A 63,142-nucleotide genomic window follows, 5' to 3' on the forward strand; every position below is an offset into this window, starting at 1 on the left:
TTACCATCTGGGTCAAGTTCCTTAAACTACTCAATACTTCAATTCCCGTATTGGTAAAATGAGGTTGTACCAACCTTGGGGTTGTGTGGTCACATTAATTTATATATGTAAAGTGCCCAGAATAGTGCCAAGCATGGAATTAACACTCTACTAGGTATTATTATTATTAATATTATTACTATTATTGTTACCGAGTCCAAGCTCGCTCTGCTCGTCGCACGACAGGCCATCGGAGACGAGGTGTTGGGCAAGCAATTCGGCAGACCGAGAAGATGGCAGACTAAAGTCTCAAAATAACCAACTTATCGGGGTTTGGATGCCAGTTTCTTTTATAGCACAGAGAGGGGGAGGAGATGAGGAAGTAAAGTAGAAAGGCCAAAAGTTTTGCAAATATCACCTGGAATGGCCAGCCTCGGGGAGGGGATGGGTTAATTTCTCCTTTCTTATAGTCATCCACAGGCGGACAGGGTCCGGATGTTTCCCTGAACAAAGGCACTTTGATTCAACATTCAGGCAGAAGGGCAGGGTTCCCCGAGGCAGGCCACTGTGTATAGACAGTATCCTTTTAGTGAACAAAAGCAGCAGAAAGCAAAGGTTAAAGTAAAAGAAACAGATCCAACATGCAGTCAGATTTGGCTCTTCCCTGTTACATTATCATTATTACTAATTAATGCCAGTAACAGACACTGTTTAGGTGACTTTTCTGTGCAAGGAGAGGAGATTGGTGTTGAATTAAATAAATAGACCCTTCCCTGCCCTGAAGAGGAAAACAGACAATTTCCGTGTCATCAGTTGTGCTAAGAGCCACACAGGAGGCTGTGGGAGCATCATATAGGGTCTGGGAAATTGGAATAGGTGCAGTGTGAGTAGGACTGGCCAGGCCTGGGAACTGGAGTGGGAAGGACATGTCAGGACAGGGAAGAGCCTGGAGCATGTGGAGTCTGGGAGGAGAGGAGCTGAATGAGGTGACCAGAGCCAGATTTTGAAGGATGAGTGTGCATTTGTCCTGAAGTAGTAAGAAGCCAGTGAAGGGGGCTTCCCTGGTGGCGCGGTGGTTGAGAATCCACCTGCCAATGCAGGGGACACGAGTTCCAGCCCTGGTCCGGGAAGATCCCACGTGCCGCGGAGCAACTAAGCCCGTGCGCCACAACTACAGAGCCTGAGCTCTAGAACCTGCGAGCCACAACTACTGAGCCCGAGTGCCACAACTACTGAAGCCCGCGACCTAGAGCCCGTGCTCCGCAACGAGAAGCCACCGCAATGAGAAGCCCACGCACCACAACGAAGAGTAGCCCCCGCTCGCCGCAACTAGAGAAAGCCCGGCACAGCAACAAAGACTCAACACAGCCAAAAATAAAATCAATTAATCAGTTAATTAAAAAAAAAAAGAAGCCACTGAAGGGTTTTTAACTGGATAGATCTGCTCCTTAGACAGAATGCTCTGGAGGTAGTGATTGGGACCAGTGAGACCAAACAAAGAGAGACCAGTGAAAAGACAGTTTTTCCAAGCAGGCGATGATGGGAGAGAGACTTTTCAGTGTGTGTTTGTGTGTACTTATACTGACCAGATTTTTCTTCACCATGGTCATGTATTTTCTAAATAGTTTAAATTTTTAAAGCAAAGGGATAAGTGAAGCAGGCGATATTTTGGAGTTTTGGGGGGTTTGTTTTGTTTTGTTTTTGAAAATTTTTTTTCTTTTTTGGCTGAGCCATGCGGCTTGCGGGATCTTAGTTCCCCGACCAGGGATTGAACCCCGGCCCTCGGCAGTGAAAGCATGGAGTCCTAACCACTGGACCTCCAAGGAATTCCCTGGAGCTGTCTTTAAACTTCAGCAGAGGTGGGACCCTTCACCACCAGCTGGCCTGCCTGTGGGACTGGGGGAAAGTCTGCACAGATCATGAGGAAAGGGCTCCCTGAGTCTCTGGATTTTCTCTTCGCCCCTCACCCCCACACCATTCCCACCCTTTCTTTTCCCGCATCCCGGCGATACCCTGGAGTGAAGCTGGGAGGACGCTCAGCTCTGGAGGCGGCTGCAGGCAGGCAGGGCTTGAGCCAGCGTTAAAAGGGAGAGGGGAGGGTGCTCCCGCTGGGAAGGCCGAAGTGCGCAGAGAAGCAAAAGATGGCTTGAAGCGTGCCAGATCCCGGCGCTCACGTGGCCGCGGCGTGGCCGGCAGTGCATTTGACCCTGCACGCTGGACCAGCCCGGCCGGGACTCGCTGCTACCTCCCGGAGGTGGAGGTTGGACTTGCACCCCAAGAGTCCACCTTCCCGTTGGTCAGGCGCTCTTCTAAGAGATTTACATGTGTTCGTTTCATCTTCATAACGAACCTCTGAGGTAATGTGATTATCTTCATTTTACAGATGGGACAACAGAGACCCAGAAAGATTGAACGACTCCTCCGTCCCCTTTTTCCGTTCCGTCCTCACCCCCCATACTCATGGCAACAGCCACACTGGCCCATCTGTTGTTCCCTCAACATACCAGGCACGTTCCACCTCTCATGAGCTGTGCCCTCTGCCTGGAACACCCTTTCCCTAGATTTCCACATAGCTTAATCCCTCACCTCCTGTAAGCTTTTGCCCAAATGTCAGCTGAATGAAGCCCAACCTGATCATCCTATTTAAAATTGCAACCACTCCCATTCCCCTCACACTGCTTTACTCTTATTTATTTGTTCATTTGGCCGCACTGTGTGGCTTTTGGGATCTTAGTTCCCCGGGATTGAACCCTGGCCCCGGGCAGTGAAAGCACCGAGTCCTAACCACTGGACCGCCAGGGAATTCCTTCTGCTTTACCCTTTATTTTATCCGTAGCATGTATCACCGACAGCATACTATATACTTATGTATTTATCATATTAATTGCTCAGTTTTTTTCCTAAAATGTAAGACCACAGTATGAATATTTGTCTGCTATACTGATTTATCCTGTGCCCCTAACACAGTCCCTGGCACATAACAGGTGCTCAATAAACATTTATTAAATAAATGGAAGAAATATTGGGCTTTCTTCTCTGAGCTATTGAAAGGCAGAGTGACAAAACTACATCTTTTTTTTTTTTTAAACTACATCTTTTAATTTTTGATAAAGATGTACTTTGACTGCTGTATGGAGAATGTATCTTAGGGTAAGAGACAAATATATCTGAGAGACCAAAGATGAGGCTACTGCATTTATCTAGGTGGGAGGTGATGATGGTTTGGGTCAAGGTAGTGGTCTGCATAGATTACAGGGAATGAGAGAGTGGTCCAGGAGGAGTGGCTTGGGTGGATTGGGGGGCCCATGGTTAAAATGGGAACCCCAGAGAAGGGCCAGGTTTGGGGAAGGTAAGAAGCTCAGTTTGGGGTGCATTGCCTTGCATCTGATTGGCCTGTGAGACATCCATATGGTGATGTCCAAGAAGTGTTTCTGCTCTGGGGTGTGGAGCCCAGGAAGGAGATCTGGGCTCAGGTCAGAGTTCAGAAGCTGTGACCTGTAAGGAGTAAGGGAAGACATCGGTGGAAATAATGTTGCCTCATGTGGCAGTTTGTGTTTCCCAAAGATGCCCCACCCTGCATGCCCACATGAACTTCTTAGAACATGACTTCGACGCTTCTCATATCAAGAGGTGAAGTTCTGTGTTCCTTCCCATTAGAGCTAAGCAAATTTGTGATTACAGTGGAAGGGATACTATATGATGACTTATGAAGCTAGATCATAAAAGATGATGCAGCTTCCACTTGGCTCCCTGCAGAACTTTTACTGGAGTCCTGAGGTACCATGTAAGCAGTCTGATTGCCTTGTATTAATTGTCCATTGTTGTGTGACAAATTACCCTCAAAATATAGCAGCTCAAAACAATAAACATTTATTATCTCACACAGTTTCTTTGGGTCAGGAATCTGGGAGCAGCTGAGCTAGGTGGTTCTGGTTCAGGGTTGCTTATGAGGTTGCAGTCAAGATGTTGCCCGATGGTCCAGTGGTTAGGACTCTTCGTTTTCACTGCCGAGGGCCCGGGTTCGATCCCTAGTCAGGGAACTAAAATCCCATAAGCTGCATGGTGCCGCCAAAAAAAAAACACGTTGCCCAAAACTACAGTCGCATGAAGTCTTGACTGATGCTAGAGAATCCACTTCCAGGGTGGCTCTCTCACGTGCCTAGCAAGTTAGTGCTGGTTGTTGACAGGAAGCCTCAGTTTCTCACTAAGTGGACCTCTCCTTAGGGCTGCTTGAGTGTCCTCATAACATGGCAACTGGCTTCACCCAGAGTTAGTGATCTAAGAGGGAGCAAAATGGAAGCCACAATATCCTAATGACTTAGCCGCCAAAGTCACAAACCATCATTTCTGTATTATCCTACTGGGTCAGATCAGCCCTATTTCGTGTGGGAAGAAACTACACATTGTTATGAATCCCAGGAAGTGGAAATCATTAAAGACAACTTTGGAAACTGGCTATTGTAGCCTGGAGTCTGCCATGCTGTGAGGAAGCCCAAACTAGTGCCTACGGAGAGGCTACACGGATTCACGAACAGCCCCTGAGACTGCAAGAAGAGAGAGGCCAGGTTATCAGCCTCCCATCGTTCCAGCATTAGCCAGCATCTGACCACAGTTATGTGAGCCAGAACTACCCAGCCAAAATTCTCGTACTGAATGCCTAACCCCTAAAAACTGAGAGAAACTAAAATGATTGTTTTTCTCTTAAGTCATTATTTTTGTGGTGATTGGTTGAACAGCAGTAAATCCTCAATGATTCCCACCTCCCGGTATTTATATCCCTCTGTAGTCTCTTCCCACATTGAACAGGGCTGACCTGACAGAATAGGATAAATGACAATGTGGGACTTTCAAGGCTAAGTCATAAAGATACTGTGGTTTCCACCTTGCTCCCTCTTAGATGACTCATTCGGGGGGAAGTCAGTCATGGATAATAGGAACACTCCAGAAAACTATGGAAAGAAGTGAGAAACTGGTCTAAGTCTTAGTCCTCTGTATTAGTTTCCTATTGTTTCTATAACAAACTACCACAAACTTAGTGACTTAAAACAACATGAATTTTGACTTCTCTGGTGGTCCAGTGGTTAAGACTCTGCCCTTCAAATGCAGGGGTCACAGGTTTGATCCCTAGTCAGGGAATTAAGATCCTGAAAGCCACATGGCTGGGCCAAAAAAAAAAAAAAAAATTCCTCTCTGGAGGCTCTAGGGGAGAATCTATTTCTTCAACTTTTCCTGCTACTACAGGCCACCCACATTCCCTAGCTCATGACACCCTTTCTCCATCTTCAAAGCCAGCAACACTGCATCTCTTTGTGCTTTTCCTCTATAGTCACACCTTCCTCTGAATCTCTTCTTCTGCTGCCCTTTTTCACTTTTAAGGACCCTTGTGATTACATTGGATCCATAGGATAATCTGTTTTAAAATCAGCAGATTAGTAGCCTTAATTCCATCTGCAACCTTTAATTCCCATTTGCTACGTAAACTAACATGTTCACAGGTCCCAGGAATTAGGACACCGACATCTTTAGGAGCCATTATTCCACTGGCCACGTTGTCTGGAAGAAAAGGAATGGGCCTGAGAAGGAGCAGCCAGAGAAGGAGGAGGGCCATCAGGAGAGCGAAGTATCACAGAAGCCAGAGGAAGACAGAGTTCCCAGGAAGGAATGCCCAACAGTGATTAATACTGTTGGGAGGCCAAGCATGATAAGAACTGAAAAATATGTATTGAATTTAGCATCCTGGTGACACCAGCCATAAGTTGTCAGGGGAGTATTGGGGGCAGGAGCTAGTTTATGGTGTGCTGGGCAGCAAGGAAGAGGTGAGGAAGTAAAGACTGGGAATGTAAAATCTTCCAAAAACTTGATTGTAAAGGGATATTTGTTGCAACTTCTAAAATGGGGAAAAGTTTCAATGCAAATGGGAAGGAAGGGGAAGTATAGGTGAGAGGGGTCATCAATAGATGCTATGTCTGTGAAGTGGGGGAGCTCAGCTAGCCCACCAAAGGCTTGGAAAGGAGGCACTGTTGGGTTGATCTGGGCTCAGGTTTCGCCAGGTGGCGCCACAATAGAACAGAGGTTAGGATACTGTCAAGGGTATGGCGGAGGTGATGGAGCGGGGCATGTGGGGGAGAGACGAAGAGAGAGAGATCGGCCAGCAGGAGGCGCTGGTGCAGCAGGAGGGAATAGCTGGGCAAACTAGGCGGATTGGAGGTTATAATCCTAATAATGTCTGAGATAGTAATTTCAGGGAAAACGCTTGGTTCTTGATCGGATCGCAGTATTCGCTGGATTCCCCGATCCGCTGGTCTCTAGTTCATGGATATTCCAAAGTTAGAGCAGGGCTTGGGCTAGAGTAAACGCTATATACTGTTAGCCCGATTAATAAAATTTTTAAAACTCCGGAGACTCCATTACCCTTGAGGCATTGAGGCCACCCCGACTACAATTCCCATCATGCCTGGCAGGCCGTCACATCAGTAAGTACCCACGTCCCTTAATCTGGTTTTCCAGTCCCAGCATTCCTCAGCAGTTTTTCGTACCCCGGCAGCACTCCTGCCAAATCCTGGGAACAGCCAATTGGATCAGGAAGTGTGAGACCAACAGGCCAATCGCCCAGCCAGACGGGCGGGAGAGGGCGTGGCCAAATCCGGCCCCGCCGCTGCTCCGTGGCTGGTTCCCTTCCGGCTGGCGCCTCCGGCGAGACCAGAAGACATGGGCAGTACCTGGCGGAGCCCTGGGTGGGTGCGGCTCGCTCTCTGCCTCGCGGGCTTAGGACTCTCTCTCTACGCGCTGCACGTGAAGGCGGCGCGCGCCCGGGACCGGGATTACCGCGCACTCTGCGACGTGGGCACCGCCATCAGCTGTTCGCGCGTCTTCTCCTCCAGGTGCGCGTGGGAGTGAAGCCTTGGGGGACCCGCTGCTCGTAGGAGCGGTGCATGGGGACCAGGTGTGCATGGCGACCAGGTTGCCAGATGAATCTGGGATTGGGATGCCCGGGGAGTGGACACACGGAGCCGTACTGCTCAAGGGGGCGTTGCCTGGCGAGACGGGTGTGTCCGAGATAGGAGTGTGGAGTAGAGGGGGCAGATAGTGCTGGGGACTGGGGTTATTCGAGGGAGTGCACGTGAATCCTGATGACAAGGAATAAGTGACCGGGCAGGACGGGGAGGTGGGGTCGAGTGTAGGGACCGATTATGGTCTTTTTTTTTTTTTTTAATTTATTTTGATTATGGTCTTAAGGATGGCTTTGCCTGGGGACAAGGTGGCCAGATCTGGCTATGCTTGAGGGTCTAGGTTAGTGGGATGACCTAAAACAGAATAGGGGAGAGGGTGGCCGGGGCACTGGAGATTTAGGGGTCCAGGGCAGAGAGATTCTGCCCTGGTTTCCCAGTCTTTAGTAACTCTGTAAAGTAAGGTGAAGGGTTATACTCATCTTGCCATCTTAAGACTTATTGAAGGTCTAGGATGAAAAGAGGAGCCTATGGGGGAGCCATGGCCAGGTGTGACCTGGGGATGGGGGTGGATAGGGGCAGTGACATGGAATCCTGTCCTTGCCAAAGAAAGGCTGTTCCCGGAGGCCATTGACCCTTGGACTCATGTGGGGGTTGGGGGAAGGGCTAGAAGGGGAAGGACAGCCCAGATGGCTTCTTGGAAATAACCCTCCCAGGATAAGGCCCATGGCACTCAGTTGACACTCCTAATCTGGGCCCTCCCCTCCACCAGGTGGGGCCGGGGCTTCGGACTGGTGGAACACATACTGGGCAAGGACAGCGTCCTCAATCAATCCAACAGCATATTCGGTTGCATCTTCTACACACTACAGTTGTTGTTAGGTGAGTGGCCCTACCCTCTCATGACAGGCCCCTTCCCGTCTTGGCCAGCCCAGCCCCATCCCTTGCAATCTTGGTGACCCAGACATCTGATGGCCAACTGCTCATCACTGAGCACCCGGGAGGTGGGAACCTAAAGGAGTCTTTACTGTCAGAGCCAGAAGGGCCCTTAGAGACTTCATAGGAGCCCAGTTTTCTGGAAAAGACTCAGAAGTTCCTTTCTGGGGGAAAACCAAGGGTTGCTTATCTTTCATCTCATGTAGCGCTCAGCAGGAAAATTCACTATTTGGGTCCCAGGGATCATTGAACAGATAGGAGAACCAAGGCCTTGGCGGAGTCTGTCAGAGCCTCTCATTTTAGAGACTCTTCCCCAGTAGCCCCTGCCATCTGGGTGGCACCATGGAGTCATGGCGTGTTCTAGAGGTAGCCAGTCCCTGAAGCCCATGCCTGACCCTTTTCTGCCTTGCAGGTTGCCTACGGGGCCGCTGGGCATCTGTCCTGCTGGTGTTGAGTTCCCTGGTGTCTCTAGCTGGTTCTGTCTACCTGGCCTGGATCCTGTTCTTCGTGCTCTATGATTTCTGCATTGTTTGCATCACCACCTATGCCATCAATGTGGGCCTGATGGCGCTGAGCTTCCGGGAGGTCCAGGAACCCCAGGGCAAGGTCAAGGGGCACTGAGCCCTCACCCCAAGCCAGGCTGACCTCATCTCCTCTGCTTTGGCTTGTGATCTTTGCCCAAGGAGGCTACGTCTGGATCCTTAGAAGAGGAGTCTGCAACCTGCCCCTGCCATACTCCCACACAGGACAATGGACCAAACATGCCACACTGTTTCCCTCACCTTAGTGCCTCTGGCTCTGTCCCCAAAGACTGGTTTCCAAAGTTCCTGCTATTGCCCAAGGAGGGATGGTTCAGAGCAATAAAATTCCTTAAATAAATTAGCCAAGTCTGAGCCATCTGTCTGCCCGGGACCTTAGTGTTGGGGCTTTCCCAGTCTTTCCTCCTCTGGGATGGGAAGATATGAGTCAGAGGGAGAGTGGAGGGCCTGCTGGAAGGGTAGTTAGTCCCTTCTCCAGTATGTGGAGTCAGCAAGACCTGGGGTGCCATCAGCCCCCACCCCCAGGAAATGGGCTGGCAGCTTGTGCCTCCTACCCACAGAAGCCAGGCCTTGTCTTCTGGGACAGCCAAGCATGTGAGAGCTACCTTTCTGGTTCTGTGCAGCCACAGCTGCCTCTGAGTTGGGGTCAGGGTCCCTGAACAGTCTGGTCTGTTCTTTTTTTTTTTAAATATATATATATATATATTTTTTAATTTTATTTATTTATTTATTTATTTATTTATTTATTTTTGGCTGTGCTGGGTCTTTGGTTCGTGCGAGGGCTTTCTCCAGTTGCGGCAAGTGGGGGCCACTCTTCATCGCGGTGCGGGGACCGCTCTTCATCGCGGTGCGCGGGCCTTTCACTATCGCGGCCCCTCCCGTCGCGGGGCACAGGCTCCAGAAGCGCAGGCTCAGCAGCCGTGGCTCACGGGCCCAGCCGCTCCGCGGCATGTGGGATCCTCCCAGACCAGGGCTCGAACCCGTGTCCCCTGCATTAGCAGGCAGATTCTCAACCACTGCGCCACCAGGGAAGCCCAGTCTGGTCTGTTCTTGAGTTAGAAGTCAGGAAGAGGAAAAGGATGCACCCTGAGTGTTCCTCCCTCCTAATTGAGTCTTCCAACACCTGTGAGGAAGGTGGGCACCATGTAACCCTGTTTCCCGGGAAGGTGGCAGAGAGGCATTGAGATTTGCTAGTCTCGTAGCCAGCAAGAAGCAGAGAGCCTGGCCCCTTGACACCTAGCCCTGTACACCCTGCCTCTGAATCAAAATAGGAGAAGATATATGAAACCCATTTGGACCCAAACCTGGGAGGGAAGCTGAAATGAAGAGTGAGAACTGGGGAAGGCCTGCCCACCATGCCCTTCACCTGTTCCAATGGGACAGCTCCCACGCTCGGGAGCAAGTTTACTCCGTCAGGCTTCGGTCTAAGCACTTTTACACTCAACAGTTTGTGGAGTTTTTCAGACAAGGCACAAACGGGCTAACTGTCCAAGGTCACTCAAGTGTTAGGGGGAACTGGGATTTGAACCCAGGCAGTGTGGCCAAGGCTGAGGCCCAGGGAGAGGCGGTGAACAGCCCAGGGTCACACAGCCACAGCCCCAGAGCTGGAAGCTGCTGGCTCCCTTCCAGCCCAGGAAAAGCAATGACACCTGACTCCTAGGAAGTTGGGGGTGGAGCAGAGGTGGAGCTAGGGAGACCCAGGTGGCTTCTCGGAGAACCCAGAGCACAGGCGGCAGAGTGGCTTGGAGCAGCATGAAGGGGAGCTGGGGACCGAGGCTGCTCATCCTGGGAGCCGTGGTCTTCATAGAGGGTGAGTCACCCGTGTTTGGGGGGTAGGCGGTATGGTGGGGTTCGGGGGCTGTCCTCTACCCCAGCAGCCCCCTGCAGCTTGATGTGTGAGAGAGTGCCTGCCTGGGAGGCCACAGTCAGCCTGTGGCAACATAACCGTGTCCGGCTGTGTGGGGGGGGAGGGGTATGTGGCCGCCTGTGTCCAAATGGGTATGATTTCCTTGGGCTGGATTATAGTCTGTGTCTGGAGGAACTGTCATTATGCCTGTGTGTGCGCCCTGTGGCCCCGTCTGCCTCTCTACTTCCAGAATGACCTTAGGCAAGTTCTGGGGCTCTGTGGCCTCAGTCTCCCCACCTTTACATACGTCCCGTCTCTCCTGGCGTAGATGTTCAATGGTGTGTTTGTGTGTGCCTGTGATGGGGAAGAGGCAGGGCAGGGGACCCTTTGGTAGAGTCTCTGATGGTTTCTGGAAAAGTGGCAGAGCCCAGGTCGTCAGAACAGGGGCAGAGCCCAGGTCGTCAGAACAGGGGCGGGGTGAGTCTCAATCTCTTGACGCCCTCCCCAACTTGGACATGACGCAGGCCTCTAATTATTCCTCTTAGGCCTCTGCAGCGCAGGGCACAATTAAGCTAACGCTTTCCACATGCACAGGCCGCCTCTCTGACTCAGCGGTGGGGGCAGGAGTTGGGGGTTCTGCGGCCTGGAGGAGGCTTGGCCTGGTCCCAAGCTGAACCCCAGGCCCTGCCGCTCAGGCCCAGGAGTGCTGAGCACGGCTGAGGCAGGAGAATTAATGACTGAGTGTACACTCTGAATAGCTTCCAATAAAAGCTGTTTCTTGACCTCATATAAATATTTTCATTCTGGGAGGGGCCGGTGAGGTAGCCACAGAGTCATAGCAGCAACCCACACCAATCCCCCCAAACCTGTCCCCTCTACCAACGCTGGACCGGGCAGGTAAGGCTCCCTGCCCCAAGGCTCACCTGTGTCTCTCTCTTCCCAGGTCTTCAAGCGGCTCAGCGTGGTAAGCTCTGGGGCCATGGGGCTGGGCCTTACTTGGGTCTGGATCGGGCCAGGGGTGAGGGCAGGACAGGGGCCTGCTGTCAGCCTGACCCCCGCCTCTCCACAGCATGCGGGCAGCGTGGCCCTGGTCCCTCCACGCCTCAAGAGGGCAGCACAGTGCCTGGCGAGTGGCCGTGGCAGGCCAGTGTGAGGAGGCAGGGGGCCCACATCTGCGGCGGGTCCCTGGTGGCGGACAGCTGGGTCCTCACTGCGGCCCACTGCTTCGAAAAGTGAGTCACGGCTGCGGTCAAACAGGGTTTCTGGCTTTGGGGGTGAACGATTTGTCCCCAAGCCCCGCAAAACTGAGCCCTGCCCCTAGAGTAACAAAGTACCATTTATTAAAAATATGCCATGTGCCAGGTACGTACTATCAAGTTAATCCTAACGACCCTTCATGGTAGAAACCTTACAAATGAGACAACTGAATTGGGAGAAGGATGGACCTTGCTTAAAGCCACAGGTTTTCTGTCCATCTTTCACCCACTTTGTGCTGTCTCCCACGGTGTCACCGTCCCCCTTTGCACTCAATGCCTGGGTCTTGTCCCCCCCACTTGCAGGGCAGCAGTCACGGAACTGCACTCCTGGTCAGTTGTCCTGGGTTCTCTGAAGCATGAGGGGCTGAGCCCAGGAGCTGAGGAGGTGGGGGTGACAGCTCTGCAGCTGCCCGGGGCCTATAAGCACTACAGCCAGGGCTCGGACCTGGCCCTGCTACGGCTCGCCCACCCCGTGGCCCACACACCCCTCTGCTTGCCTCAACCTGCCCATCACTTCCCCTTTGGGACCCACTGCTGGGCCACTGGCTGGGATCAGGACAATGACGGTAAGTGCTGGCCCAGGCTGGAGCCCAGAGGGGCACTCTGCTTGCCCAAGGTCACACAGCCTCAGCTGCCAACTGTCCCCGTTCCCGGTCTCCCTTGCTCCTCCGAGCCCAGACTCCAGCCCCAACCCCCTCTCTTTCGCCAGTTCCCAGGGCCCTACGGAATATACGCCTGCGTCTAATCAGCCGCCCCACGTGTAACTGTCTCTACGACCGCCTGCATCAGCGGCTGCTGGCCAGCCCGGCCCGGCCTGGGATGCTGTGTGGAGGTCCCCAGCCCGGGGTGCAGGGGCCCTGTCAGGTCTGAGGGGGAGGACAAGGGAAGGGAACAGGAGGGGGCTGGGCACTCAATCCACAGGGACTGGTGGAAGGACCACACGTAGAGGGTGTCCGCCCAGGGCTGGGGCTCAGGTATCTGTCCTTGACAACACTTCCCGGCTCCAGGGAGATTCCGGGGGCCCCGTGCTGTGCCGCGAACCTGACGGACACTGGGTTCAAGCTGGGATCATCAGTTTTGCAACAGGCTGTGCCCAGGAAGACACTCCTGTGCTGCTGACCGACGTGACTGCTCACAGCTCCTGGCTCCAGGCTCAAGCTCGGGGGTCAGCCTTCCTAGCCCAGGACCCTGAGACCCCAGAGATCAGTGATGAGGACAGCTGTGTAGGTATGAGCAGCGGGTGTCAGGAGCGGGACGTGTGGGGACCTCCCCCCAGGGCTGCATGACTTCTGGGCAGCAGGTGGAAGCCACAGTGGAACAAATTTCAGCTCAGAATAGAAAACTTGATACAGGGTATCCACACGCTACCAGGGGCTAATGAGGGGGCTTATAAGGCCCCTTTCAGCCCCCAGGATGGGAACAGCTCCATTTACGGCTAAGAGGCATAGATGCTTTGGAACTTTATGAATTTGGGGTTTAGGTAAGAAGAGGAATTTCTGGGATCTGGCTGAAGGTTTTGGAGTAGGCTGCAAATTTCCAAGCAGGAACTCCATGAGATTGGAGAGGGCAGGGCTCCCACTCAGTGGGGCATTAATTCTGGCAGTAAGTGACTAACATGCAAACTGCATGCAAAATAATTACTGAGACGGAAGCTCTATCTTGGTGTTAAGAGAAGCACCAGTGAGCCAGGAGTTCTGGGGCCACTCCAAGCCCAGAGGGGTGCAGACAGGCGGGGTAGGGAATGATGAGCAGGCCACTCCCGTGATCCTGGACCATCAGAGTTAAAAGCTTAGGCCCTGGGTTTTGAATCTCAAGTTGGCTATTTGCCTGTGGTTAGTGAGCTAGAAAGTCACTTAACCCCTCTGGAACTTTGGTTACCTTCGGTAATTAGGGTAACCAAGATTCAACTTAAAAGGATATTGTGAGGATGGTTGATAGCACATGGGAAGCGCTTAGCACGGGGCCTGGCATGCAGTGAGCACTTAGCAGGAAGGCAGATGATGTAATCTGTCTGTCTCAGCCTGTGGATCCTTGAGGAGAGAAGGCCCCCAGGCAGAAGCTCCCTCCCCACGGCCCTGGGACGCCAGGCTGAAGCACCAAGGGAAGCTGGCCTGTGGCGGAGCCCTGGTGTCAGAGGAGGTGGTGCTGACTGCTGCCCACTGCTTCACTGGGTGAGTCCCGTCTCCCTTGCCTTTGTGCCCCCACCCTTGCTGGCAGCCCTGCCACCCAGTGCTGTCAATGCTGTCCCTGCACAGGCGCCAGACCCCAGAGGAATGGACTGTAGGCCTGGGGGCTGGACCAGAGGAGCGGGGCCTGAAGAAAGTCATCCTGCATGGGATGTATACCCACCCAGAGGGGGGCTATGACGTGGCCCTCCTGCTGCTGGCCCAGCCCGTAACACTGGGCTCCAGCCTGCGGCCCCTCTGCCTGCCCTACGCGGACCACCGCCTGCCTGATGGGGAACACGGCTGGGTCCTGGGGCTAGCCCGCCAAGGAGCAGGTACGTAGGTAGGACAGGGCCACCAGCAGCTGTGCATCTAGCCTAGAGGCCGAGGCAGCAGCTAGGTCTTCTCCGTCGCCCTGCAGGCACCAGCTCCCCTCAGACAGTGCCTGTGACCCTCCTGGGGCCCAGGGCCTGTAGCCGCCTGTACGCAGCCCTTGGGAGCGACAGAACCCCCATTCTGCCGCAGATGGTGTGCACCAGTGCTGTGGGTGAGCCGCCCGGCTGTGAGGTGAGCCCCACTCCCCCTGTCCTCACCCCACGGACCCCTCGCCCTGCCACTCATGAACAGACCTTCTGCCAGGTTTGGCCTCAGACCTCTCACCAAAACTCAGCCTTTCTGCCAACTGGCTCCCAAACAGCCAGACCCCCAGCCCCAGCCCCTTCTGCCCCGTGACGCTGCCTAGGGAGAAAAGGAAGTCACTGGTGTCCCCTGACCCCTGACAGGGCCTGTCGGGGACACCGCTGGTGCACGAAGTGAGGGGAACATGGTTCCTGGCTGGGCTGCACAGCTTCGGAGATGCCTGCGAAGGCCCGGCAAGGCCTGCCATCTTTACAGTGCTCCCCACCTATGAGAACTGGGTCAGCAGTTTGGAATGGCGGGTCTACTTCGCTGAGGAGCCAGGGCCTGAGGCCAAGCCTGAAAGCTGCCCAGCTAACAAGAGTACGTGGCCCTGGGGCCTCGTGCCAACACTGCCTCCGCAGACACCTTCTCTCGACCTGGGGCAGGGCAGGGCAGGGTCTGGCCTGACCCACCTCTAGCTGCCCTGGGTGGGGTGGAGCAGTGGACGGACCCATCTGGATTCAAATTCTGGCTCTTGTCACTGTTTGACTGGGAGAGCACGCCTCTCAACCTCTTCGGACCAAACTTTTCTCATCTGTCATGGGGGCTGAGGAGAGCCTCCTTCCTCTTCCTCTAAGGCAGGAAGGGAGGGAAGCTGTGAGGACGAGGCCAGCCCCACCCTCCTTCCTCTCCCTGACCGGCCAGCCAGCCGGTTGTTGACAGGTGGCTCTGGGACACTGCAGTCACAGTGAGGCAATTCCTGCGTCACTGCCCCTGCCCCTCTGCCATCCCCCATGACCCCGTCCCCCACTGGGGCAGGCCCGACCGCGCAACGGGCTCTGGGAAGGAGCCTGCCCCGACCGACAGCTGCCCCTGCTCGCCTCTGCAGGACAGGGAGACCTCCCCTGTGGACACCCCCTCCACGTCCAGCTCTGCGGTCCAACGCAGGCCTCCCCAGCTTTCCCTATTCGTCATCCCCTCAGATACAACCACACCAGCCATGTACTTTGAAAATTTCTTTTTTGGGGGGAGCAATTTTCCTGTATTTTTAAACTTAAATAAATTGTTACAAAATAGACTTTAGAAAATAAATTACAAATTGTAGTAAAAGGCTCCCCCCCTTCCACAGGCAACATTCCCACCCATGGCTCTCTCTGAATCTGCCTCTCCCTAGTGTTGGAATCTGGCTGGTGAGGGTGGCCCGGCCGCAGAGCCTGGCACTGGGTTTCTTGCAGGGCTGGTCACAGGGAAGAGCATGGTGACAAAGGCAGGGGAAAGGAGGTCCTTCAAGGACAGGACGGGAGGAACATCTCACCCCCTCCATGGGAAAGAAGCCAGATCTGGGTCCTCTTTGCAGGAGGAGAGGAGAAGAGAGCTGGGGATGCCCAAACTACTCCTGAGCAAAACAAGGAGATCAAGCCTTTCCCTACAACCTGCCCTCCCCCTACCCCGTATTCTGATCTTTGGAAACTTGAAGTTCAGAGGGAGAAGCTGAGGTCTGCAGGCCACTGGGGTGAAGGGTCCAGGAGTGGGGTCGTGGGGGTGGGTGGAGGGGGCAATGACAAGTCCCCTCTGCCCGCCGCTGGTGCCTTTGGGGTTCCTGGGGAGAGAGAGACGAGGCGACTGAGGGCACAAACCCCGCACAGCTTGTACCCCTCCCCCTCCCTAGCCCTGCAGGCCATTCCCCACAGCCCCTGCCCCCAAGGCCTGTGTGAGAACTCCCAATTATTTCCCCAGACCTGGTTCACTAGCTCCTCACTCATTCCCTTGGGGTCACGAGAAATCTTTTATCCTGAAAGCCATTTTATCAGCACTCTCAGGGGAATCTCACCACCCACCCTTCCTGCCCTGACAATCTCTGGTCAAGGGGCCCACCAGCTCAGGCACACCCACTTTGGGGGCCACTAAATGGGAGGAGCCCTGGGAGAAGGGCTACGGATCCCTAGGGGAGGTGGAGAGCAAGCCCGGGACTTGCTGAGGGAACAGGCTCTCCCATTCCTCCGCAGCCTCGTCCTCCAGCAAGGCTGGGCGAGGTGTCTTTCCCTGGAGATTCCCCTGGATGGAGGATGGGAAATAGGGGCTGATAACTGTTGTTGCTATAGCTGGGCCTGGCTTCAAAGAAACAATTATCTGTGACTCAGTCCTCCAATTAAAGGTGTGCCAGAGGGGAGGGGGGTGTGCAGGTGGAAAGGGTGGCTTGGTTGGATCCCAAAAAGGAAATGCGCAGCAGAGAAAGAAGAAGGTTGAATAAAGGGAAGGAGAAGAAACGTGGGCCAATACAGGTGGGAAAGGGCCAAGGGTCTAGTTTCCAAGAAAAGAGGAGGGGGAGCAGAGACAAGATTCGGGGAAACGGACAGGGAGCTGGGTGCCAACTAATGACCCTGTTCCCCGACCAGGTCAGCATGGAAGCCACAGTCTGGGGGCGCCTCCCATGCCCCCTTCCTTTTTCCCTGGCTCCTTGCCTACTCTAGGGAAGAGCAGAACCTAGACCACCTTGTTCTCTGGAAATCATTACTTAACTGGCTGGATCAGGGGAGTTTCCGGATGCAGCAGCCAGGTGGTACCCAGCTACCTCCCCTCCCAAAACAAAAAGACCGTTCCTCTCTGGCTCCAGCACAGCAGAGGAGCCCCGGCAGCTGCCTCTGCCCCTGACCACTCCCTACCACCCCCGACTACCCCAACCCACCAGGCTACCTATTCACCTTGGGGTAAGGTAGCCCCCAGGGGTTCAGATCTCAGCTACTCAAAAGGCAGCATCCGCAAACTAGCTTTCTCTACATCCCAGCCCTGGCCGCCTCCTGGAATCCACGTGATCCTCTCACTCCTTGCTCCCCTTGGGGCCAGTTTTTACCCTCCACTGTGTGCCCGCCTCCTCTGGGACCCTTCAGTCCTCTGCCCAAGCCCACTCATGCCCCCGTACCAGAGCTGGCCACTGCCCACTCCTCCTGGTGCTGCTGCTGGTGCTGCAGGAAGCTGATGCGGCGGCGGAAGTGGCGGGGACAGTGGGGGCAGGTGAAGGGCCCCTCCCGGGGTGCGTGGACACGCCCATGGCCCTCCAGCCGGGCAGCTGTCCGGAAGGCCTTGCCACAGACGCTGCAGCGGTGGCGCTTGGGGTCCGTGTGGGTCCTGCCGTGGTTCTTAAGGGACAGCAGGTTGGGTAGAAGTTTGGGGCAGAGGGAGCAGGGATACAGTCCAGTGGTGTGGGCCTTCTGGTGGTTCAGCAGGCTACCGGCATGGCGGTAGGAACGCCCACACTGGGCACAGTGGAAGGGCCGCTCCTCGTCCACAGCTGCTGCAGACCTGACGCCTTGGCCTCCATTAGCTCTCCCGGCATTCTCTCCTGGGGCCCTGGGGGGTTCTGATGGGGCCTTCTGGACTTGACCAGGGAGATCCACCTCATCCTCCACAGCCCCAGCTTTGGGACCTCTGGCCTCCATCTGGGGCGACACCTGACTGAGGCCCCTGGCATGAGTCTGAAGGTGGCTGGCAAGTTCATGGTGGGACCGAAGGGCCTTGCCACAGTCAGGGCAGGCAAAGGTCTGGGCAGCTATGTGGTTGTGGCTCTGGCTCTTGGTGGCCACAGGATTCAAGAACTCCTTGGAGCAGAGCAGGCAATAGTGACGGTCTGTCTTGTGGGTGTTGTGGTGTTTCAAGGGCCCTTCCGACTGGCAGGAGGTCTTGCCACAAGGGCTGCAGGAAAAGGAGTGGCTCTCCGGCTGAAGCTGAGGGCTGCTGTCTCCATTGTTCCAGCTATCCACGGGAATCAGACTAGGTCCATTGGGCTGGCTGTTGCCAAGGTGGCAAGGACTCCTGGGGACACTGTCCCCTGCCTCGTCTTCCGGCTTGGTCGGTACGTGACCCCCAGGAACCCAATCTCCATCATGATTCACCGGTCCTCTGTCTCCTTGCCACCCATCTGCTTTCCCCGTGCCCCAGGACATTGGCTCTGTGCCTTCTAAACCTGATGCCTTGAGGGGGCTCTGACTCTGCTCCGCTGGCCTCATGACTCCAGCCTCCAGCGGGGATACCGACTCAGTACCGCACCACCTGCCCTCTAGTCCCTGGTCATCGACCAGGTTCCCCTCACCGCCCTCGGTGCCGTTTGGGCCTCCCTGACCCCCTCTGGCCTCCTCCTCATGCTCTCGCAGGTGCCGCTCCAGAGATCCCCGGCCAGGGAAGCCCCGGCCGCAGAGGGCGCAGCGCACAGCTGCCCGCCGGGACCGCCCAGCTCGGCGCCGCCGGCTCTCCGAGTGCAGCCTCTGGTGGTCCTTCAGGGCCATGCGGTTGGAGTAGGTCTTGGGGCAGGCGGGACAGCTATACTGGCCCGTCTCATGGCTACGCCTGTGGTTCAGGAGGCTGCCGGCGTGGCGGTAGGTCCGCCCACACTGCCCACAGCGAAAGGGCCGATCTTCCCGGGGCAGCTTGCGGGAGCCCCCAGCTCCACCGCGCTCCACGTGGACCCGCTGGTGGCTGGCCAGCTGCTTCTGCAGGCGGAAGGCCTTCCCACATTCGGCGCAGCGGAAACGCCGGGGATCCGCGTGGATGCGCCGGTGGTTCTTGAGGGACATGAGGTTTGAGAAGCCTTTGGAGCAGGCCTGGCAGCCAAAGTGGCCGGTCTGGTGGCTCTGCCGGTGATTGATGAGGCTGCCGGCGTGCTTGTAGGACCGGCCGCACACCTCGCAGCTGAAGGGCCGCTCGGAGCTGGCTTCAGTCTGGCAGCCCTTCTCCGCAGTCTCCAACCTCGGCTCCATTTCCTCCCCCTTCACAGTGGTCTCCTCCCAGGCCTCTTCCTTCACCCTCGCCACCTCCTCCAGGGGCTCCACTTTAAGTTCCTTCTGGAACTTCTCCACTTCTGCCTGCCCGAGGCCCTCCTCCGCCATGTTTTGGGGCTCACCGCTGCCTCCTGCCTCTGGAACGGGCCCCACCTGGGGCTCAGAGCCTTTGCAGCGCGGGTGGTTTCGCAGATGATTGCGATAGGCAGCCAGGTTGGGGTAGCAGCGGCAGCAGACGGGGCAGATGAAGTCTCCGGTCTGGTGGATCTTGCGGTGGTTCACCAGGCTGCCCCCATGGCGATAGGTCTTGCCACACTGGTTGCAGCGGAAGGGGCGGGGCTGGGTCTCCAGAGAACTTTCCCCACCCTGCATGCAAAGGCTGTCTGCAAGCGTGGCACCTACTCCCTCTCCAGACTTTGTGTCTCCACCCTCCCCAGAAAAAGAGGTCACCGTGCCCTCAAAGGTGCCATCTGCAACCATCCCCGTGGCATCACCTGACTCTCCCGGGTGATGAATGAGGCTGGGAACCTCGCCGTTGGTGTTCCCGGAACTCTGGCTTTGATGGTGACGCTCCAGGCTGCCCAGGTCATCGTAGGTCTGACCACAGCAGCCACAGATGTGCCCATACCCGGCGCCATCCAGCGCCTCCACCTCCCGCTGCAGCTGATTCAGCAGTTCTGCTTCCGAGAGCTGCAGTGGGGGGCTATGGGTGGAGGCTGCCCCTGCTGCTCCTTCCTCTTCCCCCTCCTCCTCTGAGCCCTCAGTCGTACCATAGGAGTCATGAGCCTGGCGCCAGTGACGCCTGTAGCCAGCCCGCCCAGGGAAGATCATGCCGCAGAGGCAGCAGAGGAAGGGCTGTGCGGAGGCTGCCTCCCCGGGCCCATGGCTCTGGAAGTGGCTGCGCAGGGCAGGCAAGGACTCAAACTCCTTCGGGCAGAGGGAGCACTGATAGATGCCCGGTGGGTGGCAGGGCCTGTGGCTCAGCAGGCCAGCGGAGTGGGGGAAAGAATGCCCACAGTCAGGACACATGTGGGAGACCTCAGCCTGCCAGCCAGCAGCGGCTCTGGCAGAGTGGGAAGGGGAGCTGGGCTGGCCAGGGGCTGGTTTCTGGTCTTCCTCCACCCCAGGGAGGCCACCACAGAAGCGAGTCCCATTGCTCTCCTCATCGCCTGGGACGTCCAAGTTGTCAAGGAAACAGGCCTCCTTCCTTTCCAGTCCTTCCTCAGTGCCGCTGCTCTCTTTATCACCCTGGAAACAGGCCTCATCCCTCTCAAGCCCACATTTGTCCCTTTCAGCTGCAGCCTGCAAACAGCTCCCATCACTTTCCATGTTGCCTTCGGCTCCACTCAGACTTTGCCTTGAAGGGTCTTGGGGAGGGCTCAGGCCCTCACCGTCTCCCACCAGCTCTGGGGCCCAGCTCCCGCCTGACGGGAGTTTGGCTTCTCCCCCACCGCCAGCGCTGCCAGCCCGCCTCCGGTGCCGCCTGCTCCGCCGCCGACTGTGGCGGCGCATGTGGTTCTTCATGGCGGCCACGGTGTGGAAGCGCTTGGCGCAGGCCCCGCAACTGAAGTCTCCCGTCTGGTGGGTCTGCCGGTGGTTGATGAGGCTGCCTGAGTGGCGATAGCTCTTTCCACAGTCTCGGCAGGCAAACGCCCGAGGAGGTGACACCCTGGTCTCGGTCCTGCCGTTCTCCCCTTCCCCATGGCTCCGGCCGTGATGTTCAAGACTCTCAGGGTCTTCAAAGAGCATGCCACCCAGGCTACATATCTGTGGCGCGGTCCTATCTGCTGCTGGCGGGACATCGGTGGCCCCCTCTTCACGTCTGCACCCAGGTCCCTGATCTGAATGGGGGGCTGCCTCTGCTCCCACTGGGTCAGCTGGGAGCTCCAACTTGCGGCGGCCGAGGGGACCCTCGGCCCCTGGGCCTGTGCTGCGGCGAGCAGCCTTGCAGTGTACCCGCACGTGGTTGCGCAGGGCCATGAGGTTGGGGTACTTGCGGGGACAGAGTGAGCACTGGTACTCTCCTGTCCGATGGCTATGGCGGTGGTTCACCAGGCTCCCCCGGTGCCGGTAAGCCCGACCACACTCATTGCACTTATAGGGGCGGTGGTCCAGGGTGGCGGCGGGGACCTCCTTCTCTTTGTGGGTGGTCTCAGCCAGCGGCAGGGGAGCTGGCAGTACTGATGGCTGCCCATCCTCTCCGGCTCCTTGCCGGGGTCTGTGATGTGCCCGCACGTGGTTTTTGAGGGCAGCTGCGTTGAACAGCTGCTTGGAACAGATGGAGCAGGGGTAGACACCTGTCTGGTGGCTCTTGCGATGGTTGATGAGGCTCCCAGCATGGCGGTAGGTACGGCCACAGTCCCCACAGTGGAATGGCCGGTACTCCTCCAGGCTGCTATCTTCCAGCTCCCCAGAGGTGCTCAGCTCCCCAGAGCCATTCAGCATCTGTGTACCAGGGAGCTGTTCCCGGCTGCTCTCGTCTGCATGCCCATTGGTGGTGGGCATCCCTTTCTCTTCCCACAGCCGCTCCTGACTTTCACCCTCATGGGATTGCTGATGTTCCAGCAGCTCTCGGGGGAGCCGGAAGGCGCGGGGGCAGTGGGGACACTGGTAAGGCCGATACTGGGCATGGAGTCGGGAGTGATTCTTCAGAGCCATGAGGTTAGAGAACTCCTTGAAGCAGATGGCACAAGGGTAGACGCCCAGGGTGTGGCTCTGGCGGTGGTTGGTGAGGCTCCCAGCATGCTTGTAGGTTTTGCCACATTGACTGCATTTGTACCGCCGCTCATCCTCAGCAGGAGGGGACTGGGCGGGCTCCTCGCCCGCTGTGAAATTCACTACTGATTCAGCCAAATACTGTTCCAAATTGCTAAGGAGACTGCTGGCCGGGGTGGGGAGCGGTGGGTCTCCGGCAGAGTTGGTGGTGGGCCCCCAGCCCTCTGTGCCCTCCTCAGGATCTGGCTGGCTTTCCCAGCCTTCTCTTTGTCTGGTGGGTGGATCTTCCCAAGTGCCCAGAGCTGCCCTAGAGTCTGGCCCAGATTCACAGCCAGATGTCTCTTCAGTATGTTTCTTCTGGTTTTCCCAGCCTTCTCCAGGGCCAAGCCTCTGGCCCCAGGAGTCACTGGACACTGTCTCCCCCTGGAGGCATGGAGTGGCTTCCTTGGGGCGCGGAGGCCTGTGCCGCCGGCGGCCTTCAGGAGCATGAGTCCTCATGTGGCTCTTGAGGGCCATGGGATTCGTGAAGTCCTTGCCACAGGTGGTACAGGGGAAAAGGCCAGTCTCGTGGGTCCGGCGGTGGTTGACCAGGCTCCCTGGGTGACGATAGCCCCGCCCACACTGCTGACAGCGGTAGGGCCGAGGGATGCTGTCAGCCTCCTCACTGTCCTGGTTGGAAGATGGATGGAGCAGTTCTCGGTGCCGTGACAGTTCTGGGAGGCTAGGAAAGTGGCGCTGACAGTCAGAGCAGCTGAGTGAGGTGGGCGTGTCCTCCATGGGGCAGTGTGGCAGAAACCTGAAGGTTCAGGAAGAGCAGGCAGGTGGCAGCAGCATCTTCCTCTGGTGGAGGGTCCAAGGCCTAGGAACAGGGGGCAGTGGTCAGAAGGAAGGCCTGAATTAACTTTGCCTCTTAGTTCCATGAGCAACAAGTTCACCAGAGGGCACACATGGGTTCCCCAAGCAGCAATGCCCAGAGACCTGCTCTCTACTGGATCTATTCTGGAAGCACCATCATTTAATACTTCCCTGCATACAAGCTCCCCAAACATGGGAGCTCCTCTAGGCCTGACTCATCTCTGGAAGTATAGATAAGGAAACTGACGTCTAAAGGAATGCAACCTACCTCTGATCACAAACCTATTATTCTGTCTTCAGACCAAATCCCAAAAGCCTTACTGTCCCTAACCATCTGCTCTCTATAAATCTGAAACAACCTATCTTCTGCGACATCTTAAAAGGAAACCTATACCTCTCCTAGAACCTTCTATAAGGTAAGTCCAATCCTCCCTCCTTCACCCCTCAGCTGAACAGAGTAGCCTAGAGGCATGGAAGAAGCAGCCTCTTTCTTCAGTTGACAGCCTAGGACCTGAGAGGTGAGGTTAGAGGCCCCCTTCAGAGAAAGGGCTGGCTTGTTCCCCCACCTGCCCTATTCCTTTCAGGGTCACAAAGTCACCTTTCTGAAAGACTCTCTTGGGTTCCCCGGATTCCAAACGATCTTCCATCTTGGAAATTTCGTCTCCTTTCTGGTTCTTCACCCTCTACCTTTTTCTTTCCTACGCCTCTCCATCCCTTCTCATTTTTTTTTCTACCTTCTCTCATAATACTGATGACAACAGCAACACGTGCTACCTAAGCATTACCGTGTGTCAGGCACTGTGCTAAGTAAAGAATATTCGTTATGTCACTTAGTCCTCACAACACACTGCAGTGCCTCTGTTATCCCAGTTTACACACGAGCCAGCCCGTTTGACTCGGACAATCTTCTTTCCAAAGCCCTTGCTCTCTCCATGGCAGGCCCCCATGCCTCCTACATCACCTTGGCCTTCTCTGACTCTGACTCTTCACTCCCTTGGGACCCCAATACAACTCCTATCTCCGACTCTAAACCCCCTTACTGAATCTGCTCCCAGAATTCTCACTTCACAAAGCCCCTTCGCTCAAGAGTCGCCTCTCCTAATCAACTACCAATAAGGTCCTCTTGCTTCGCTCATCTCCTCGACCAGTTTTCTCTTAGGACCCCTACCTCACACCGGTGGCCCCTTCTCGTTCCCGCCGCGGGTGCGTCCGTTGGGGACCGCGAACGGGAGTGCGCCTGCGCACTGGGACCCTCACCCTAACTGCAGCCGCGCGCCCCAAGGGGTGGTTGTGCAGGGGCTCTCGAGCTCCCACACACGCACACTCTGCCAGGGCTCCTGGGCGGTGGGAGGTGAGGGAAAGAGGGAAAAGAGAGGGGGAGAAGGAAGGACGCAGAGGAAAGAGGGCGCAGCTGGCACGAGCCAGCAGTCTAACCGAGCTCCGCGGACACTTCCTATTGTTACTAGGAAACAGGAAGTGTCCTAGCCGCAAAAGCTTCCCCGCGAAACTTCCGCCTTAAAAATGCTTCTGTCCCGCCTCCAAGCAGCGGTTCTACACAGACACATTTCCGGTGCTAGATGAGAAGCAGCTAAGGCGCGACTCTGACCCCGCCCACGTAGGTCAAAGAGCTGTGTCGTTCTGCACTAACCTTAGCCACACTTCCGGGAAGAGCCGCTAAAATCCTTCCGGTGCATATTGGCTGAGCGCAGAAGAGGATAAAAAGGGTTCTGCAGCCCTGGCCTCAGTATTTTGGCGACACTTTTCCTGGGGCTTCTTGTAAAACTTCTAAAGACAGATGAAGGGAGCGTCATTTGCTCCTTGCTATTAAGGGAAATGTTGTGGAATATAAGCGGATTTAGGTACTACAAATCTTGGGCATGGCCTTTCTGTCCTCCCACCTTCTAGTTCACGGTGATCTATCCCCAGGCTAGCAATAGCCGGTGCATCCCGTAAACCTATTCCGGTGTCCTCTGTCATTAGCACCCACAGAGACCCCCTGCAAGGTGTTTCTCCGCCACCTTCGGCTGGGGGTGCTCGGATAAACTTCGCCTTCCTCCCTAGCGGGAAAAGCTCCCTTCCACTTCCGCTCGCCAACCCCGCCTCCCGTCCCTCCCCCTCCCCCCCCCAAAGCTGGGTCCTAGCGCCTGCCGCTCCCTGGATGTGTCCCGGGCTCCGTCGGTGAGAGGAGCTGCCGTTGACGCCACGGAGCCAGCCCCAGTCTGTTCAGGTAGGAAATGCCGGCGGGAAGCCGCAGGGACTCCCGGGCAGTCCCACTGCGGACGCAATCCGAACGGGCCTCAGTTTCCCTGTGGGTGCAGAGGGCAGATGGGGTTGGCCTGGCGCGAGCGGCGCGGGAGGGGCGGGAGGAGTGCGGCCCCGGGAGGGCGCGGGCGGGCGGGCTCTGGGCCCAGTGGGTCCTAGAACCCGCCGGCTGTCCCGGCGGACCGGCTGCAGCAGACGCCTGTGCTCGGGCGGCACGGCTGCCCGCCTTGCGCCGTGCGCGCACGAGGGTCCTAGAGCCCGCCATGTTGCAGGCTTTTGTCCCAGGCGTGCGGCCCGTCAAGCAAGGTCCCCGGCGCCGGCGTTCCCCCTCCCCAGTCGAGGTCCTGGCCGCCCCTCCCGCGGTCCTAGAGAACGCCATCTTGCCGGCCTTTGTCCAAAGTATGGCCTTCGGTCCATTCATTTGTTCATTCTGTCATCCTTCGTTCACTCCTTCTTGCCACGTTCTCCGGTGCCACGTTTTCCCAGGGCTTTTCCTGAGAAGAGGCAGCCCAGGGCCCTGCCCTGCGGGTCTGTCTGTCTGCCGGGGGTTCCGACACGTAGACAGTTGCAGGGAGCGAGAATGCGCAAGGTTTCCGCAGCTCTCGGCTCTAACGACCTTAAAACTCCCACATGCCTCAGAGACCTCATTTTAATGATGAGAAAACTGAGGCCCAGAGAGCCATGGCGCTCTTACCTCTATAGTCTATTAAGTATTCCTGAGGGCACTGGGGAAGCAGGTATTTGAAGGATGCAAAAGAGTTTTCCCACGGGAGAAGGCAGAGGGAACTGCATATGGAGATGTATTTAGGTGGTGAAGTTTGAGAATTGTGGCTGGAGCTAAGGTCGCTGTCGGGAGGGGCACACTGCCCCTGGAGGTGAGGCTGGAAAAGTGGGTTGGGATTAGGTTGTGGACTGACCAGATTGGACGCCTAGGAGATGATTAGTTCTTATCTCTGCATGGTTCACAGTTCCCCATCTGCCGTCTCACCGGATCTTTCATGGCCTGTGAGGCCTATTGGTAACTACTTGTTTAGAGGTGGGGAGACTGAGGTGCAGAGAGGATAAAAAGTGGCTCTTCACCTCATCACTGCCCGCAGGGTTCTAAACTCTGGGAATTAAATCTCTGCATCCCTGGCATTTAGAGCCTGTTCATGCAGCAGGACGTCCCCCGCCCCCTAAATTCAGTAGTAAACAAAGACAAAGACAAGCCTCCCTCACCAGAGCAATGAATCCACTGTGGGATACTGGGGGCGATATATGGACCCTGTGAACTTGGAAAAGCAGAGAAATTCAGTTACTAAATAGTTGTTGACCGACATTCTTCTAAACTCCTACTATGGAGGAGGCAGAGGCTATAGACCTGGGTTCAAATACCGCCTCGGAGGTTGATTTGTTCAGTTTGTTTTGGGCACCAAGCATGGTTCTATGCGTAGAGGATACAGAATGATAAAGGTTCCTGGCTCTTTGCCAGCCTAGACTCTCAAGCTGGAGACAGAGAATTAATAACTGAACCATAAAATGTATAAGTGCTAGCAAAGCAATAAGCAGGGGACAGAGGGCAGAAGTTTGGGAGGCAGACCACCTGGCTTTGAGTATTGGCTGTGACTGTGACTAGTTTCTTCACTTCTGTGTGCCTCAGTATCCTTGTCTGAAAAATGGGGGGAAAATAATACTATTTAACTTAGTCTGTTTGGGCTACCATAACAACAACAACAGAAAACCATAACAGACTGGGGGGCACAACAGAAATTTATTTCTCACCGTTCTGGAGGTTGAGGTGTCCAAGATCAAGGTGCTGGCCAATTCAGTTCCTGGTGAAGGCTCCTTTCTTGGATCGTATGTGGCCACCTTCTGTCTAAGTTCTCACATGGCCTTGCTTCCATGCATGCGCACATTCATCCATAACAAACTCCTAGGCCGTCGTGAGGCTTAGCTTGAGTAGTACACATAAAATGCTTAGAATGATACCTGGCCCATGGTAAATTTGCAAGGAATGTTATCCAGATGAGCAACATGAAGGAAATTAAACAGGAGGGGGATAGAGAGTGATTAGCAGGGGTGCAGATAGCATTAAGAAAGGTGGTCAGGAAAGCCCTCTTTAAGGAGGTGACAGGGAGCTGAGACCCAAATGGAATCAAAGAGATAGCTACACAAAGACCCTCGGAAATAATGTTTCTAGCAGAGGAAACTGCTAGTGCAAAGTCCCTGAGATGGGAAGGAATTTAAGTCTTTGAGGAGATAAAGGGGGAGCCTGTGTGGGTAGAGCCTAGTGAGCCCAAGGGAGAGGAGTGGGAGATGGGATAGGCAGGAGTTAGATAGTTCAGGGCCTTGCTTGCCATGGAAAAGATATTGGTCTTTGTCCTGGGAGCAGTGGAAAGTCTCATGATTTGGCTAATAAACCTTAAGTAAATGAACACTGGTAGAGAAAGAGCCCAGCCCAGGGACCTGAAGACTCGTGTTTGAGTCTGGGCTCCTTGACTAGCTATGTGTCCTTATGTGTAAGTTTTTTCCCTTATGGGGGCCTTAATCTCCACATCTGAAAAAGAGGTGTATTAAAAATGCCTCTCTCCTAGAAGCTTCTGAAAACCTAAGGTTCTTAAATGAGTGTTAGTTGGAATGACCCAGAAAGCATGTTTAGAATAGATTTCTGAGTCCTACCCCATGCTCCCTGCATGATTATTTTCACAGAATCACTCTAGGGAGTGGTGGGTGGAAGAGTCCTCCGTGAACAGGGAAGTGAAGAGCTGATGATGGGTTTTTTGTTGGTTTTTTTTTACTTATTTTTTTGGTTGCACTGGGTCTTCGTTGTGGCTTGCAGGCTTCTCTAGTTGTGATACGCGGGCTTAGTTGCCCCGTGGCATGTGGGATCTTACTTCCTCGACTAGGAATCAAACCCACGTCCCCTGCTTTGGAAGGCGGATTCTTAACCACTGGACCACCAGGGAATTCCCAATGCAGGGGTTTTAGACAGGGGCCTAGCCTACCTGACCCTTCGTTCTTTATAGAGCTTGTGCCTGGCACACCCCTACTATTTCCCCTGGGAAGTGCCTTAGGAGGAGGGATTTACCCCTCCAGCTACCTGGTTTCTGGCTCACAGATGGGAAGACTGAGACCCAGAGCTTGGAACCCACGGGTCCAGCCCTCTGAGAGGGAAACAGAAACATAAAGGGTGCTGGCTCTGGTCTCCAGGGACTTCTACAGGAATGAGAGGAGACCAAGGTATAACCTGAGCTCAGGGTTCTGGTCGTCGTGGGGCTGGCCCAGGTAGCAGATAAGTCTGGGAGGGCCCAACTACTCAAGGTGAATTAAACACCTGGATTCAAGTTTCACCTGCATGAGTTACTAGGTATGTGAGCATGGGTTAATCACTAACCTTCTCAGAACCTCAGTTTATTCATCTGTAAAATGAGGACAATAATCCCTATCTCAGGAAGCTATGAGAGAATTAAATAAGGTTGCACACTCAGCAAGGTGTCTGGCTCTGAGAAGATTCAGTAATTGAGGGGAGTAATTATTCTTATCTCATTCAGCCCTCGCCCAACCCTGTGAAGTAAGTAGTGTTATTACCTCCCTTTTTTCAGATGAGAAAACTGAGGTCCTACGGCATGAAGTAAATTGCACAAGGTCACAGCTAGGAAGTGAGGAAGGTAAGATTCGAAGCCACGCAGTTTGGCTTCGGAGACTGCACTTAACGACAATGCTAAATTGTTTCTCTGGGCCTCAGTTCCCTTATCTGTGAAAGGGGGTAATAACAGAACTTTTTTCATGGTGCTGACATGAAGTGCAAGTAAGTTAATACATGTAAAAAGGTTAGGATGTTGCCTATTGTTTAGCAGGTGCTCGGTAAATGTGAGCTATCATTTTGTTTTTCAAAATATTTATTTATTTATTTATTTATTTGGTTGCATCAGGTCTTAGTTGTGACAGGCAGGCTCCTTAGTTGTAGCTCCCAGGCTCCTTAGTTGTGGCATGCGAACTCTAAGTTGCGGCGTGCATGTGGGATCTAGTTCCTTGACCAGGGATGGAACCCTGGCCCCCTGCGTTGGGAGCACGGAGTCTTATCCACTGAGCCACCAGGGAAGTCGCAGGCTGTCATTTTTATTAAGGAGAAACTTGATCAGACTGTCCAGAGATGATCTGGAAAGGAGGTAGTGAGGGCCTCATCCAAGGATAGGCAGATTCCCTAGAAACCGTAGGCAGAATTCAAGCCCTGGGGAAGGCTGGGCCTCAAGCCCTTTAACTCACCTTCCAGCCCTAGGACTTAGTTCAAAAAGTGAAAAAACCAAGCTGAGGGTGGAACAGAGCTGTGTGGGATGTAGGCCAGAAACCAAAGGGGAGATGCAGGAAGACCTTCCTTTGGGAAGTAAGGCTCAAAGGAAGGATTGGTAGGATTTATAACAGCCAGGAAGGACCTGGGAACTTGCATGGTGTGATGGAAGCCATGAAAAATTCTTGAGCAGGGGACAGAGCATCACATGGTACCTTAGGGAGAAGACTCCGGCTGCCTGTGCACACTAGATTGCGTGTGTAGGGGTGGGAGACTGAGGCAAGGCCACTAGGCAGAAGGGTGCTGATTCTAAAGATGCAGCCCTTGCCAATCACCCGGGGACTCCTGCATCCTCCCTGGGTCATAACTTAGAAGACACCAACCCCTGAGGTATACAGATGATGAAACAGGCCTAGAAAGGAGTGCTAGAATCCAAACCTCCTACCTCCCAGCCCATCTTTTGGACACACCTGGCTCCCCTCCCCTCTCTATAACATTGTCCTTCCCCCCACCCTGGCTGCCCCAGCAGCTGCTGCACCTTAAGTGGATCTGCTGTAATCCTCTTCCCTTCATCCTCCAGGGAGGATGAGCTGGTGTTAAGACTAATGCAGCTGTTAATCCTATTTCCTCCCAGCCATGATCTGCAGGAGCAGCTGGGTGGAGGCTGTCTGGGCTCTGAACGGAGAAGGAAGGGGCCATAGCTAGAGTGGGTGTCCCAGGAGGCCAGGCCAGAGCAGATACATTGAGTATGAGACAGAGACTTCTAACTTCTGCTAGCAATGGCTCAAGCTGCTTTGAGAGTAATTGAGCTTCCCATTACCAGAGTTATGGGAGCAAGAACCAAAGACCCATTCCAGAGCAGAGGGTGGACCAGGATTCCTATCCGGGGTGGAGTACCTTACAGCTGTGCCAGGCCAGAATTCTGTGTGAACAGTTGCTGCCTCTGCAAGCTAACCAACCAGAGGGGAAAGACAAAATACATACGCTGGGGACCTATCCCTTCCAGACAGATGGTGCCAATCACCACATTTAGCCCACTGGCTCTGCCTTCTTCTGGCCCTACCTCTGTCTTTCCTGAGCACTTGGAGACCTTCAGGCCAGACCCACATCTAGGTAGCCTCCGTGTCTGCAGCCTTGCACATGTCTTGGATTCTGAGCTGTAGAAGGAAGATGGTGAGATGGACAGAGCCTGGGCCTTCTGGGAATGCCACAGGGTTTGGAGAAGCCCAGAGGCTGGGGAGGGAAGTGCAGGTGGGCATTTCGATGATCCCGGCCTCCTCTCTTAGTTCCTCTGAGGTCACCTGGTCCAGCTCCTTTCATCAGTGAACAGACCAGAGAGGAAACTTGAGCGCAGAGAGACAGGAATGTTTGCGAGGAAGGATGTGCATCCCGGGTGGGAAATGCAGATAAGACAGAGTTCCTTCTGAGGCCTCAGAGGGCTTTGGTGAGGAGCCAGGCCTTGGAGAATTGGAAAGGGGTGTGGCTTCTAACTTTGCCTCTCTTGCAGAGAAGCCCCGCCCATCCAGGCCATGGAGGTAGAGTCTTCGGAGGAGAGGTCCCCAGCCCCAGGCTACAAGCGCTCTGGCCGCCGCTATAAGTGCCTGTCCTGTACCAAGACGTTTCCAAATGCACCCCGGGCAGCACGCCATGCTGCCACACATGGGCCTGCAGACTGCACAGAGGAGGTGGCCGAGGCAAAGCTGAAGCCAGAGACAGACCCCAAAGCGGAGGATGCCAGCGGGGACAAGGTGTCAGGTGCAGCGGCGAAGCCTCGGCCGTATGCGTGCCCGCTGTGCCCCAAGGCCTACAAAACGGCACCAGAGCTACGCAGTCACGGGCGCAGCCACACGGGCGAGAAGCCCTTCCCTTGCCCTGAGTGCGGTCGCCGCTTCATGCAGCCCGTGTGCCTGCGCGTGCACCTGGCCTCGCACGCCGGCGAGTTGCCTTTCCGCTGCGCGCACTGCCCCAAGGCCTATGGCGCGCTCTCCAAGCTCAAGATCCACCAGCGCGGTCACACCGGCGAGAGGCCCTACGCCTGCGCCGACTGTGGCAAGAGCTTCGCTGACCCCTCGGTGTTCCGCAAGCACCGGCGCACGCACGCAGGCCTGCGGCCCTACAGCTGCGAGCGCTGCGGCAAGGCCTACGCGGAACTCAAGGACCTCCGCAACCACGAGCGGTGAGGGCGCTGGGCTGGGTGGGGGGCGGCTGAAGGGGTTGGGAAGAGCGCACCAATAGCGTGAAGGCGTTGAGTCCCAAAGATCGGAAGGAACCAATGGGAAAGTGAGTGAGGCAGAGCTATGGGGGCGGAGGGTGGAACTGGGGTCTGATAGGCCTGGGTTCCTGGACTAGGAAAGGGGCGGGGCTTGAAGTTGGGCCGCTGCCCAGGAGGTGCGAGTGGGGCCCGAGTCTGTTGAGTGCAGAGATGGATCTAGAACACCTAGACACCCAGCCTGAAGGTTTCTTACTCTGAGGTACAGACCTGTGGCCCTTAGGGGATTGGGCCAAGGCCCCAGCGATGTTAGGGGGCCCTAACGTACAGTGCAGACAGGCGGCCGGGGTCGGACGATGGGCTGCCACCTTCACTCCGGCCCTCTGCACTCCCACAGGTCCCACACCGGCGAGCGCCCCTTCCTCTGCTCAGAGTGCGGGAAGAGCTTCTCCCGCTCGTCCTCGCTCACGTGCCACCAGCGCATCCATGCAGCGCAAAAGCCCTACCGCTGCCCAGCCTGTGGCAAGGGCTTCACGCAGCTCAGCTCCTACCAGAGCCATGAGCGCACGCACTCTGGCGAGAAGCCCTTCCTTTGCCCCCGCTGCGGCCGCATGTTCTCCGACCCCTCGAGCTTCCGGCGCCACCAGCGGGCGCACGAGGGTGTGAAGCCCTACCGCTGCGAGAAGTGCGGCAAGGACTTCCGGCAGCCGGCCGACCTGGCCATGCATCGGCGGGTGCACACGGGCGACCGGCCGTTCAAGTGCCTGCAGTGTGACAAGACGTTCGTGGCGTCCTGGGACCTCAAGCGGCACGCGCTGGTGCACTCCGGCCAGCGGCCCTTCCGCTGCGAGGAGTGCGGGCGAGCCTTCGCCGAGCGAGCCAGTCTCACTAAGCACAGCCGGGTGCACTCGGGTGAGCGCCCCTTCCACTGCAACGCCTGCGGAAAGTCCTTCGTGGTCTCGTCAAGCCTGAGGAAGCACGAGCGGACCCATCGCAGTAGCGAGGCCGCAGGGCCTCCCCCGCAGCAGGAGCTGGTAGTGGGGCTAGCGCTGCCGGTCAGTGTGGCAGGCGAGGGCTCAGCGGCCCCGGCAGCAGGGGCGGGGCTCGGGGACCCTGCAGCAGGGCTGCTGGGGCTGCCCCCGGAATCGGGTGGTGTGATGGCCACCCAGTGGCAAGTGGTGGGCATGACCGTGGAGCACGTGGAGTGCCAAGATGCTGGGGTTGGGGAGGCTCCTGGTCCCTTGGGGGGGGCAGGCGAAGTGGGGGGTGAGGAGGTGGATCAGAAACCACCACAGTTTGTATGCCGGGAGTGCAAGGAGACGTTCTCCACGCTGACGTTGCTGCGACGGCACGAGCGCTCACACCCAGAGCTCCGGCCCTTCCCCTGCACCCAGTGCGGCAAGAGCTTCTCAGACAGGGCTGGGCTGCGCAAGCACAGTCGCACCCACAGCTCTGTGCGCCCCTACACCTGCCCCCACTGCCCCAAGGCCTTCTTGAGTGCCAGCGACCTGCGCAAGCACGAACGCACCCACCCTGTGCCCATCGGGACCCCCACGCCCCTCGAGCCCCTCGTGGCTTTGCTAGGAATGCCTGAAGAGGGCCCAGCCTGAGGCCCAGGCCCCCTCTGCCACACTCCCGGGAGCTCTGCCCCTACAGGGTGCTTCCTGAACCTCCCTTTGCCTCAGCTCACTCTTAGACTCCAGATCCATTCCATCGCCCCAGGCAGCTAGCTCACCTTCCTGACAAAGAGCTGGGGACAGTGGAGGCTGGCAGCAGCCTGCGAGAGACATGGCTCCCTCTGAGCACCACTCATTAAAACATTCACTTTGACACTGGGTTGTCTTCTGTGTTCTGGTCGGGGGTAAGTAATGGGAGTTTGGGCATTAGATAAGGTTCCGTGGAGATCCCTGGATTGACAGATTAGAAACTAGAAGGGTCTTTGGGTGCACTGTTTTCTCTAAATATGTTTCAGAATGTCTTGTGACAAAGGGTTCCGTGGTCAAGTAAGTACAGGAAATTCCTGTACCCTTCTTGGGAATTCTTGGTGATCAAAGTATATTAAAGTCATCGATAAGTCCTGCAATGAACAAATCTATTTCGCTTTGTTTAGCCCACACTTACTTGACCTGTTACTGAGTAGCTCTACTTCTGTCTTTTTGCAGATAATAAACTGAGGCCCAAAGTTAGTATATTTCCCATAAATTGCAATAACAAATTAGAAAATATACTTGGGGTCCCATTCACAATAACAACAAAACCCATAAACTACAAAGGAGTAAACCTCACAAAAAACATGCAAACCCTGTATGAAGAAAATGGTATCTCTGTCCTGAAGGATATAAGACCTAACTAAATGGAGGTATACCATGTACCTGAGTGGAAAGATATTATTAAAAGATGTTGCTTCTCCAGTTTAATCCTTAAGTTCATTGCCATCCAAAAGAATTTTTTAACAAAACTTGAAAATCCTAAATTCCTGTGCAATATATATATTTTAAAAAAGTGGAGGGGACTTCCCTGGTGGTCCAATGGTTAAGACTCCGTGCTCCCAATGCAGGGAGCCCGGGTTCGATCCTTGGTCAGGGAACTAGATCCCATATGCCGCAGCTAAGAGCCTGCATGCCACAACGAAGATCCTGCATGCCGCAGCTAAGACCCAGCACAGCCAAATACATAAATAAATAAATATTTTTAAAAAAACAACAGTGAAGCTGTCAGGACTTCCCTGGCGGTCCAGTGGTTAAGACTCCGTGCTTCCACTGCAGGGGTCAAGGGTTCCATCCTTGGTCAGGGAACTAAGATCCTGCATGCTGTGCTGGCCAAAAAAAACAAAAAACAAAAAAACAGTGGAAGTGATGTATTTGACACGCTAGATAATCAAACACCAAAGCACTGGAATAAAAACAGGAAATTACTGACACAAGAATAAATTAGTTAATAGAGTGGGGGAGAGGGTTCAAAAGCAGCCCTGACTATTTCTGGGAATGTAGTTTATGATAAATATGATTATTCAAATCGGGAAAAATATAGGCTGTTAAATAACTTGACAGTTATAGCCATACTCTGGAAGGCTACATAACTTTTAAAGTAATTTTTCAAAGACCAAAAATGGAAAAACAAAAACGAGGTGCCACATTTAGTGTAAATTGGGAAGATGATTTGATATTTATCAAAAGTTAAATACTTCATGATGTATGTAATCATTATGCTGTATGCCTTCAACATACAGTGCTGTATGTCATGTCTCAATAAAACTGGAAGAGGGGGGAAAAAAGCAAACAAACACATTAAAAAAAAAAAAGGTTAAATGCATATACTCTCAGCAAGTACACCTCAAAGAATTTACATCACAGATTTCTTTTTCCAGTTCTGTGGCAAAACTGAAGATGAAAGATTGTTCGGTGCCGCAAAATCTGTGATAACTGGGAACACCCTATATGACCATTAGCAAAGGACTAACTAAGGCCGCTTTAAGATATATTATGCAACAGTTTTTTAAAAAATGAGGCTTATCAGTAGTGGGAAGCAGCTGCACAGCACAGGGAGATCAGCTCGGTGCTTTGTGACCACCTAGAGGGGTGGGATAGGGAGGGTGGGAGGGAGACACAAGAGGGAGGAGATATGGGGATATATGTATATGTATAGCTGATTCACTTTGTTATAAGGCAGAAACAAACACACCACTGTAAACCAATAAAGATGTTTAAAAAAAAAAAAGCCAAGAGAAAGAAAAACACAAAACTAAAAAAAAAAAAAAAAAAAATGAGGCTTATCAGGACTTCCCTGGTGGCACAGTGGTTAAGAATCCGCCTGCCAATGCAGGGGACACAGGTTTGAGCCCTGGTCCGGGAAGATCCCACATGCTGCGGAGCAACTAAGCCTGTGCGCCACAACTAGTGAGCCCGTGTGCCACAACTACTGAAGCCCGCGTGCCTAGAGCCAGTGCTCCTAATAAGAGAAGCCACCGCAATGAGAAGCCCGCGCACCGCAACGAAGAGTAGCCCCCGCTCGCCGCAACTAAAGAAAGCCCGCGGGCAGCAATGAAGACCCAACACACACAAAAATAAATAAATAAAAATTTTTTAAATGTTTAAAAAAAATGAGGCTTCTCAATCTACGTTGTTGAGCAATATTCAAAGAATATGTCAAGTGTAAAAGAGTGAAGTGCAGAGCAGTGTGGTTAGTATGCTCCCATTTGGGCCGAATTACACATAAGTGCTCAAATTCCTATAGAATATTTCTAGAAAGATAATCAAGGACTGATTCTGGACTATAAATTCCAACCACCAGGGCCTTCTGCATTTATAAGCCAAAACAAAGCCAAAGGTCAGAGTGAACCAGATCCTTCTTTCTATGCTGTTATCTGTAGACTTGGGGGCCACCAAGTTGGCAGCCTTAGGAAGTGCCCGGTGTGCCAGTGCCAGTCATGGGGACTAGGCAGCAGCTGGCTGTAGCCCAGGACTGGTACACCAGGTAGCACCTAGAGCAGAAGTACTAGGTATCCCCTTGGTGTCAGGGGCCTCACTCAGTGTTGTCATGCCCTGGCCCTCATTCCTGTTCACAGCAGAACAAGGGGGCCACATGGCAACAGCAGGGACCAGTGTCAAGGCTGCAGAAAGAGGGCACCAGTTTGACCAAGGACACTCACTGCCCATACCCATATCCAGAGCAGGAAAGAAACAGACACCGGACTGGGGGATTGAAAGCAGGGGAACTTTTGTTTACTACTGACTTGATTTTTAGCCTTGAGCAAGATGATTTATCTTGGGGTTTGGGGAGGCACCTGTTAAAAATAGGTGTAAAGACACCATATACACTAATCAGCAGATATCCCTGGGTATCTATCTACAATGAAGGATGAAGTGGGTCCCCTGGATGTTCAGAACAGATCCACAACTCCTGCTCCCTTTCTGGGCCCAGACAGTACACCCATCCCTTGGTCCCTCTTCTCTGACACCCCCAGTATCCCATACCCTAGTTCCTGCTCCCTGAGGACTCAGTCTGACTTTCAAAAAATTAATAGCATTATTAAAATATAATTCATATACCATACAATTAACCTGTCTGAAGTGTACAATTCAGTGGTTTTTTGGTATATTCACAGGGTTATGCAACCATCACAGTCTAATTTTAGAATATTTTCATACCCTCAAAAGAAACTCCATACCCATTAGCTGTCACTTCCTATTGATCCAAGCCCCTCACCCCCCACCAACCCTTTTCCCTCAGCCCTAGTCAATGGCTAATCTACTTTCAGTCTCTATAGGTTTGCCTATTGTGGACATTTCATGTAAATGGAGTCATACAATATGTGGTCTTTTGTGACTGATTTTTTACTTGGCATAATGTTCTCAAGGCTCATCCATGCTGTAGTTTGATCAGCTCTTCATTCTTTTTTATTGTCAAATAATATTCCATTGTATGGATATGCTACCTTTATTTATCCTTTCATCAGCCAATGGACATTTGGGTCTCCATTTTTTGTCTATTGTGAGTGATGCTGCTGTGAACATTCATGTACAAGTTTTTTTTTTCTAATGAACTAAGTGAGCCTGTCTTTTTTTTAAAATACATTTACTTATTTTATTTTATTTATATTTTTGGCTGCATTGGGTCTTTGTTGCTGCACGCGGGCTTTCTCTAGTTGTGGTGAGCAGGGACTACTCTTCGTTGCGGTGCACGGGCTTCTCATTGCGGTGGCTTCTCTTTGTTGTGGAGCACAGGTTCTAGGTGCACAGGCTTCAGTAATTGTGGCTCGCGGGCTCGGTAGTTGTGGCTCGCGGGCTCTAGAGCACAGGCTCAGCAGTTGTGGCGTACGGGCTTAGTTGCTCCACAGCATGTGGGATCTTCCCGGACCAGGGATCAAACCCATGTCCCCTGCATTGGCAGGCGGATTCTCAACCACTACGCCACCAGGGAAGTATCTGTACAAGTTTTTGTGTGGACATATTTTTCAATTCTCTGTGTATATATCTAGGAGTGGAATTGCTGGGTCATATGGTAACTCTATGTTTAACCATTGGAGCAACCGTCAGACTGTTTTCCAAAGTGGCTGCACCATTTTACATTCCCACCAACAGGGTATGAATGTTCCAGTTTCTCCACATCTTCACCAACAGTTGTTATTTTCTGTCTTTTTCATTACAGCCATCCTAGTAGGTGTAAATTTGTTGTTTTGATTTACATTTCCCTGGTGGCAAATGATGTTGAGGATCTTTTCATGGGCTTATTGGCCATTTGTATATCGTCTTTGGATAAATGTCTATTCAAGTCCTTTGGCCATTATTATTATTTTTATTAATTTGGCTGCGCTGGGTCTTAGTTGCGGCATGCAGGATCTTTTAGTTGCGGCATGCAAACTCTTAGCTGTGGCATGTGGGATCTAGTTCCCTGACCAGGGATCAAACCTGGGCCCCCTGCATTGGGAGCACCAAGTCTTAGCCACTGGACCACCAGGGAAGTCCCCCTTTGACCATTTTTTTAATTGGATTGATTCTGTTGAGTGGTAAGACTTATGTATTCTAGATACAAGTTCCTTATGATTTGCAAAAATTCCCTCCCATTGTGTGGGTTGTCTTTTTACTTTCTTTCTTTTTTTTTTTTTTAAACTGTGGCGTTATTTTTTTTTTTTTAACTTTGGGTTTATTTATTTATTTATTTTTGGCTGTGTTGGGTCTTCGTTTCTGTGCGAGGGCTTTCTCTAGTTGCGGCAAGTGGAGGCCACTCTTCATCGCGGTGCGTGGGCCTCTCACTATCGTGGCCTCTCTTGTTGCGGAGCACAGGCTCCAGACACGCAGGCTCAGTAATTGTGGCTCACGGACCTAGTTGCTCCGCGGCATGTGGGATCTTCCCAGACCAGGGCTCGAACCCGTGTCCCCTGCATTGGCAGGCAGATTCTCAACCACTGCGCCACCAGGGAAGCCCCTTTTTACTTTCTTGATGATGCCCTTTAAAGCGCAAACATTTTTAATTTTGATGATGTCCAATTTGTCTATTTTTGTCTGTTTTTGCTTGTGCTTTGAGAGCCATATCTAATAACCCATTTCCTAATACAAGGTCATGAAGATTTATGCCTATGTTTTCATCCAAGGGTTTTATAAACATTTACAAAGTTTATAATTTAGTTATAAATGTAAAAGTTTAAAATGCTTAAAAGATTTTTTTAAAATAAACTATAAGTTTTTATAGCTAAAAGCTTACATTTAGATTTTTGATCCATTTTGAGTTAATTTTTGTATATGGTTTGAGGTAAGGGTCTAACTTCATTCTTCTGCATGTGGATATCCAATTGTCCCAACTCCATTTATTGAAAAGACTATTTTTTCTACACTGAATTGTCTTGACTTCATTGTTGAAAATAACCTAACTGTAAATATAAGGGTTTATTTCCAGACTCTCAATTTTATTCCCTGGGTATATATCTTTCTTTATGCCAGTATCACATTGTTTTGCTTGCTGTAGCTTGGTAGTAAAATTTTAAATCAGGACCTGTGGGTCTTCCAACTTGTTCTTCTATTTCAAGATTAGTTTTGTTTTTCTAGATCCCTTGAATTTCCATATGAATTTTAGGATCAGCTTGTCAACTTTTGCAAAAAAGAAAAAGAAAAGGAAGCTGTCTGGGATTCTGATAGGGATTGCATTGGCTCCGTAGATCAATTTGAGGAGTACTGTCATCTTGACAATATTAAATCTTCTGACCCATGAACATGGGGTGTTTTTAAATTTATTTAGATTTTAATTTCTTTCAACAGTGTTTTATAGTGTTCAGTGTATAAATCTTACATTTCTTTTGTTAAATTTATATAGAAGTATTTTATTCCTTTTGTTGCTATTGTAAATGGAATTGTTTTCTTTCTTTTTTGGATTGTTCATTGCTAGTGATGAGAAATACAGTAGATTTTTGTACATTGTTCTTGTTTTCTGCAACCTTGCTGAACCAGTTTACTAGCTCTAATATGTGTGTGTGTGTGTGTGTGTGTGTGTATTCCTAAGGATTTTCTATATACAAGATCATGTCATCTGTAAAATGAGATTGTTTACTTCTTCTTTTCCAATCTGGATGCCATTTGTTTCTTTTTATTCCTTATAGTGTTAAATAGAAGTGATGGGAGAAGACATCCTGATCTGAGGGGGAAAACATCCAGTCTTTCATCATTTAAGTATGATGTTAGCTGTGACTTTTTCACAGATGCCCTTTGATAATTAGCAAGTTAAGGAAGTTCTCTCTTATTCCTAGTTTCTTAAGCTTTTTAAAAAAATCAAAGTTGTTGGGCTTCCCTGGTGGCACAGTCATTAAGAATCCACCTGCCAATGCAGGGGACACGGGTTTGAGCTCTGGTCCGGGAAGATCCCACATGCCACAGAGCAACTAAGCCCATGTGCCACAACTACTGAGCCCGCGTGCCACAACTATTGAAGCCTGAATGCCTAGAGCCCATGCTCCTCAACAAGGGAAGCTACCCCAATGAGAAGCCCGTGCACCACAACGAAGAGTAGCCCCGGCTCACTGCAACCAGAGAAAAGCCTTCACGCAGCAATGAAGACCCAATGCAGCCAAAAATAAAATAATTTAAAAAAAAAGAAAAAGTTGTTGGATTTTGTCAAATGTATTTTCTGTGTCTATTGAGATGATCAGAGGGTTTTTGTTCTTTATTCTATTAATATTCTTTATTACATTAATTGATTTTCAGATGTTAAACCAACCTTGCATTCTTGAGATAAATCCCACTTATATAATCATTTTTATATATTGCTGAATTTTGTTTGCTAGTATTTTGTTGAGGATTTTTACATCTATATTCATAAGAAATAGTGATCTGAAGTTTTCTTTTCTTGTGATGTCTTTGTCCCATTTTGTTATCTGGATAATTCCCAGACAGTCTGACTTTTGGCCCTCACTTTTCTTCTGCCCCAACTTCCTTTAATTCCCTGGCTCTCTGCCAGGACTGTCCCAGGTAGTGAAAGCATCTTGGGAATGCAAAATCATAGGCCCAGCTGGTGGGGCAATAGCTGGCATCACTCCTTAGTCTGTACTTTGGACTTCAGTCATGATCCCCTCCCCAGCTGAATGTCTGCATAAACTGGGACTCCTCGCAGGAGAAAACTCCAGGACCGGGGCTGAGGCAGAGGTAAGGGAAGGCAGCAGGCTTTGTAGATGGGGCGGTCATTCTGGATTCAACCAAGGAGATTTGGAGACTTGTTCTCAATTACTTATGCACAGCCCACTCTCAACTAAAATCCGTCTCCCTGGAGCCTGCTTTCCATTCAAGTCCTATCCCAACTCTGACCTCATTTCTTACCTACTCCTTACACTCAGCAGGCTCTAGCCATGCTGGCCTTCTGTTTATTTTCTTCCCAGTCTTGGGACCTTTGCACTTGCTCCTTCCTGGGGATGGAACCCATAATCCTAGATTTGCCCATGATGCTCTTTCTGTTCAAGTCTCAGCTCAAATCTTACTGTTTCTACTGCTGCATAATAAATGACCACAAACTTAACATCTTAAAAACAGCGTCCATTTCTTATCTTATGGTTCTATAGATCAGAAGTCCAGGCTGACTCAGCTGGGTCCTCTACTTAGTGTCTCATCAGGCTGAAGTCAAGGTCTTGGCCAGTGTGAGCTTTTATCTGGAGGCCCTGACATAGAATCCACTTCCAGACTCACCTGGGTTATTAACAGAATTCAGTTCCATTTGGCTGTAGGAATGAGGTCCCTGTTTCTTTGTTGGCTGTCAGCCAGTGGTTGTTCTCAGTTTCTAGAGGCCATCTACATTCCCTGGCTAGGAGCCCCTCCCTCTTCAAGGTCAGCAATGGCACATTGAGTCCTCCTGCTTCAAATTTCTCTGACTTCTGTCTTCCTCTTCTGTAGCTAGCTGGAGAAGATTTTCAGCTTTTAAGAGCTCATATGATTACATTTGGCCCACATGAATAATTCAGGACAATCTCCCTATCTTAAGGTCAACTGATTAGTAAACTTAATTACATCTGCAAAGCCCTTTTTCTCATGTTAGGTAACATATTCATAGAGATTAGGGCATGGAATCTTTGGGGGCCATTATTCTCCTTACAACAGTTCACCTTCTAGCCCTCAAAGATTCATGTCTGTCCCACACACAAAATACACTCACTTCCTCCCAAGGTCCCTAAAAGTCTCATCCCATTACAGCATCAAGTCAGAGTAAAAAAAGAAAAAATCTCATATAAATCTCATCAAACCAAAAGTCCCAAGTCTCATTATCTAAATTAGATGCAGATGAGGCTCTGGGTATAATCCATTCTGGAGCACAATTCCTCCCATCTGTGGACCTATGAAACTAAAGAAACAAGTCATGTACTCCAACATGCAACGCTGAGACATGCATAGGGTAATAGTTTTAGACATTCTGGTTCAAAAAGGGAAGAAACGGAAGGTAAAAAGGAGTGACTGATCCAAAGCAATTTCAAAAGCCAGCTGAGCAAATTTCTTTAGGTGTCCAGGCCTACAAGTAACCCTCCATGGCTCTGCTCTGCCTTCTGAGCCCTCAGTTCTGCCCTTTGGATAAGTCACCTCCCCTAAGAAACCATTCCTGACTATCTTTTAGAACAGCCATCTCCAACCCCTTGTAATTTTTTGTCACAACACACTGCTTAATTTTTTAATAATACATGTCCTGGTTTTGGGATGTCTTAGCTATTTCTTTACTTGTCATCTCCACTAAAATATAAACTCCATGAAAGCAGAGACTTTGTCTGAATTTTCACCTCTATTCCTCCAGCACCCGCCATAATGCCTGGTACGTAAGTCTTGCTCAATAAATATTTTGTGAATAAATGAAAGAATCAGTTAAATGTGGATTGGGGTGGTGTGGTATGCTGAACAATGGCCCTCTAAATATGACCACATCCTAATCCCTGGAACCTGAGAATGTTACTTGACATGGTAAAAGGGACTTTGCCAATGTGATTAAGTTAAGGATGGTGAAATGGTAGATTATACTGGAGTATCTGGATAGGCCTAAGGTAATCACAAGGGTCCTTATAAGAGGGAGACAGGAAGGTCAGAGTGGGAGGAGAAGGTGATATGATAGAAGCCAAGATTGGAATGATGTGCTTTGAAATGGAGGATAGGGCCACTAGCTAAGGAATGCAGGCATCAGTTAGAAACTGAAAAAGGTAAGCAAATGGTTCCTCCAGAAGGAGCCAGCCCGGCCAACTCCTTGACTTTAGCCCAGTGAAACTAATTTTGGATTTCTGACCTCCAGAACTATAAAAGAATAAATGTATGTTGTTTTAAGCCACTAAGTTTATGGTAATTTGTGCCAGGAGTAATAAGAAACTCAAGTTCCATTGCCTAAAGCAAACCATAGCTGATGTCAGTGGAGTGGGGATATATAATATTTTCGTATGGAGGGGCCTCACAGGGAAGGCCAATGAATGTTTTTGAACAATTGTAAAATCTTCCCCCATCTGCCCTCTTTGTCACAAATACTGTCTTTTGTGTTTCCTCCACATGCAAAATAAATGCATCCCCCTCTCAAGGCAGACCACCCAAATGACCTATCTAATCATGGCATCAGGCTCAAATCCAGGACCTCTGATAGTCTCTGTATCAGGTCCAGATGTGGCGTCTCTTGATCCAGAGACCTATGACCCAAAGTAAATAAACAGATAAACAGATAACTAGATAGATAAATAACTAGATAGATAAGTAGATAAATAGATCAATCAATCAGTCACAAATTATCTCTGTCCCCTCCACCACATCCAACATATGAAGTGGAACAAGGACAGGATAATAGCAGTAAACACCCTCATTCAGAAGGAAAAATGGGAGACAGAAGTTACTGGTCTATGATAATTCTAAAATCCTGCTGGGCAGATGTTGAAAAGGACCCCCTGCTTCCCCTGGGAGCGGAACTGCTTCCTGGGACTAGTTCCCTAGTTCATTCTTCTCCATGTCCTTGGCTCTGCCTTTTTTTGTTTGTTTATTTGGCTGCACCGGGTCTTAGTTGCCTCGTGTGGGATCTTCAGTTGTGGCATGCGGGATCTTTAGTTGCAGCATGTGGGATCTACTTCCCTGACCAGGGATCGAACCCGGACCCCTGCATTGGGAGCACAGAGTCTTAACTGCTGGACCACCAGGGAAGTCCTGGCTCTGCCCTTATAATGGCCCATCCTTTTCCATTTATTCCCCTTGGCCACATTTGAGAACACGTGGAGGTTATGCTTTTCTTTAATAAGGCAGCTTTCTTGGTCTCCTTCATGCCCATAGAAATTTGGAAGCCCTCAAGGTCATTTTAAGACTTGAACACTCATGGTCTTTTAAAAATCCAAGCTAATGTGTTTTTTTTGGCGGGGGAGGTAGGGGGACTTCTTATCTATTTGATTCCAGTCAGTCCCATGGACCAACAGCCAAACTCACAATTTTTTCAGACATGCCTCTTTTTCGACTTAGTTGTAGGCAAGTGGAGAGTTACACTCTTAATCTCTTTTCCCTGAATCACCTTGTATAACTGAAAAGATTTACTGGGAACCACTTCGACCAAGTCAGAGGTTTTTACATAAGGCATGAGAGCCATACACTTGATATGGCCCTTGCCACAAAGATGAATTTTTTTTTTTAAATAAGCTTATTTATTTATTTATTTTTGGCTGTGTTGGGTCTTCGTTACTGCGCGTGGGCTTTCTCTAGTTGCGGCGAGCGGGGGCTATTCTTCCTTGCAGTGCGCGGGCTTCTCATTGCGGTGGCTTCTCTTGTTGTGGAGCACGGGCTCTAGGCATGCGGGCTTTGGTAGTTGTGGCTCATGGGCTCTAGAGTGCAGGCTCAGTAGTTGTGATGCACAGGCTTAGTTGCTCCACGGCATGTGGGATCTGCCCCAACCAGGGCTCAAACCTGTGTCCCCTGCATTGGCAGGTGAATTCATAACCACTGCGCCACCAGGGAAGTCCCACAAAGATGAATTTTAATAAAACTTTGTGCCTTAATGGCCTTGTCAAGTTGTATCTTTCACTGGTTAAAAATTTGGATCACTTGCCTGGAGTTTCTATATTCTCTTCCATTTCTGCTTAAAAACTGGCCAATTATATTCTGAGTCATCTCTTTCTTACAGTAACTTGTCAAATGCACCCAACAGCAACCAAGGCATACTACTAATATTCTCTTTCCCCAATTTTTTGCCTAAAGCTCTAAACTCAGTTGGACATTATTTATACTTAGTTCTATTTCCAGATTACAGTTTAAAAAAATGCTTCACCACTGCGTAACACACATCACCATCTTTCTAGCTTCCAACGGTAGTTTCCTCACCAGCCACTGTCCGCTCCAAAGCCAATGACACACAATTCAGGTTTGTTTTTTATTGTAGCAACACCCCACTGCTGGGTAATAATTCTGTAACAGTTGAAAGGACTGTTGATGTGGTAACAACCAACCTCAAAATATCAGTGGCTCACAGCAAGAGAAGTTTCTCATTTACATTACGCATCATTTTACAGGTGGGCTACAGCTCAGCTTCATGTCCTGTTAATTCTGGGTTCCAGGCTGAAGAAGTCTTGATCTGGCAATTGACAGTTTCATGGCCGAGGATAAAGAGAAGGGAAGCTCTCAGAATACTCATTGGTGCTTAAAGCTTCTATTTGGAAGTGGTACTTTGCATTTCTACTCACATTCCACTGGCCATAGCCAAGCCCATTGTAAGTGGGGCATGAATGTATAATCCTCCTGAAGTGAGGGGCCCAGTAGGAAGGACAGCATATATTTGGAACAGTAATCTACCACAGGGCTGTACCAGAAACTGATATCAATCACTGAACTCGTCCATTCTTGCTTCATATGCACTCTGCTGCAGCGTTTTGTACCATGTAACACCTCTCATACATCTTGGTCAAGGGTAAAATCTTGATTCAAGGTAGACAATTCATAGGTAGGTCAATGTAGCCTGACCTAGACCAGTCAGGTTCCTTTTCTTAAGAATCTGAACCATGAAATATTCAGCGGGTGAGGGAGTAAGTGGAGAGGGCTGCAGGTGAAAGGTTGTGATGCAACATGATTTGGAAAAGCCACAACTAACACAGGCCATGTTCCCTGAAAGCTGGGCTGACAGCAGCCAAGCCAGGATTTCAGTGCAAAACCTGCCCTTAGCCCCTCACTCAGGTCGGTTTCCCACAGGGAATGGGTATACGCAAGGGAGCCTGTGAAACCTCCAGTGCACTTGTCTGCTAAGTCGGCTCCAAACTTGCCACTCACCTGTTCAAAAACCTTCTATAGGTCCCCACAGCCCACAGAAAAAGTTCAAATTGTTGAGCCCGGCATCTGAGCCCTCGCTTGGCCATCTAGCCACCTCTTCCAGGAGGTTCTGGACGGCGTCCTGGGTGAGACGGGTAAGCAGCCTTTCAGGGTGGCGCTGTCCAGCACGGCCAAGCGGAAGACACACACTGCACGTGGACACCCAGCTGCGTAGATGTGGCAGTCTCCGCGTCGGTTTGACAGTCTCTATCAGATTCCAGTAGGTACCATGGGTCGTGCAGTTTGATTCCGAAGGCAGAAAAATGAGGGATTGGACAAAGGCGACCAAAAGGACAGGATTCCGCTGAAGAAGCAGGCCGCAAGGGGAAGAGATAGAGAATGGAGAATCAGGGAAGCGCAGAGGCCCCGCGTCCAAATCAATCTTCCCCTGGGGCAGGATCCATCCGGCCCCGCAGTTTCCCCATTGGGTGGGCATCCAGAGTGTTCGCACGTTTCTGAAAATGAGGGGTTCCTTCCTGTAGGCGTCTAGAGTTTCTTCTGTACACAGGACACAGGATCTCAGGCAGGACGAAGGCGTGAGTAACCTCCCAGACTTGGGCAGCCGCAAGTCGGGCAGCTAGGGAGAGCGATCCGGCCACGCCTTCTCGCGTGAGGTTCTGACTCCCTGCGCACGCCCACCAGTCTCTCACTGGCCAGCAGCCTCCCGTCTCCTTTGGCGTTTGGACCATGCCCCTTGAGCTCTGTGATCCAATCGCTTTTGGGTGCGACTGAGGACTCGCTCTGAGGCCCCGCCCACATCAGCGTCCTCTAATTGCTGTTTAATACCCGGTGCTCACTCCTTCAGGACGCCCTACGGACCAATCCTGATGCTCTTCAGGAACAACATTTAGGTCCGCTAGTCAGTCGTTTTCCAAGTGGGGACCGGGCCACCCTTCAGCCACACCCCGTACATTCGGGGCCAAGTGTACCCTCGGATCTGGCGCAGGCACCAAGCAACCGCCGTTCTAGGGCCACAGGGAGGCGCTGCAGGCGGGCGCACAGCCCCGGATGGAGGCTGAGCGGTCCTGTCCCACGTCACCGCGGCCCAATCCCGCCCTCTGACCCCTCCCCCATCCCGGGTCCAGGGGCGGGGTCCCAGTCTGCACCAACGGCCACACTGCTAGCCCTTCATCGCTCGCGTCGCCCCGGCACCCACGTGTGCACCCCATACTTGGTGGCCGAAGCAAGAGGTACTGCAACCAGACGGGCTGGGCTACAGGAGCAGCGGCGGTGACCTGTGGGATCGAAAGTGCGATGGGCCAGGGCGGCTGGAACCCGGCTCCCAGACCTTGGTTAGGATCAGGCACCTCCCTGTTTTTACCAGGCTTCGGAGCCAGGAGCCCTGAAACTACGTGTCTGGGGACGGGAGCCACACCCAGCTGCAGAAACTAGGCATGGGACTTGAAAATCTTAGACATTTAGAGTGGAAGCCTGGAGCTCAGGTGAGTCATGGAAGCCCTGGGGTCAGGCTCCTCTGCCTCCTCTACCCGCTTCAGCCACAAGACCCCCGAGAAACAAGGTGAGCTGATGCAGTGCCAAGCTCTCTAACCTGAACTCATGTAAGAGGCAATGCCTTTTTCTGGGCACAGGGCCTGGCCTGTTGAACCCTTTGCCTGGCAACCTCTTCACTGATTCTTCCCATAACCGGCCCCTCCTCACTTGCCACACCACTCAAATATCGCCCCTTCTGAGACCGGCCCTTCCCAGTCCACTGTATCCAAAGTAACAGGCTCAATTACTTTTTCACAGTGCCTCTTCTTCTTGGCCTCAGGAATGCCCACAGATCACACACACACACACACACACACACACACACACACCACCCCCCCACCCCCCACCCCCCCTGTGTCCCAGCCTGGCCTGGCCCAGCCTCACTGCTTTGGGGTTAGGTACTCACAGCCAGATGTGGGTGTTACCCCCTCCCGGCCCCACTCATTCTCATGGGAGAGTAGAAGGGCACTGCCAGCCTGGTGTGCTCACAGCACCTAAGACAGTCTGATCTGAGCCTGCCTGGGCTGGGCCTGTCCCCAAGGGTGGCCAGGAGGTGGGGAGGCTGGTTACCTGGAGGCCCTGGACCAGCCTTTTCAGGAACACACATGCACAGGGGAATCTCCAAGCTTTTTTTTTTTTTTTTTTTTTTTAATTTCTTACAAAACCACATGTCCCAGCCAGACAGGACAGTGCAGGCCCGCCCCCAGGCACTGTGGCTTGAGGAGGGAGGCCCCCATGGATGAGGGGCTGCCGACCCCAGAAGGACTGTCTGCCCCTCTGCACAAGGCCAGTGTGAGGAAGGGGTCTGGCTGGAGGCTCTGTCCTGCCCACCCCCAGCTGCTGGGAGAGAAGGTAGACCCGGGGTCCCTGGTGCTCTTAGTGCCTGCAAGGGAAGGAGGGCAGAAGAGGGTCTGAGGGGAGGAGAAAAGGCTGGGGTCAGGGATGGGGCAGGCCAGGGGGCAGGCCCACAGTATCTCACCGAGAATATGCAGCGCTATCAAACCAACGTGGAGACGCTAATGATGACCACCAGAATGAGGACAGTGACGGACAAACAGATGGCAATAAAGACTTTCTTCTGTGGGAGAGGAGGGGGGTCAGGGAAGCTCAGGAGGGGAGGGAGGGCCACCCAGGGTGGGGGTGGGGGGAGGCTGACCTTCCGCGCCTTCTTCTGGTTCTCCAGGGCCATCTTGACATGTTCCTGCCCACGTTCCACATAGTCTGCTGAGCTCAGAATGTTCTTCTCAATTCTGTTGATCGTCTCCCCCTGCTCGGAAGAGGGGGTGGTTCAGGCAGGTAGGAATGACTGGGGGTGGAGGGCCCAGCAGCTCCTCAGTCTGCCCAGCCCAACCACAAATGACTGAAGGACATTCCTGGCAGAAAACACTGCACTAACAAAGATGTGGAGGCAGGACCACGTCTGACCAAAGTCCACTCTCCTGCAGGTGGCTTCCAGGCCCCCTTCCACCATGTGGTCCCTCTGTCCTGCTCCCTCGCCCCGTACAACCTCTACTCGCAGTGCTGGCTGGGAGTTGAGTGCCTTACATGGCTCCTATCTTTTCACACAGGGTGAACTTTTGTCCCCTCACAAGTCTGTCTGAAGTCACATGTTCTTTAGGCCTGTCTCCCCGCTGCTGTGAAGCTCTCCCTATCCTGGTACTCCTACCGAGTGAAAGCTCTTCCCCATGACTCCCAGCTGCGAAAGGGCATTGGGTCAGCTCCTCCAGGACAGGGCTGGAAGCTCCCCTTATGCTGAGATAAGGGCCGGGGGAAGAATACCACCTCCCACCCCATCCTTGTACAGATTTTAGGAGGCAGGCCCTCTAGGGAGCAGCTGTGGAGCTCTCAGAAGTATGAGGGTAGATTCGGTTGGTGGAGGAGGAGCCAGGGTTGGGGCCATACCTGGGGTGGGCTCAAGTTTGAGGGATGGGGTACAACGTATAGAGGAGTGGCCATCCAAGTAGCTGTTGAGGAGGACGCAATTTGGGGGCACAGCTAAGGATGGAAATAAAGGCAAGCCTGGGGGCTTGGCCCAGTCTGGAGAACAAAAGCCCCGGGGAGAGAGGCTAAGGGTGGAGGTGGGCTGACAGGCACAATACGGTCTCACGTCTGGGGGCTGAATCAAGCCTGGCCAGCTGCCTGGGGTGCCCACCTGCATCTCCACTTCAGTAGCCAGAAAAGTGAAAATCTCATGAAGTTCACGGATACTGCGCTCAAGCTGCTGGATCTCACTGTGCCGGGCCGAGATCTCATTTAGGGCCTGTCGAGTCACCTGTGTGTCCTTCAGTATCTGGAGAGTGGACAGGAGTGAAGGGACAAGTCACGGGGAAACCAGCAGCAGGTTCAGAATTTCCTGTTCAGCTTTGGGGCAGCCTTCAGGCCTAGAACTGGGGCCAGGCCCCTGATGAGTGGTTCCAGGCAGGCTAATTCGTGCCCTTCTGGGTCTCAGGATTCCCTCCATGAAAAAGGGCCAGGACTCAGAGACAACGGGGGGCCCGGCAGAGGGAGGCTGGCTGCGGCCACTCACATTGGACACAAACACCTCGCTCTGCCCGCTGTCCAGCATCTGCTCCAGCTCCTCGTCAGACACCATTCCAGCATTTGCTGTGAAGGAAAAGGCCAGGCTCAGAGCTGGTCAGGTCACCTGACCCTGTGGGCCGGACGCCGCAACTCACTGATCTTCAGCTGCCTCCGAATCCGCTCCACGTTCTTCTCCCGGTATTCGGACTGCATTGAGTTGCACTTGTTGATGAGCTCCACGAATTGCTGGGACAGGACCCCGTGCTAAGGATGGAGAATAGAAGCTGGGTACTCCTGGAAGGATCCCTGCCCGGTCTGGGCCTCAGCATCCCCGTGGGTACAGTGAGCAAAGAGCAGGAGCTCATAGGTGCCTGCTGCCTTGACCACCTTGAAAGGCTCCCCCAGTCTCTCAAAGTAAAAGCCGAAGCCCTTACCAGGACCTACAAGGCCCTATATGACCCTCCCCTTCCCCCGTTGCCCCTCTGACCTTACCTCCCGACACTGTTCCCTCACCCCTTCCCTCCAAACCACAATGGGCTCTTTACTCCTCCCTGAGCAGAGCACAGCCCCACCTCAGGCCTTTGCACTTGCACGCCTTCGGCCTGGAATGCTCAGGCCCCACAAAGGCCTTTAGTCTTTGTTACAATGTCACCTTCTAAGTGAAGTTTTCTCCACCTTATTGCAACCTGCCTTCTCCCGATGTTCTCATTCCCTCTCCTCCTGCTCTTTTCCCTTAATACTTCCTATGTTCTAAAATAATTTACTGGGCTTCCCTGGTGGCGCAGTGGTTGAGAATCTGCCTGCCAATGCAGGGGACACGGGTTCGAGCCCTGGTCTGGGAAGATCCCACATGCCGCGGAGCAACTAGGCCCGTGAGCCACAACTACTGAGCCTGCGCGTCTGGAGCCTGTGCTCCGCAACAAGAGAGGCCGCGATAATGAGAGGCCCGCGCACCGCGATGAAGAGTGGCCCCCGCATGCCGCAACTAGAGAAAGCCCTCGCACAGAAACGAAGACCCAACACAGCCAAAAATAAATAAATAAATAAATAAATAAAGGAATTCCTAAAAAAAAAAAGTAAAATAAAATAATTTACTGACTTATTATGGTGATTGTCTCTCCGCACTGGAATGTAAGCTCTGTGAGGATAGGGATCTTTGGTTCACGGCTGTATCCCAAACAGCTGAAAAATGGTCTGGCACACAGTAGGCCCTCAACAAATGTTTGTGGAATGCCTGTTGAACACCAGCCTCACTGCTTAGACTAGAGGTGTGCTGGGATGCCCAGGGGTCATAGCGATTGCCCAGATTTTTACAGGCCCACCTGGGCCGTCAGCCTCTCACACCAATGACTACCACAAGCCCCCCCTCCCCCGAAACGCCCTCTCTCCTTGTCCATTTCCCTGATGTCTAAAATCTGCTCATTCCTTGGAGTTCCTTCCTCAAAGACACATCTGCTCTCCTGGCTTCAGCTGTACCCTTTCAAGATGCCCAAACTGTTCCATCTTCAATCTGGGGTCTTTGCTGAGCTCTGGGCCCACCTACTTCAACTCTGATCTCCAAGAACTCCAAACCATGCCTCACTGGGCATCCAGAGGAGGCTGCTCAGACCACCTCAAATCTCCTTACAAAGCTGTTGATTCAGTGACCTTCCACCCCAGGGAAGTTCCTCTTCCTGACTTCTTGAATTCTGTCCCTGGGGCAGAGGATGTCCCTGTCACATGGGCAGGGAACCTCCCAACCATTTGACTGCACCCTCTTCTTTCCTGGGCAGAGCCACTAGCTACCAAGTCCTACCTGAGTAATGTCTTTGTCATCTATTCAAGCTTAACTCCCCATCTTGGCTTCTAGAAAGTATCTCCTACAGCCGAGCCCAGATCATGTCTAGGGACTCAGCAACTTCTCACTGAATGGAGGAGAAGAGGGCAGGGATATAATGGACTGGAAGTCATGAGACCTGGGTTCTTGACCTTGGGTGAATCCTATTCCTCTCTGAGCCTCAGTTTCCCCATTTGGAAAATCATCTGGTTGAACTTGATGATCTCTAAGGGCCCTTCCTCCTTACATCTGCCATCTAATGATCTATAAAACACTAGCTGAAATTTTCTAGTTCTGGGAATAATGAACCCACCTGGGTTTTTCTCATTCTTGTGTTGACCGAGTTATAGTTCTCATCAGCTTCCTCCTTCTGGGGCTCTATGGCTGTGGAAAGACACAAGAGTATTGGTAGAGCAGGGGAGTTTGACCTGTGGCTTCTGAAATTCGTTTGGCGACTAGGACCCCAGCCACCCAGCCATACAATAGAGAGGCGCTTATCGCCATAGGATTTTTTTTGGAAATAAAATTTATCATAAAATGACTGAGTCTCTGACAGGCAAAAGTATATTTTTCTTTGCAATAAATACATCGGAGAATTCCCACAGGCATGCAGAGGCCTAACAAAACCCCCATCTGCCTGCCCAAAGAATGCACACTGGGCAACAAGAATTGTAGGAGTACAGCTGATCCTTGCACAACTGCGTGGGTCCACTTATACTTGGATATTTAGAAAATAAATGCATGCTACAGAACTACATGATCCACGGTTAGTTGAATCCACCCATGCAGGACCTGGGATATGGAGGGTGGACCATACAGTTATATGCAGATTTTGACTTGTGGGGTGGGGTGGCAACGCTAACCTCTGCCTCAGTCAAGGGTCAAATGTCAATGGTTTCATTATAAGTAAGGGAACCTGAGAGGCAGGCATATGCTGTGGAAAGAACTTTGGACTGGAAGCCAGGAGACGGAGATTCTAGACGTAGGCCTGCTGTGTGACCTGGATATATATCACTGGCCTCTCTGGGCCACACACTCCCCAGATATACCAGGAGCTGGGCAGGATCAGAGGAAAGTGTCTGAGGTCCTAGGAGCTCACCCTTCAGCTGTGCGCGGATGTCCCTCCCCAGCTGTTTGATCTCGTCGCGCAGGTTCTGCAGGTCCTGCTTCATGCCTGAAGAAGAGAAAGCCATGATGCCCAAACAGCAGCCCCTACCTCAACAAATCTCCCTGCCCACCACCTGCGTGGAACTACAATCCCCACAATCCCTCTGGCTGAGCATGCGTTCTATACCCAGGGTTTCACTCACTCTCCTCGGGAAGGGGCGTGGCCAGAATGGTGACCTGCTGCTTCTCCAACTCTCGGACTTTATTCTCCAACTTGACAATAGTTTGCCGAATTGTCCGAACCTGGGGAGGATGACCGAGAGGGTTGAAGGAGATATGGGGGTCCTCCAGCCCCCTCGTGAATCCAGGCCGAGACCCCAGCCTCTTACCTTCTGGAAGAATTCATCGTCCGGGCTCCCCAGCCGTGCAGTGCCCGGGTGTACCACCAGCGCGACTCGCTCCTTGTCTTCATCGTCCGAGCTGTCATCCCCCTGCCAGGGCCGGGGTCACTGGCATCACTTCCTTGCTATTGCTCTCGCCCAGCAGGACTCACAGACTTCCGGGTCTTTCCTTCCTAGCCCACAGCCACCCCTCCCTGCCCCGAAGACCAGGAGTCCTGCATTCCAGCCAGACCCCACCCCGTCCGCTCGTCCCCAACCCTGCTGCGCCGACTTCTCACCTGCCTCAGCTCGTGGGTCCTGTCCCGCATGGCGGCTCGAGCTCCCTCTCCCCGGCGCCGGAGCCCGGCGGGCCTCAAGATTCTAAGTTTGGAACTCCCGTATCCCACTCACACTCTGACACTCCCCTCCGCCCTCACCCTGCGGACCCCAAGACTGCCCCCCACGAGCCGCCAGAGGCTCTTTCCCTGGCACCATCCACAGTCAAGGGGAAGGAGCCGACCTCGGGGACCCCCAAGTTTCCACAGGTTGGAATTCCCTTTTCTTCCCCCCCCCTCCCTCTCCAGTAACCTCGGCCCCGCCCCCTCTGGGATGACTGGAGCATGCGCACGGGATCTCGTCCCTTCCCCACCCGAGGGAAAGGCGGAGGTCGGAAGCAGCAGGGCCCCGAACGGAAGCAAAATTGCCAGGACGTGAGAACCCGCCCACTTCGCCGGAACTATCGCATCTTCAAACGGAAATCTAGTTGCCAAAAGGGGTGAGAATGCGTCATTGGTATGTAATCTGAGAGGCCCCTCATCTCACATCACCCCACGGTGCACCCCTCCTCGCGTCACGTGACCGGCCCGGTCCCAGCCTCTCAGACCACAGAACGTGACGCCTCGACTGTCACATGTCTCGGCTCTGTCAACTACGTCTCTGGAACACCTATCTCCCCACGACGTCCTCGGCACCCCGGTGCCCGAGTTACCTCCCTTCAGCCCCCACGCGGCGGGGAGGGGGCGCTGACTACCCCCAGAGGCAGTGGGTGGTAGGACCTTGGCTGAATTCGGCTTTATTTCTTTTGGGTCCGGGAGTGTTGGGCAGACGACTTAGAATTTGGAGCTGTCAACATGATGAGACCTTGAAATTCAGAAAAGAAAAAGATCCAGCATCAGAGAGTTGCAGGGTTTTGTAGGCAGAGCATCTGGGGGTGGGAAGTGACCTCACCCGAGGCAGAAATCTCTTCTCCCGAATACTCCTGGCACAGCTTCTGACAGGTGGGCGGCTGGCGCCCGGCTTGAACGCTGCAGTCCTGCTGCACTCACCACCTTCTGAGCAGCGACACCATTTCAGGGTAGCTCAGGCTGAGAAAAGAGTCTATTATATTGAGCAGCATGTCACTTAGACCGCCCCCCCAGACCCCCACCTTGCACCGGAGTCTACCCTCTGGAGCCCACAAAAAAATTCCACATTATAGTGGCCTGTGAGCTCTTGAGGTGAGGGCATGACTGTAGGGTTCTCACCAGAATCCCAGCACCTAGTTCAGTACCCAGCATATAGTAGACCCTCAGTAAATATTTGTGGACAGAATCTTAGCCTTTCATATAACTGAAGATGAAGCTTATGGTTCCCTAGTCTTCTCTTTTAGGCTTCAGGCTGTCACGGTGACACTTCCCTAACCCTAGCCCTGTAGACATTCATTCATTCAGTGGATATTTATTGGGAATTTACTATGGGCCAGACACTGTTCTAGGGCTGGAGATACATGAGGGTGTAACAGACAAGAATGCCTTGCACTTTTGGAACCTACATTCTATAGGAGGAGGCCCCAAGGCCACTGAGTGAGTCTCAGCATAGCCAGGATGAATATTAGTTCTCGTGGATCCCAGGGTTCTTTCCAGGGAGTTATATGAAGGTCAAGCAACGGAAGAAAGGGCCCCTCTCTATTATGTCCTAGTAAGGAAATCTAGATTTTTTTTTTTTTTTTTTTTTGGCCACGCTGTGCAGCATGCAGGATCTTAGTTCCCAGGGATCGAACCTATGCCCTCTGCAGTGGAAGCCAGGGAAGTCCCAAGGAAACCTAGATTTCTGTGACTGAGTTGCTGTGGACTTCTGGAAAGTCACTTCTTATCTCAGGGCCTTGATCTCCCATCTCTACAATGGGTGGCAATAGGGGGATGGGGAGATAGTCTTTATGGGTATTCCCTGCTCTAAAGTTCAATGATAGTGAAACTGTCAAGTGCTGTATCACTCTATGTGAGGGGCTTTGATCCTTCTCCTCTTCCCTTTAGAATTCGGCTCGTCTGGGGTTGGGAATGAAGGAGTGAAGATGGTGCTGCTCTGATCAACCCACAGGGGGAATGTAGGGTTAGAGGCTTAAATGAAGGGTTCGGGAGGCCAAGCCCTGCCCACGGAGTTCCCTGGAAATCATGAGGAAGAATTGCTCTGCTCTTGGGTCTTTCCTATTGGCCTCTGCCTCCCTGCCCCCCTCCTTTCTTTCCCTCTGTCTCTGTCCCTAGTCTCTCTCCGTCTCTCTGAGTGGTACGGTGGAAGGGCTTTTGGACATCTGACCTTTAGTCCTGTCTTAAATAATTCATTGCTCCTCCGTGGGCCTTAATTTCTCCATTTGACAACTTGGTCTGGTCATTTCTGTTTTGCCTAAGGTAAGAATTGAGCAATATCAGGTGAGGTAAGGAAGGATATGAAAGGGTCTTGCAAAAGCCCCCCTCTGCAGGCTTTTACTACTGTGGATTCCAGGTCTCTCTGGGCCCACCAGTCCCACCTGCCTCTCTCTGTTTCTCAGCCTTTTGGTGACTTGCCGCCTTGGTTCCAGCTATGATCTGGATTTGTTGGTGCCTTTGTTAAATTACCCAGGATTATGATAGTCATCATTTTATTTGTGGTCTCTGGATGGGATCACAGGGCTATGGGATGGTGACTTAAGGTCATACATAGGAGGCTGGGCTCAAAGCCCCATGGAGTGGTGTGTGGAGGAGCTGGGGAGCAGAGGCCATCTAGAGGGAATGGCTCTGGGGATGGAGCTTTCCAGAGCTGAGCCCATAGCTCTGTTTCATGGTCCTTTTTGACTCCTCTCAGGCCCTCTGAGCAGCCTTGAAGGGTGCATTAACTATATTGGGCCTCGAATGTGTGGGTGTTGGGGGGTATTTTCCTCTCAGTCTGTGTGAAGGTCAAACCCTACTTGATCTTTTTTTTTTTTTTAATTTTATTTTGGCTGTGCGGGCTCTTCGTTGCGGTGCATGGGCTTCTCTAGTTGTGGTGCTTGGGCTCTAGAGCGCGTGGGGTCAGTAGTTGCAGCGTGCAGGCTTCTCTTTACTTGCAGCACACAGGCTTAGTTGCCCCACAGCATGTGGGATCTTAGTTCCCCCACAGCATGTGGGATCTTAGTTCCCCCACCAGGGATGGAACCCGCGTCCCCTGCATTGGAAGGCGGATCCTTAACTGCTGGACCACCAGGGAAGTCCCAAACCCTACTTGATCTTGATGCTTGGCAGCTTGTCCTGTCCCCTCCATCTGCGGGTCCATCTACCAACAGTGGAACCAGATGACCTGGGCTGGAATCCCAGCTCATTCACTTGCTGTATAACCCTGTAAGGCAAGCTACTTAACCTCTCTATGTTAACTCAGTTTCCTCATTTGAAAAATGGGAACCATAACAGTACGAATCTCATAGGGTTGCCGTAAGGATTCAATGAAATGATATATGTGTAAAGTGAAAGAACAGTATCTGGTATTAAGTGCTAGCAAAGTGTTTGCTGCCGTCATATGACGGTGATGATCACGATTGTCACTCTGATGATGTCAGCAGCCCCAGTGTCTCTGCCAGGGTTTCCACGCTGCTGCTCGTCTTCCTTCCCCTTTCCATCTCCTGAGCCCTACTGTGCGCCAAATCCTAGGCTAGCTGTCTTGCCAACTCCTGCCCATCTCTCGTGTCTCCTCTTGGATCTAACACACCATATATTTTGCTAATTTATTCTATATATTGTCTGCCTCCACCCCTCCTCTCCACCCTACTAGAATGTAAGCTCCATGAGGACAGGGATTTTCACCTGCACTATTCATTGCCGTGTCCCCAGTGCCTACAACAGTGCCTGGCACATAGTAGCTGGTCAATAAGTATTCACGAAGGAATGAAATTATTTCTTTTTAATTTAATAGTTACCTAGCATTCACTATGTGCTAGGTACCAATACTAGTACTTTATAAATATTTACTCATTTCATCCTCATATCAATTCTGTGAGAAAGTACTATTATTGTCCTCATTTTACAGAGGAGGAAACTGAGGCACAGAGATGTTAAGTTAATTTGCCCAAAGTTACACACTAGTAAATACAAGGGCCAGGATTTGGAACCAGAAAGGAAGCTCCAGACTCTATGCTCTTTTATTTTTTTTTAAATTATTTTATTTATTTATTTATTTTTGGCTGCTTTGGGTCTTTGTTGCTGTGCGGGCTTACTCTAGTTGCAGTGAGCAGGGGCTACTCTTCATTGCGGTGCGCGGGCTTCTCAATGCAGTGGCTTCTCGTTGCGGAGCACGCGCTCTAGGTGAGCGGGCTTCAGTAGTTGTGGCACGCAGGCTCAGTAGTTGTGGTGCACAGGCGTAGTTGCTCCGCGGCATGTGGGATCTTCCCGGACCAGGGCTCGAACCCGTGTCCCCTGCATTGGCAGACGATTTTTTTTTAATTTTATTTATTTATTTATGGCTGTGTTGGGTCTTCGTTTCTATGCGAGGGCTTTCTCCAGTTGCAGCAAGCGGGGGCCACTCTTCATCGCGGTGCGCGGGCCTCTCACTATCGCGGCCTCTCTTGTTGCGGAGCACAGGCTCCAGACGCGCAGGCTCAGTAATTGTGGCTCACAGGCCTAGTTGCTCTGCAGCATGTGGGATCTTCCCAGACCAGGGCTCGAACCCGTGTCCCCTACATTGGCAGGCAGATTCTCAACCACTGTGCCACCAGGGAAGCCCGGCAGGCGGATTCTTAACCACTGCGCCACCAGGGAAGCCCCAGACCCTATGCTCTTAACCAGTACACTAGGATCCAAGGAAAACACCAGCCAGGGATGGCTCCCTGTGTTCCATCCACCTTTGGGGAGTTGCTGCCACCTATTGATGCTCTGTTTTGGATCATCTGTGGGGGGAGGAGGGGGCCGACTGCAAGACTGAGCCTTCTTCCTTCCCCCATCACAGGGTCTCTCTTCCACACCTGTTGGGTTGGGGCGGACTGCCGGGGAGGTTGTTGGTCCTCCTCCCATTCCCTGTTTGCCGTCTCCCCAGGAACCAAAGATGTCCATGCATGTATTACATAAAGGGCTTCTCTTCACCCTACAGATATCTCTGAGGCTGGTTTTGTGCCCAAGCCCCAGGGGCTACAGAGATGAAGCCCACACAGCTCTCTCTTCATGATGTGTCTTGAGCCTTACCTTGATCACTCCCTAGAGAGCCATCTGAGAACCTCCCTTCTTTAAACTCTACACGCATTCTCGTGGCTTTAACTGACATCCGTATTTGGCTCCCAAGCCCACATCTTCCGCCCCCAATTTTCTCGTAAGCTCTAGACCCCTGAATCCACTTGCCTCCTGGACATCCCCTCCTCCCCTCCTGGAGGTCCCATGAATGTCTTAAACTCACCGTGTCCCAAACACCATGCATCGTCTCCCCCTGAGAATCTCCTAAACCAGCTTCTGTTCCTCCTGTTTCCTCTCCATGTGGATGACACCAGGTCACCCATGCCATAACCTTGGCCTTGAACTTCATTCTAAAGGTGATGCTTCACACAACTTGTCAGGATAACCTCCATAAAAATACTAGAAGAGGGCTTCCCTGGTGGTGCAGTGGTTAAAGAATCCGCCTGCCAATGCAGGGGACGCAGGTTCAAGCCCTGGTCCGGGAAGATCCCACATGCTGCGGAGCATCTAAGCCTGTGCGCCACAACTACTGAGCCTGCACTCTACAGCCCGTGAGCCGCAACTACTGAGCCCACGTGTCAAAACTACTGAAGCCCATGCGCCTAGAGCCCGTGCTCCACAACAAGAGAAGCCACCACAGTGAGAAGCCCGCGCACCCCAACGAAGAGTAGCCCCCGCTCGCCGCAACTAGAGAAAACCCGCGTACAGCAAAAAAAACCCAACACAGCCAAAATTTTAAAAATTTAAAAAATAAAATAAAATACTAGAAGAAAATATGGGCAAAATTCTTTATAATTCTTAGAGTGAGGAAGGCCTTTCCAACTACAACTCAAAATTCAGAAACTATACTCAATATTTTGTAATAACCTATAAGGGAAAAAAATCTGAAAAAAAAAGATATATATGTATGTATAACTGAATCACTTTGCTGTTCACCTGAAACTAACACAACTTTGTAAATCAACCAAACTTCAGTAAAAAAAATAAAAATAAAAGCACATTACCGGGGCTTCCCTGGTGGCGCAGTGGTTGAGAATCCGCCTGCCAATGCAGGGGACACGGGTTCGAGCCCTGGTCTGGGAGGATCCCACATGCCACGGAGCAACTAGGCCCGTGAGCCACAATTACTGAGCCTGCGCATCTGGAGCCTGTGCTCCGCAACAAGAGAGGCCGCGATAGTGAGAGGCCCGCGCACCGCGATGAAGAGTGGCCCCCGCTTGCCACAACTAGAGAAAGCCCTCGCACAGAAATGAAGACCCAACACAGCCATAAATAAATAAATAAATAAATAAGTATTAAAAAAAAAAAAAAAAAAAAAAAAAAAGCACATTACCAATGGATATGAAAAATTCAGAAACTATAAAATAAAAGATTAATATATTGTCTACGGGAAAAAATTCTGCATGGCAAAAAAAGTCAAAGCAAAATCAAAGGACAATAAACTGGGAAAAAATATTTGCAATCCTTATCATATACAAAGGGCTAATCTCCCTACTATTTAAAGAGCTCCCATATATCGATAAGAAAGACCAACAGTTCAATAAAAAAAATGGGCAAAGAACATGACAAATCACAAAAAGACAATAAAGACAAACAAATATGCAGATGTTCATCTTTGCACATAATAAGAGAGGTGAAAATTAAGATAATACTGAGATATTATTTTTTAATTTATTGCACCAGCAAAATTCATATGTTTTTTTTTTTCTTCTTCTATTTTTTTTTTTTTGGCCACACTGCGCAGCTTGTGGGATCCCAGTTCCCCGACCAGTGATAGAACCTGTGCCCCCTGCAGTGGAAGTGCAGAGTCTTAACCACTGGACCGCCAGGGAAGTCCAGCAAAATCCATATGTTTGATAACATAGTCTTTTGGCAAAACTGTGGGGAAACAGGGACTTTCACTCATTGGTGGGGCTGCAAAATGATACAACCCAGACCATAGTTATCAAGATTCTGAATGTATATATTGTTTCTGAATTCTGAATGCATATATTGTGTCTCCAGATTCTAAGAATGGCTGGGTGGTTTTTCTGCCCATCTTACCTTAGATTACTCAGCAGCGGTCAGCTTGCCCCTTGGCTGGAGTTGGATGGCCCACGATGACCTCTCTCACACTTACATGTCTGGGACCTAAGCTCTGATGGTCCAGTTGACCAGGATGGCTGAGCCACTCTCTCTCTATGGTATTTCATCCTGGGTTTCTTCATAGCATAGTGGCCTCAGAGTTCCAAGAGGGTGAGAGTAGAAGCTGCAAGGTCTCTTGAGGCCCTCCAGCACAACATTACTTGCACCATATTCTATTAGTCAAAGCAAGTCACAAGTCCATATGGGCTGCAAAGGGTGAAGAAATGGAATTTTAATTCACCAGATCTGCAGATGTGTGAAATGACACATACATCAATGTTATTCATTGCATATTGTTTGCAGTACATCTGAAACTTGTCCATTAGCGAGTATGCACCCATCAAAAAGAATGAAGATATTCATTATGTATAAATATGAAAACATTTCAAAATATATTGTTAGTTAAATGTTAGAATGAGTGTATCATGCTACTGTTGTATAAGAAAAAAAGTGTGTGTGTGAGTGTGTGTGTGTGCGTGTGGGCATATGTACGTGTTTTTCCTGGAACCTCATAAAGAAATCCTGGAAAGTTGTGCATGAACAAATAGAAGTGGTTCCTGTGGGTGGTTTGTGAGACTAAGGTAGTGAGTACAATCGTTAGAGTAAGAATTTTCACTGGAAACCTTTTGTATAATTTAGATTTTTGGACCATGTGAAAGTATTATTTATTTTTATTTATTTGTTTTATTTATTTATTTTTGGCTGCATTGGGTCTTTGTTGCTGCACGCGGGCTTTCTCTAGTTGCGGTGAGTGGGGGCTACTCTTCCTTGCGGTGCTTCTCATTGCGGTGCTTCTCACTGCAGTGGCTTCTCTTGTTGCAGAGCACGTGCTCTCAGCGCACGGGCTTCAGTAGTTGTGGCACACAGGCTCAGTAGTTGTGGCTTGTGGGCTCTAGAGCGCAGGCTCAGTAGTTGTGGTGCATGGGGTTAGTTGCTCCGTGGCATGTGGGATCTTCCCAGACCAGGGCTCGAACCCGTGTCCCCTGCATTGGCAGGCGGATTCTTAACCACTGAGCCACCAGGGAAGCCCAGTATTATTTATTTTAAATAATTATGTCAAAGAAAGAATGGTAAAGGCATACCTTTGAATAATTTTAAGCAAAGGAATATGTCTTAGCTTGGGCTGCTCTAGCAAAATACCATATACTTGGTGGCTTAAACAACGGACATTTATTTCTCACAGTTCTGGAGGCTGGAAAGTCCAAGGTCAAGGTGCCAACAGAGGGAATTCCTTGGCGGTCCAGTGGTTAGGACTCTGCGCTCTCACTGCCCAGGGCCAGGGTTCGATACCTGGTTGGGGAACTGAGATCCCACAAGCAGCGTGGCGCAGCCAAAAAAAAAAAAGTGCCAACAGATTTAATTCTTGGTAAGGGCTCTCTTCCTAGCTTGTACTCACTGTGTCTTCACATGGCAGAAAGAGAAAGTTCTGCTGTCTCTTCCTTTTCTTATAAGGGCACTAATCCCATCAGGGGCTCCACCCTCATGAGCTGATCTAAACCTGATTATCTCCCAAAGGCCTCATCTTCTGCTACCATTACATTGGGAATTAGGGCTTCAAAATATGAATTTTGGGGGGACACAGACAGCCAGCCCCTAATAGAACACCATGATCAAACTTTAATTTTACAGAGATACCCTCTGGTAGCCATGTGCAAGGTCACCACAGATGACTGTGCCAGTGTGCACTACACAAGGCATCACACAAAAGGGCCACCAAGTACATGTAGACACCATGTATTTGAACATTTATTACAACAGTTATCTGACAGATGGAGGTAGAGTGTCCTGGGAAAGGACACCTTTCTCTATTTGCGCAAGGGTGCAGTAAGTATTGACTATAGTGAAGGTTGGTTGGGAGATCAGTTAGGAATCAGGCCAAAAATAATGAGGCCTGAAGTTAGGGATGCAACATTCACTAAAGAGACAGAATCTATCAGACACAGTTGCAGATTGGAAGGGATGGTGTGGGAGGAGGAGGGTCCTAGAGCACTCCTCAGTCTCTGGCCCTTGCTGTATGTGGAGGCAAGTTTGCGGGAATAAGAGAAATACCTTAAAATAAATTGCCATTATAAATCATAGTAACAAACTATTAGGAAATGTAAAAACACCATTTACAGAAATATATGATGCCTGGGACTTCCCTGGTGGTCCAGTGGCTAAGACTCCACGCTCCCAATGTAGGGAACCCAGGTTCAATCCCTGGTCAGGGAACTAGATCCCGCGGGCCACAACTAAAAAGATCCCACATGCCACAAAGAAAATCCTGCACGCGGCAATGAAAATCCCACATGCCACAATGAAGACCCAGCATGGCCAAATAAATAAATAAATATTTTTAAAAAAGAAATATATGATGCCTAAATAAATCTTTTAAGAATATGTCAGTGGCCTTTATGAGAGAACATTTTTAAATTTTATTGAAAGACTTTAAAGAAGTCCTAAAGTAATGCGTAGATATACCACGTACGTGGATAGGAAGACTCAATATTATAACGCCATCGGTTCTCCCAAAACACATCTACAAAGTCAGTGCCATGATCTAGTCTCTGCTGCGTGATGTTGACTCTGGTTTTGATGGAGAGAAGGGCTAGAATGAGCCCACTGGGAGGCAGATACCAGTTGATCAGGAGAATGTTTCAGTAGTCCAGGATTTC

At 51.7% G+C, this 63,142-nt stretch overlaps 5 protein-coding genes across 15 annotated transcripts; 3 read left to right on the forward strand and 2 right to left on the reverse strand.

The window, feature by feature from the left end:
- Positions 1 to 6,570: 6,570 nt before the first annotated feature.
- VKORC1 (vitamin K epoxide reductase complex subunit 1) lies at positions 6,571 to 8,744 on the forward strand. 2 transcript variants are annotated; one of them, XM_007186445.3, is made up of 3 exons: positions 6,611 to 6,860; positions 7,699 to 7,808; positions 8,275 to 8,744. In XM_007186445.3, exons 1-3 carry the CDS (start codon positions 6,688 to 6,690, stop codon positions 8,481 to 8,483), a joined length of 492 nt encoding a protein of 163 aa, XP_007186507.1. In that variant the 5' UTR covers positions 6,611 to 6,687; the 3' UTR covers positions 8,484 to 8,744. The 2 variants fall into 2 exon arrangements, with proteins under 2 accessions (XP_007186508.1, XP_007186507.1); XM_007186446.3 differs by lacking the exon at positions 7,699 to 7,808 and having other exon boundaries at positions 6,571 to 6,860; positions 8,275 to 8,380.
- A 734-nt stretch (positions 8,745 to 9,478) lies between these two features.
- Positions 9,479 to 15,195, forward strand: PRSS53 (serine protease 53). The gene is made up of 10 exons (XM_057529102.1): positions 9,479 to 10,211; positions 11,191 to 11,211; positions 11,317 to 11,479; positions 11,807 to 12,069; positions 12,213 to 12,367; positions 12,511 to 12,730; positions 13,524 to 13,674; positions 13,759 to 14,003; positions 14,090 to 14,235; positions 14,451 to 15,195. The coding sequence occupies exons 1-10, from the start codon at positions 10,154 to 10,156 to the stop codon at positions 14,763 to 14,765; spliced, it is 1,737 nt and encodes a 578-aa protein (XP_057385085.1). The 5' UTR covers positions 9,479 to 10,153; the 3' UTR covers positions 14,766 to 15,195.
- Positions 15,196 to 15,287: 92 nt separating this feature from the next.
- ZNF646 (zinc finger protein 646) lies at positions 15,288 to 25,698 on the reverse strand. 6 transcript variants are annotated; one of them, XM_057529095.1, is made up of 4 exons: positions 25,585 to 25,603; positions 24,277 to 24,413; positions 17,207 to 22,632; positions 15,288 to 15,886 (listed from the first exon to the last, which is right to left on the reverse strand). In XM_057529095.1, exons 3-4 carry the CDS (start codon positions 22,548 to 22,550, stop codon positions 15,765 to 15,767), a joined length of 5,466 nt encoding a protein of 1,821 aa, XP_057385078.1. In that variant the 5' UTR covers positions 22,551 to 22,632; positions 24,277 to 24,413; positions 25,585 to 25,603; the 3' UTR covers positions 15,288 to 15,764. The 6 variants fall into 6 exon arrangements, with proteins under 6 accessions (XP_057385078.1, XP_057385080.1, XP_007186506.2 ...); XM_057529097.1 differs by lacking the exon at positions 24,277 to 24,413 and having other exon boundaries at positions 25,585 to 25,698; XM_007186444.2 differs by lacking the exon at positions 25,585 to 25,603 and having other exon boundaries at positions 24,277 to 24,721.
- Positions 24,731 to 33,449, forward strand: ZNF668 (zinc finger protein 668). 3 transcript variants are annotated; one of them, XM_057529100.1, is made up of 4 exons: positions 24,739 to 24,855; positions 28,472 to 28,537; positions 30,665 to 31,333; positions 31,764 to 33,449. In XM_057529100.1, the coding sequence occupies exons 3-4, from the start codon at positions 30,687 to 30,689 to the stop codon at positions 32,974 to 32,976; spliced, it is 1,860 nt and encodes a 619-aa protein (XP_057385083.1). In that variant the 5' UTR covers positions 24,739 to 24,855; positions 28,472 to 28,537; positions 30,665 to 30,686; the 3' UTR covers positions 32,977 to 33,449. The 3 variants fall into 3 exon arrangements, with proteins under 3 accessions (XP_057385082.1, XP_057385083.1, XP_057385084.1); XM_057529099.1 differs by lacking the exon at positions 28,472 to 28,537 and having other exon boundaries at positions 24,731 to 24,855; XM_057529101.1 differs by lacking the exons at positions 24,739 to 24,855; positions 28,472 to 28,537 and adding an exon at positions 24,962 to 25,765.
- An 11,090-nt stretch (positions 33,450 to 44,539) lies between these two features.
- On the reverse strand, positions 44,540 to 53,524 carry STX4 (syntaxin 4). 3 transcript variants are annotated; one of them, XM_057529064.1, is made up of 11 exons: positions 53,241 to 53,521; positions 52,951 to 53,052; positions 52,765 to 52,864; positions 52,554 to 52,628; positions 51,768 to 51,838; positions 49,794 to 49,902; positions 49,646 to 49,722; positions 49,271 to 49,408; positions 48,275 to 48,385; positions 48,098 to 48,196; positions 46,724 to 46,862 (listed from the first exon to the last, which is right to left on the reverse strand). In XM_057529064.1, the coding sequence occupies exons 1-10, from the start codon at positions 53,268 to 53,270 to the stop codon at positions 48,116 to 48,118; spliced, it is 894 nt and encodes a 297-aa protein (XP_057385047.1). In that variant the 5' UTR covers positions 53,271 to 53,521; the 3' UTR covers positions 46,724 to 46,862; positions 48,098 to 48,115. The 3 variants fall into 3 exon arrangements, with proteins under 3 accessions (XP_057385046.1, XP_057385047.1, XP_007186502.1); XM_007186440.3 differs by lacking the exon at positions 46,724 to 46,862 and adding an exon at positions 47,762 to 48,001; XM_057529063.1 differs by lacking the exon at positions 48,098 to 48,196 and having other exon boundaries at positions 44,540 to 46,862; positions 53,241 to 53,524.
- Between the last annotated feature and the right edge of the window lie 9,618 nt (positions 53,525 to 63,142).

This window comes from Balaenoptera acutorostrata, chromosome 15, assembly GCF_949987535.1.
Source record: "Balaenoptera acutorostrata chromosome 15, mBalAcu1.1, whole genome shotgun sequence".
Lineage (NCBI taxonomy): Eukaryota > Metazoa > Chordata > Mammalia > Artiodactyla > Balaenopteridae > Balaenoptera > Balaenoptera acutorostrata.

Bases quoted from the DNA above. Each gene is read 5' to 3' on its own strand.
- VKORC1 (XM_007186445.3), top strand. From the start codon at position 6,688: ATGGGCAGTACCTGGCGGAGCCCTGGGTGGGTGCGGCTCGCTCTCTGC. The intron at 6,861-7,698 runs GTGCGCGTGGGA...CCCCTCCACCAG, and splicing joins TCGCGCGTCTTCTCCTCCAG to GTGGGGCCGGGGCTTCGGAC. The intron at 7,809-8,274 runs GTGAGTGGCCCT...TCTGCCTTGCAG, and splicing joins CACACTACAGTTGTTGTTAG to GTTGCCTACGGGGCCGCTGG.
- PRSS53 (XM_057529102.1), top strand. From the start codon at position 10,154: ATGAAGGGGAGCTGGGGACCGAGGCTGCTCATCCTGGGAGCCGTGGTC. The intron at 12,070-12,212 runs GTAAGTGCTGGC...CTCTTTCGCCAG, and splicing joins CTGGGATCAGGACAATGACG to TTCCCAGGGCCCTACGGAAT. The intron at 13,675-13,758 runs GTGAGTCCCGTC...GTCCCTGCACAG, and splicing joins GCTGCCCACTGCTTCACTGG to GCGCCAGACCCCAGAGGAAT.
- ZNF646 (XM_057529097.1), bottom strand. From the start codon at position 22,550: ATGGAGGACACGCCCACCTCACTCAGCTGCTCTGACTGTCAGCGCCAC. The intron at 15,887-17,206 runs GTACGGGGGCAT...CTCTCTCCCCAG, and splicing joins GTGGGCAGTGGCCAGCTCTG to GAACCCCAAAGGCACCAGCG.
- ZNF668 (XM_057529099.1), top strand. From the start codon at position 30,687: ATGGAGGTAGAGTCTTCGGAGGAGAGGTCCCCAGCCCCAGGCTACAAG. The intron at 31,334-31,763 runs GTGAGGGCGCTG...GCACTCCCACAG, and splicing joins GACCTCCGCAACCACGAGCG to GTCCCACACCGGCGAGCGCC.
- STX4 (XM_057529063.1), bottom strand. From the start codon at position 53,270: ATGCGGGACAGGACCCACGAGCTGAGGCAG. The intron at 49,903-51,767 runs GTGGGTTCATTA...CTCCATCCTTAG, and splicing joins CAAGAATGAGAAAAACCCAG to CACGGGGTCCTGTCCCAGCA. The intron at 49,409-49,645 runs GTGAGTGGCCGC...TCCACTCTCCAG, and splicing joins GCGAGGTGTTTGTGTCCAAT to ATACTGAAGGACACACAGGT.